Genomic DNA, 72,089 nt, shown 5'->3' with positions numbered 1-72,089 from the left:
TTCTTCATTCCCAAGATGGACTCCAAGGACCTAAGACCTTGTATCGATTACAGAGGCCTTAACCAACTTACCATCAAGGACCGGTACCCTATGCCCATCATCTCGGAGATCCTGGAGACCGTCCAAGGCTCGGTAGTTTTTTCCAAACTCGACATACGTAATGCTTACCATTTGCTCCGCATCAGGACCGGTGACGAATGGAAGACGGCTTTCCGCACTCCCTATGGGCTGTTCGAATATCAGGTTATGCCGTTCGGACTGGTCAATGCTCCCTCGATCTTTCAAAGGTTTATGGACCGCATATTTTCTGATCTCTTGGGCCAAAACACTGTTGTCTACTTAGACGATATTCTGGTTTTCTCCCGTCAGCCCGAAGAGCATACTCGACATGTGAAGGAAGTATTACACAGGCTGCAGCAACATCATTTATTGGTCAAGCCGGAAAAGTGTGCTTTCGCCAAATCCTCCGTCTCCTATCTGGGGTTAATTTTTTCCAGCGAGGGGATCACCATGGATCCCAAGAAGGTCGAAGCTATTCTAGGCTGGCCCTCCCCTTCATCGGTCAAGGAGATTCAAAGATTTTTGGGACTGGCCAACTTTTACCGGAAGTTTATTCCCGAATTTTCCAGACTCACTCTGCCTATCGCCTCCTTACTAAAGAAAGCCTCCATGCCTTTTCGCTGGTCCAGGGAAGACGAGGAGAGTTTCATCTGCCTGAAAAGAAGGTTCTGTTCTGCCCCTATTCTGAGGCAGCCTGACCAACTGATACCCTTTATTCTTGAGACCGACGCCTCCGCGGCTGCGGTTGGCGCCGTTCTCCTACAATCAAATCAGGGCCAAGAACATCCCATTGCCTATTTCTCTAAGACTCTGAACCCTAGTCAGCTGAACTACTCAGTCATAGAAAAGGAGCTCTTAGCTATGAAACTGGCTTGTCTAGAATGGAGGCATCTTCTCCAAGGAAGCTTACACCCGTTCCTGATACGTACTGATCACAAGAACCTACAGATCCTACGTCAACAAGAGTGTTATAACACCAGACAAGCCCGATGGGCGCATTTCTTTGCACAGTTCCATTTTCTCATCACATACATACCTGGTACCCAAGACCAGGTTGCTGACACCTTATCTCGTAGAGATGAGACCTCTCCGGGATACGATAAAGACTCATGTTTCCTCATATCAAGATCATTTCCGCTGTATCGTCTTTCTTGGAAGAAGTGAGGGAAAGATCTCTTTCCCCAGAAGAAATGCTCTTGCAAGTGGGGAGGACTCCGGTGGATCGGAGGGACGGTCTGTACTTCACTCGAGGGAGGCTCTTCCTTCCTTCACAGGACCTGAGAATACAAGCTCTCCAGTGGTGTCACGACTCCAAGGTGGCTGGGCATAGAGGCTTACGAGGGACTTTGGAATTACTGCAGAGATCCTTTTATTGGCCTGGAATGCGAGCCGATACTCAGGCATACATCCAGACCTGTCTGACCTGTATGCAAAATAAACATTCCACTCGAAGTCCTCTTGGCCTGCTTCAACAAGACTCGATTCCCTTAGGCCCCTGGAAGCACATATCTACAGATTTCATCGTAGATCTACCGGTTTCCAAGGGCTGTACCTGTATCATGGTAACTGTGGACTCCTTCTCGAAGCTGGCTCATTTTTCCCCCTTACCCGGGATACCCTAGGCCTCCCTTATGGCGGAAGTCTTCATGAAAGATATCTTCAGCTTGCATGGTCTCCCCAAAAAGATCGTGTCTGACCGTGGGAGCCAATACACCTCAAAATTCTGGACTGCCTTGTGCAAACTGCTGGGTATCGAAAGGGCTCTGTCTTCTTGGTTCCACCCACAGACTAACGGGCAGACGGAAAGGCTAAACGGGACCCTCGAGCAGTATTTGAGGTGTTTCATTAACCAACAACAGGATAACTGGGTTTCCCTCGTACCAACAGCTGATTTTGCTTATAACAATTCTGTACACAGCGCACTTGGGATCAGCCCTTTCGTTTGTACCTATGGGTACCATCCTAGATCCATAGTATCCACCTTCTGGACTGAGACTCTCATACCATCCTTAGAAACCTCTATCTAAATTAAAGGAAGCCCATAACACTGCCAAACAAAGTCTTCTAAAGGCCAACACCCGTAACAAACTACACGCTGATAAACACCGGAGACCTGTACCAGATTGGAACAGAGGTTCCAAGGTCATGCTATCCACCAAGTTTTTGCCCCGCTGGGTACGTCCTTCTAAGCTATCTCCCCGATTCATTGGTCCCTTCGAAGTCCTATCCAGGATCAATCCAGTAGCTTATCGCCTCAGGCTGCCTAAGAATCTTAGCCGCATTCATCCGACCTTTCATACCTCTCAATTGCGTCCCTTAGTATCAGGGAACAGAAAACAGAACACCCCTAAGCTCCACACTTTGCCTGCTCCCACCTCTGAGGAATACGAGGTCTCCCACATCCGGGATTCTCGTTACCACAGAGGTCGCCTTGAATATCTTATTCATTGGAAAAGCTATCCTTCATCTGAGGATACCTGGGAACCTCGGACCGGTGTGCATGCTTCCTGTTTGCTACGTCAGTTTCACAGATTACATCCCAGCAAGCCGGGGGGAACCCGACTTCGAGGGGGGCATACTGTCACAACCGCGGGTTCCTGGCATTTATGGAAGAGGTGGAAACATGGCGGCCGTCTGACTGTGCCGCCACGTTGTGCTCCCAAGCGCTGTTAGTGGTCTAGTCCTTTCCATCATGGCCGCCGCCGAGTGTATTTCCCTGTTTACACTCGGCGGCTTGGCGCGTTGCAACTTTTAATTCCTCTTCGTTGCCAGCGCTCCTTAGTACTCTCGCTTGGTGGAGTTCCGCTCCTGTCCTCTTTTCCCTTGCTTGCCTCTCTCATTCTGTTGTCTTCTCTTCCCTCTCTTGCCTGCGCCACATTATTCTCTTGGGCACTTGGTTTGCTCGCCTCCCTTTGCTTTCTCCTGCCTTGCCTCTATTTGAGTTTCCTCTCCCTCTCTGGCTCCTTCCCCCATTTGATTCCATCAGTTCCGTTCTCTCAACTCTCCTTGCTGAGCCCTTACCTGCCGGATTTGCCGGTATCCCATACCCAGCTGGTCTTGGATTCTCCTCTCGTTCCGCTTCATCGGATTTCTACGCTCCGAAGGTGTTTTTGTGCCGTAAGGCTTTTCCCCTTGCTCGCTTGTCTGTCGCGGGGGGGAGTCACCGCTGATTCGTTCCCAAAGGCCGACCCTATCTACACAAGAAGAGGAGGACTTTTACTCATCGATCCCGCGGAAAGAAGTTGGACTTCTCATCATCATCAGGTGAGGAGGAAGGGGAGCTTGAAGACTCTCAGGGTTCGAGTGGGGTGGACAACATAACGGATATCCCTGTCGATACGCCCACAGCGTCAGGCATTGTTGATACAAAGTCACTTTTCAGCAGTGCAAATTCACTTTGAACTGGGCAAACATTCCATGAATCCTGCACTGTGTATGTAGAAATCTGCAGTTGATTCTACTGATACCAACTGTGAACAGATGCTTATTTTGATAGTAATAATAATTAACTTTTCTAGATAGCAGTTGCTTCCATCTGCTTTTTCGGTTCATAGGGCTGACACAAATAAGTGATTTTATCACCCAGACCAATGGTCCTTTCTTTATCAGCCTTGGAACGTTAAACATGTGTTTAGGAGACATCCGGATGTGTACCTCTGGCATACGACTTACACAGAGATTGCTGCAGTAGATACATTAACTCACTGAGTTATTTAGTTGCTACATTTTCAGGTTGTGGCAGAGGAATGAACATGCCAAGCATATGTGATGCCGCTCTCATCATTCAGATGTTTCTTAAATTAGAAGCATTTAAACAAATAATGTAACATTGTTCTGAATCCAGTGCATCACAATGCATTTTAAGCTATTGTCTTTTGACTAGCAATAAGAAAAAGCAGGGTCGCTTTTTGTAAAAGTGTAAAGTTATGTTTGATATTTAAATTATAAGCTCTCAATAGGGTGACATTACTAATTGCAGGCCCCCCAATTTTTACATTTCCAACCCACAATTCTAACCTATGAACAGGCAGTTGTAAAAAAAACTCTAATTTATTTTAAGTAATTAAAGTCAAATCCAAGAAAATGTGGTCTCCAGCTATGTGACAGGCAAATCAGCACAATGTCATAGGCACATGAACAATTAGTCAGCAAAATCTAACAGTTACCTGCCTGCTTTAATCTTACTAATTCACATTCAAGCATTAATTTCCATAATACATGTTGTGCTTATATTAAGCTTTAACATTAACTAGGCATTCTGAATACATAGCTATTGCTTGTAAATAAATGGCTCTCTAAATGCTTAACTTCACAAAAGCATAGCAACATGAGGCCTACTGTCACTTTTTAAAGGAGTTAAAATATGTATTTATTTATTTATATGTATATAGCGTGCAAGCAGCCCAGGGGCATTGAGGCGCTGTTACTTGCAAGAACCTAGTTACACAGGTACAGGCATGGTAGTGGTCGTTGACACATTGTGAATACTACAAAACATCATACTGTTATTACAGATATTGCACATAGTCATTATATTACAACATATGCAATGGGTCATATGATAAGTATTCATGCTGATGTGTAGGGCCTTATATGAAGAGGATGGTTTTCAAGGCTTTGCGGAAGGTGGTGAGGGAGGCCTCACCTCGGATAGTGGGAGGTAGGGCATTCCAATGAGTGGGTGCGAGATGAGGGAAGCTGGATCCGCCCGCTCTGGCTCTTTTTACTAATGGTACAGAGAGCATGTTGGCATACAGTGATCTGATTGACCTTGTAGTGGAGACGAGGTGGATCCTTTGTGAGAGGTAGGCAGGAGCAGTGAGGTACATGCACTTGTGGGTCAGTGTCAGGGCTTTGAAGAAGATCCTTTCCTTTATTGGGAGCCAGTGGGCTAATTTTCTGGCCTCAGAGATGTGTTCTCTTTTAGCAATGCCTTGGGCTGCCCGGAGAGCATTGTTCTGTATGACTTGTAGTCTCTCTAGGTTTTTATTGGAGGTTCCTAGAAAAGAGTATATTGCAATAGTCTAGCCTAGAACCAGTGATGACTCTGGCTATGTTGGTGCAATTCTCTTTGGAGAGAAAGAGTCTGATTGCGTTGATTAGTTTGGCATGATAGGCAGCTGCCGAGGCTATTGCGTTGACTTGTCTATCCATGGATAGGCTGGAATCCAGGTAGACTCCAAGAGTTTTGACAGAATCTGAGACAGGAATTTTGATGGTGTCAATGGTGAAGTGACTGAATTGGGAGTCTAGATTTTTTAGCGTGTCGGGGGAACCTACCAGGAGGAGTTCAGTCTTGTCGGAGTTGAGGCATAGTCCATTGTCTGCCATCCAGGCTTGGATGGTGTTGTAGAGGTTGTTGAGGGTCAGGGAGTCAGTGTCATAGCTCCCAGTGAGGGTGAGGAGGATCTGAGTGTCGTCGGCGTAGTTGGCGTAGGAGATGCCCATAGCGTTGAGGATGAGGAAGAGGGTCGTGTGAAGATGTTGTAGAGGGTGGGGGAGAGGCAGGAGCGTTGGGGCAACTCACAGAGTATGATGGTTGGTGAGGCGGAGGCTTGGTCAGAGACGACTTGCATGGTTCCTTGTAAGAAGGAGGTGATCCATGATCCATGCTGTGGCCTCTGGGGAGAATTTGGCAGTAGAGGAGAGGTGGTGGCATAGGACACCATGATCTACGATGTCAAAGGCCGCGAATAGATCAAGGAGTAGGAGAAGTGCTGGTTTACCCATGTCTCTAGCATCATCCATCTTTTTTTTCAAGTCAAGTAGGGCATTTCGGTCCTGTGTCTGGGACGGAAAACAGATTGGTGGAGTCCAAGGAGTTTGTTCTCTTCAATGAAGTGCTGAACCTGCAGGTAGACTGCTTTGTCCAGTATTTTGAGGAGGAAAGGGACAGTGGTGATAGGTCTGTAGTTGTTGGGGGAGGTGGGATCGAGAGTTGTTTTATTTTAAAAGAGGGAGGACCCAGGCTTCCTTGAGGGAGGCGGGGACTTTCCCTGTGGCAAAGGATGCATTAACAAAGGCTGTCAGGAAGGGAGCTAGCGCTTCAGTGCAGTCTTTGATAATGGAGGCTGGGCGTGCATCACCTTTGCAGTTCGAGGGCTTGATGTTCCTCAATATGTTGATGATGTCTTTTTCCTGAATGGGTTTCAAGGAGAAAGGTTGGGGGGGAGGTCCGGGGCAGGTGGTGGGACAGGGATGTGCTCATTATGAAGGGCTTGTTTGTGGCTAGTATTTTGTTTTTGAGGAGGCTTAGTTTGGTTTGCATGGCCGTTTGTATTTCATCACACCAGTCTTTGTCTTTGGTGAAATTCTGGGGGGCGGGAGTGGGTGTCTCGAGCTCCCTAAATATGGCAAAGATTTCTTTTGTGCTAGATTGGGCTTCCGAGATTCTGGATTCCAAAGATTTGGCTTTTGCTTGGGTGATTGCTTTTTTGTATTTAGTGGATTGGGCCTTAAAGATCATCTTATCTTTGTCAAAGTGGGACGTTTGCCACTGTGTGAGTGCAGCCTTTTTCTCATTGCGGAGTATGAGGAGGTCAGGGGTGAACCATGAGTTAGATTGGGTAGTGAGTTTGGATTTGCGGGGTTTGAGAGGGTTTGAGAGGGGCAATGGAGTTGATAGCTGCTTTGATGGCAGTATCATAGGCTGTTGCGAGAGTTTCTGGGTCTGTGGAGAAAGGTGGTTTGAAGGCTGGGCCTTAGAGGAAGGGCAGTAGCCTTACCTTTGTGAGCTGGCGGGAGCTTCTGGCGAGGCAGGGTGGGAGCGCTTGGGGTGAGGGGGCAGCGGAGGACCTATTTGTGAGGATGTTAAAGGTGATGATGTGTTGGTCAGACCATGGCGTGGGAGTGTTTCCTGTGATGATGAGTGGGCAATTGTGCTGTGCGATCCAGTCGAGAGTTCTGCCCTGGGTGTGAGTTGGGCTGAGGATGGTGTTCTTGTAGCCTAGAGCCTTGAGAGCTGAGTCAAGGGATTTGGCTGCTAAGTCCTTACTATCCAGGAGACCTAGGTTGACATTCCCAAGGAGAATGGCTTTAGACTGTTTTTTGAGGTTGTCAGAGAGGAGGTGGATGAGAGAGGCTTGAAAGTCTCCTGGTGGGCCTGGAGGGCGGTAGACAGTGTGCACAGTAATGGTGCAGTGGGGAGAGAGGGTTATTTTGACTTGGAGGTAGTCGCTGTTGTTATGCAAGGATGTCTCTACCTTTCTGATAGAGAGGCAGTCTCTGGCAATAATTGCTCCACCTCCACCTTTAGAGAGGCGATCTTGTCTAGTGATGGAAAAGCCAGGGGGTAAGGCAAGGGAGAGCGCAGGGCCGGAGGCCTCATGTAGCCAGGTTTCTGAGATCATGAGCAAATCGAGGTTATGAGTGGTTAGGAGGTCATGGATGTCTAGAGCATGAGCATTAATGGACCTATTGTTAATCATGGTGCATTTCAGATGGGGTTCAGTAGTGGCTGGAGGGGTTCATGCGGAGAGAGGGTGAGGTGGAGGTGTCGGTCTAGAAAAATTGACACCTCTCACGATTGACGGCAAACATATTTTGGTGGCCGAAGGCCAACCGTCTCATGTACATAACGACAGAAATACAGGTTTCCGAGTTTGACCAATGAGCGGCCATTTTGATGTAACAAGGATAGCCATTTTGTTTTCTGACGATTGCTCATTGCTTTCTGTTCAAACTGCTTCGCAGCACATTATTTGCTTACTCTGCTCGACTGTTAACATTGTTGTCTGAACATGAAAGGACAAGGCCGCAAGGCCGCAAGGCTAATAAGAGTTTGTTGAAACACAACGTAGGCAGCTCCGGAGAGGAAGGCCCGGCTCCCTCCCGAATGTAGTCTTGAAGGAGAGCCGTGGGGCATTTAATCATTTCACAGCTGCCAACCAGTCTCGTTATATGGTAGAATATGTTAGAATAAAGCAGCTAAAGGCTTGAATTATGCTCTTCTTACGGCCCTCCTTTTCCGAGCCCTGTAGAGCGTGTTGACTCCCAGGCACGAATAGCACCTCATAGATAGCAAGGTCTGGAATGTGACTCTTCCCCCGTATGTAGCTCACTTACAAGAACAGAAGCACTGTGTTCTGTTCAACAATGAAAAGATGACTCTACACTTGCAAAGTTGCATATTGTTACTAGAATAGATATTTGAAGGTGTCATATTCGTTGAAATTGTCCATCATCAAACCGAGTTCAAAGAAACAGCTGTTGAAGCTGATCGGCCTGAGGCACTCGCAGCGGAGCTGCAAATAATGTCTTCATTTTCCCCAATGACAAACATCATTTCCAAAATCAGGGGACTGTTATTACAATAAATGTTGTGCAGAGGCTTCAGAACATGTGTGTGAAGTGTTCTCTAAACCTGTATACAGGTTTTCGGCTGGAAATGTAATATTCTCTATTGAAAAGGGTAAATTGTTAAAGCACCCCATCACACATAGATATGTCTGTGTATTTCAGGATAAGAGTTGTCATATTTTTTTTGTTTAATTAATGTTTTCCCTGAGTTGCTTTCTTTTGATCAAGCATCTACTCAATGACTAGGCTCCATTGGTGACAATTTTAAATGATAACTCATCAGGAAATATTATTTCATGCCAACCCCATGGCCTGCATCATTCTATGCTGGTAGAATCCATAGATTATTTTTTTAAATGGTTCACCAAATAATGCCCTTTTTGAACCAACTCTTTACAAAAAGCGTGTTGTTTTATTGAACAAGAAATCTCACTTTCTACTCGGTTTAAATAGAAGACACAGGGCATGTTCCTTATCACTGCATCGGTGTCCCTGTGCAATTAGCATCCTTCTTTCTCCTGGACCATTATATGTTGGGGATTTTAACATGAACACCACTCCGAGGACAATCTGAGGACAGTCTGAAATGGTATTGTGGCTTCTACTTACATTTTTCATGGCAGAACTAGCAAAGTAAATTACCATTTAATTCTTCATAAAGAACAACAAATCATGACAATTCTTAACAAAATGAAGTGTGCTTTAATAAAATTTTTTAAAAATTACATTGCAGAAGAGAAAAAACGTGATGGGCCAACGCATTTCGGATCGCGAAGATCTGCAAAAAAATAGCACATCACAAAGTAAACAAACAGTACCCAAGAGGAGGTAAAAACATGAGCCCAAAATAGAAACAAAAAGTCAACCTGAAACACCATAGTAATGTGAACATATAGAGTAAGGAGCAATAGAAACCCTCACCAAAACCAAGTAGTGCAGCCAAAACTATACCTATGGTCAGTGATCGAAGTTTATGAAAAGAAGTAGTGGAAATATGTTCCCTGCTGGCCTGCCCTCGCTCTCCAGAAACCCCTCTGCACATGCCACACCCTATCCCACGTGCAATCCAAACCTCCAAACTAACACAGCTGCTGGTTAAGGGAACGTTCAGTGTAGTGCACTCAAGTGCAAGTTACACATTTTCCCAACACTTTTATTTTAAAACTAATACATTCCGGAATGGTTTCTGTTTAAAATAAAAGTATAGTTACAGTAAAACCTTTTTTAAATAGGTAGAGGAACACCGCTCCCAACCGCTTACGCCCACTTGGACCACTGACTAGAGTGAGTCACACTGAGACATAAAAGACAGTGGCCCTCATTACGACCCTGGCGGAAATCGAAAAACGATGGCGGAAATGCAATACCGCCATCGAATACCGCTCGGTGCGATTATGACCTGTCACCGTAAAGTACGATGCCATTAGCGACACCGTAGTGAACGCCAACGCTAACTGCACCAAGTACGCGCACGCGCGCCATGCGAAACCGTAATTACCACCATGGCGCAACGGTACGGGAATTCTGACCCTAGCGGACATGTACCTAACGCCATCAAGCATGGCGGAAAGTACCATTCCGCCATGGTGAGAAGTACGGCATCGCAAACCAACCGTAAAAGGCCCTACTGAGTGCCTGTACACCACTCCCTGGACACATTGCACAACTCCTCGTAGGTGCAATGAAGTCACACAATGCAACCAGTGAAATGTACAAGTCACCCATGCATGCCAACGAACAAATGAATGTAGGGGCTCCAAGTGCCTTGTGAGTGGCCATCCATATTAGCCATGGCACCATTGCCGTACTGATGCAGCACAGGCATGTGAAGCTTCAAGTACAGCAACATGAACTGAAAATTGAGACAAACAAAAACAGGCCCCCCATCGCTTGACACCAGTGTAAGGCAACATACAAAGCAGTATCCTGAGTGAGACTGCACCAGCCCTGTACTCCTGCCAGTAAACAAACCAACCATCAGCATAAGCATGTACCACACAAGTTGGCAGAGTGACTGAGCAGCCAGGCACATCTCAAGAGGGGCCAATGGGAGCAGCAGGGCACAGATGGCACGAATACAGAAGCTATTCCAATGGACATGACCTCAGTCTCCCTCCAAGAAACGCACGCAAACACAGGCACCTGTGACCAGCCATATTCTGAAAATCACATCATTCCACCAATCCACCTGGCTGACCGGCATCTGTTACACAAAAGCTAATCCCCCTCCCATGAGCATGACATCATCAAAACAGACATAATTGCAGCCCCTATCCCTGACCTTACTGGCCTTCGTAGGCAAACGCGCCCAGTACAGTACCACGCAACTATACTCAGAAGCCGGAACCCAAAGCAGATCTCCTCACAATACATCGCTCCACAAATAGGAATATGCTACATTACTTGCAAAGAATAACGCTACACGGTCAATATCATAATCAAAATTTAATGCACAACAAAATCACCCGGGCCATACAGCTATTAGGTCATGAACTCCAAATCATATCTCATAATTGTGGGCTGCATCCGCAATAAATGACCAGCTTCTTCTTGTGTGATGCCCTGTTCCTCCATGGTACACAGGGGCTACATTCACGTTCAAAAAGGCAACATGGAAGCGCCTAGAACCGCAGGGCCGTCCCATTAGGTAGGCACTAGTCCAGCTGAAAGCTCGAAATGTTGCTCCTAGCCACTAGTACTGCGTAAGGGCATGTGGGCCATTGACGATCGTCCCATAAGATCGTAATGGTGCTCCACTGATTAACACGAAGCAGCAGGTGTCGGGAGTAAAAGCCATCTGCAGGAGTGGCATACAGATGGCAGCGGCAAAAGGGGAGGAGATACCTGTCACCCAAATGAAACGAAAAAGAATAGTATGGGCACCTGAACTCCATTTGAATTACTCACTTCAAAGATCACACTAAATCCACAGCCATATGCATGCTAGCCCACTCAAAAGGATTATTCGCACCCAAAAATCACTTGGGAATCATAACTATATAAATCGAGGTGAAAACACTATTACAAACGAGTGTTTGTGTGCATGCGTCTGTTAAAACAGAATCCATTAGATGGGATTAGTAACGTGCATAGACACAAGTGTTTGAAGGCGTGTCGAGACAGGGAGGGTTCAACAAAGGCAGATAGACGATGGTCCCACTATGGCAGCCCTGCATCACATAGCGCAGAGGAAGTTGATAGATTCCAAAAAGCCATGTACATGGCAGACTCTCTATTAAATCATCTGTCCATGCATCCATACATCATTCCCTCATCCCGGTATAAAAACCCCTGATTATTTACTCACATAACATTTGAAATTTCCATTGAGTCTGTGCTTAATGCAGTCTGCAAAATCCACTGTGCTCCAGGCCGGAATTCTAGTGTTGTGAAGTAACATGTATTTGGGAACGTCCTGCCTTATCCTCCACTACGCTATTGCGCATCCCATACTATTCATATCAATCATTGCATTCTCGCCATGGCCCCTGTCCCAAGGACATTAAACAATAGAACTTTCTATCTGCAGTCAGACCTGTGGGCGTCTCCTCGCCGCTAGCTGGAAACCGAAAGCGCTGTCCTTCGAATTCCTCATTTGCAACATCACGTCGAAAAGGCATCTGTGACCGCTTGAAATCACAAATCCATCCATTTAGTGCGGCAGTGTGTGGAAATGGCAACTGGCTTCACTCACAAATGGGACGCCCTGCCCGTCGGTGAACCGCGGTACAGTGCTGCATGAGGGTCCACCGTTAATCGAGTACTACATTCCACTGACCCTTCACAAGTTTGTTCCCGACTGCAAAGATAGTATGTGAAACAATGGGACCATAGCAGAATTAACATATGAAGCAATATCTCACTGCCATCGGGATGAAATACATGATTGTAATAGCAAGATGCCATGCGTCGATTTGCAGCGTTGTGTGCGGGACGTGCTCGCCCAAAGGGGATTGCAGCTTGCACAGGTGGAATGAATCACCACAGGTGGAGGCTATACAGCTTGAAAACACATAAATTGCACACCCAACCCCCTCCCACAACCACACCCACTCCAAAATGCTACCGGCAGGACTAGCGATGTTGGCCCTGGGGGACCTGATAGCACTGCAAGTACTCCAACTTCAAGAAGAAGACGAACACCAACTACTACAACAACTGGCCGCACAGAGGAGACGCAGGAGGAGGAGGAGGGAAAGGCAGGGCCAGCAAGGCCCACCAGCACAGCCACTACCACCACGCAGGCAGCCCGCAATCCCACGCCTCCGAGCACATCCGTTCAACCTCACTGATGAGCAGATCCACACCCTCTACCGTTTGGACCGGGACACCATAACCGCCATTGTGGACATGACACACGCTGACCTTGTCAGCATGATAGATAGCCCAACCGCCATCCCACCCCTACTGAAGGTGGTGTCTGTACTCCACTTCCTGGCCACAGGCACCTACCAGCACACAGTCGGACAGTTGCATGGCATTTCACAGCCACTGTTGTCACGGACACTATTGCAAGTGCTCGATGCCCTCCTGAAGCACGCAGACGACTACATCTCTCTACCACGCTCGGAGCAGGAAATTACGAACACAAAAGTGGGATTCCATGCACTTGCCGGCATACCGGGTTGCATTGGTGCCATCGACTGCACCCATGTGGAATTGGTTGTCCCACATGCCATGGAGGCCCAGTACCGCAACCGAAAACAATATCATTCTCTTAATGTACAAATGGTGTGTGACTCAAACAGGATCATTACACATTGTTGTGCCCGATTTCCTGGATCAACCCATGATTCCATGGTCTTACGGAACTCTACAATACCACACTACATGGAGCGACATGCAGGGAACAGATCCTGGCTACTCGGTGAGTCTCATTTCATGCATGATAATGTGGGGTATGTGATGCGGCAATGACCTGGCAGGAAGGGGGGGGGGGTGCTTACGTAGCAATGTCATTCCTCAAACATCCTTTATTGTCCACATACAGGTGATGCCGGGTATCCACTGAAGAGATGGCTCCTTACACCACTCCGGAACCCACAGAACCAGCATGAGGAGGACTACAACCATGCCCACTCACGTACCCGTGTAGTCATAGAACAGGCATTCGGCCTACTGAAGGGTCGTTTCCGCTGCCTCAGCAGGGCTGGCGGGGCACTCCTGTACCGCCATGAGAAGGTTGCAAAGATGGTCATGGCATGTGTCATGCTACACAACATGTGCATATGTACAAATGTGCCCATGCCCCCTGACGCAGAACTGCAAGCACCTGAATATGGTCATGATGTGGGTGGGGATGTGGCAGCACCTCAAGGAGTCCGTGAGGCACAGGAGGGCCGTGAAATTCGTCAGATTATCATAGATTCATGCTTCTAGCACTCACGCCTGGTGGCTGATACATGGACACGGGACTTGTGGCACTGTGTGTGTCTGGAACATGCACAATATGGACTGTACGCCTATAATGGCCTCGTACACAAAGATCAATGTCCACACATCTCATTGGATGATTGTGAAATGTTTATAGCATATGTGAAATTGTGTTACACACCCCATCGACCCGCCACCCAAGTAAGCCCAACACACCCCCTCCACCCTCCTACCTCCCCCCCGAACACCAGTGTCCAAGGATGCTCATTGTCAGTGGGCAGACGCTATTGCAAGCCCCCTCTCCGGGTATCAGGGGCACCCCTGCCTGTGGAGCGCAGGTTCCTCCCAGATCTACGTTGGGGGCTGCCCTGGACGGAACTTGCAACGGATGATGTCTCTGCCTGCTCACGTCCATGCATGTCCCTAAGGGTTTGTGAGAGCTCAGTGAGCACACGGCGCACAGCGGCAAGTTCAGCACATACGTCTTTGGACGTCGCATGCAGTTCCCCCCTCAGGCTCTCGGTGCTTCTCTCCATTTGTACTCTCAGGCTCTCGGTGCTTCTCTCCATTTGTACTCTCAGGCTCTCGGTGCTTCTCTCCATTTCTGCCCTTAGTGTCTCTGTACATGTTTCTATGGCTGCCTTGGTACCCCCACATTCATCAGCATGGTCCTTGAGGAGCATGGCCAGTTGCTGCTGTTGCACGATCACCTGGTCGAGGGACTGTTGCCTCTGCTGGGCCATGGCCATTTGCGGTGGTGTCACAGAGGGGCTGATCACCTCATGTTGCCTTGACACAGGGCTTGTGGGGGATGGCCAGTCGTCGTCTTGTGAGTGCCCCTGCGTGGTATCCTCATGGTGTACGGGATGAAACAAACAGGGGGATTGAGACAGGTCATGGATGGATCGTACAACGACATCACCGTTTTCGGTGTCGGAGCATGCTGCCATTAATGCAGTGTCACCTATGGTGCTGCTGCCACCAGAAGCAGTGCCTTCTGTGGCATCCATTGGGGGGGCCTGTGGTGGTGTTGTTGCCATGCTGGCTGCTGGGGTGCCTGTTGATGTCCCCTCCTGTGTGCTGCCACTTGATTTGTGCTGCTGCCGTGTCTTGATCCGTGCAGCTGAGGTGGAGGGTCTTTGGCCGTTGGTCTTGGCCCTCTTTGCAGGTGTGCTGGTAGGGGTGTCCTGGAGCTCGTCGTTTGAATCGGACCCTGTGGTGGAGTAAAGGAGGGCGAGCGTTATTTATGGGTCTGTGGAAATTGGAATGGCAATGTATCACATGCATTGGGGTGGTACCTGAGGGTGATTTGGGTCAGGGCCTTGGAGGTGGTTTCATTTTTGTGTGGATTGAGGGTGCAGTTGTATTGCAGCCTGCAGTTAGGGGGTGCCTGCTGCACGTGTAGAGGGTGTTTTTAGGAATTTTAATTATTTATTTATTTAATTTGACTTTTAATGTGCGCTATCAGGCCAATGTAAGTGGACGTTCTCCTGGACATGTGTTTCTGTTGCACTATGCGGACACATGGTACATCACATGATTGGACATTGTGGTTTTAGCATTGTTTTATTTGGGACACCTACCTGATTCTTCGGATGTCTGCACTCCTTTCTCCATCCCTCCAACTCCCTCTATGGTCTCCATTCCAATGGTGGAGGCACAGATTTCTTCCCAGGGAGTCAACTTGATGGGTGATTCCGATCCTCCCCCGGTAGCTGTGGCAATGTTACGGTTGGCTGATAGTATGCTCCGTACGCGTATCCGCAAGTCGTCCCATCGCTTTCTGCATTGCTGTGGGTTGCGGGGTGCGGTCCCCACCGCACATACCCGCTGTGCCACCAGGGCCCATATGGCCTTCTTGTTCGCAAGTGCCGTCCTGGTCATTTGCGTCGAGAAGACGACGGCAGCATTCTCCTGGAGGGTCTCTGTGAGCACCGTGAGTTCCTCACGTGAGAAGTGGACCTGCCGCTTGCGGTCGCACGCTTTTTTCGCTACTTTTCCCATTGTTTTGGTTTCACTAGGGTGGATGACGGGTTGGGATGTCTCTCAGGGTAGTATTTTTAATGGTTGTGTGGAAATTCTGATTTTATAGGTGTACGGCGTGCTGTTTCCCGGTCACCGTATTTTCCGATTGCCGCTCATTACGGTGACCGCTATGATCGGTGGCGGAATTGCACCTAGGTCGCCGTACGACGGCGGTGAGGGGCGTTTTGGGGACATTTCCACCATCGCGGACTTTGCACTTCCGCCAAGGCGTAGTGCTCGTGCCCGATGGGTCAGAATTAGCCGCACTTTACTCCGTCGTGCAATGGCGGAAACGCTATTTACGCTATGGCGGTCAGGTCAGTTGCTTTCCGCCAGGGTCGTAATGAGGGCCAGAGCCTTGCGCAATGCCGTAAAGAACCACCTCAGACAGACACCTGAAACCACCAATAGTATTCCACTGGGTAACTCGGGCAAGTAATAAAGAAGACCAAAATAGGGTTACAAGAAGATGCCAATATATATGTATACCTGTTTCAACTAGCAAGAAAACCCTATGAGGTCGGTTGGCCAACAACAGGTTCTGCAATACACACGAAAACCTACCAACAAATTCCCAAAAATAAAGATACAGAGAAATAAGGTGGGAACCAATTATTCGATAACAAAAAGAGCCCAAAAAACTAGATAACTTACAGAAAAGAAGACAAGCGCATACAGCGATCAGCTGAAAGTTAGGAGATGTGGATGGCAATTCACAGAGATCGTTCGTGTTCCTGCTGGATTTAAACAAACATTTATATAAAACGAGTCTGAGAAAAGAAAGCTCAGCCCATAGTGAAGGAGGCAACAGTCATACGAATACTCACAGTGTAGAGCAGAGTGGCGCACTGCCAGGCAGATAGAATAGTGAAGGAGCTAGCAGAGCGTCTAATAAAACAACAACTCGGCCCGGCTGTCAGGGAAACAAAGCATGCTTGCCACGTAGATCTCGAAGGAGGCACCTCAAAGACATTGGGCCTCATTATGAGCATGGCCGTAGCTGTGCCTATATGGCAGGCACGGCTACCGCCATGCTTGCTACCAGCCCCGGCACCCACGATTGGGCAATAACCGGCCCATTACGAGTTGAATGGGCCGGTAATTGCCCATTCAAGGGTGCCGGTACTGCCATGCTCCCAATCCCCATTCTGCCCCTAGGGGGGAGGGGAGATAACGGTGCCGGTGCAATCACGAGTTCTGCTCGCGGGTGCCGCACAGCCCGCCAGGTAAGACCTAGCGAGCTGTCAAGAACCCGCTAGCAGAACTCATAATGAGGCGGGACGGTATGAACGGTGCCAGTGCCTTACCGGCACAGTTCATACCGTCACCGCCAGGGTCTTGATGAGGCCCATTGTGTTATGTTATGTTAAAGGTTCTTTTACTGTGCACTGTAGCCACCTGCGTGGTCTCTTAGCACTTTCAATGATCCCATGAACATGGTGCTTAACATGCAGGAAGCCAAGCAGATTAGAGTGAACTAAAGTATGTGAAAAGTAACCGGCATAATGTCAACAAGAACAGCCGCAGAAGCAATAATGGCTCATTGAGATTGGGTTCCTGAACTCCAAGTAGTGACACATAGGGCTCGATTCATGGAATTTCTGCACAGTAAATAGGGACTTTGCATGCCAAACTGCATGAAAACCTGTTTGTTGATTCATGGAATGGACTGCGCAGGACTTTTTCGTACTTTACGGAACTTCGCGCAGGCTCAGCACATCTCTCCGTGCAGTCATTCGCCCTTCGTGAGACACCTTGCAGAGCGTTATTCTGATACATCCTCTAATCTCTCTTGTTTAACATCTACATGGCACACTTCATGAGACTTGGCAGAGAAAATGGTTTTGCATGATAAAACTCTACTAAAGATACACAATCAGTAACTTCTACTTAGATATCTTCAAACATAAGCAGAATATCACTTTTCTTTATAAATGTTTGTCATTTTAGGGCCTAATTTAGGGAACATTTAGCACGGTGCAAAGTGACTTTGTGCTAGCAACAAATATTTTTAACCAGGCCTGATTCACATAGTTATGCAAAATGTATTTTTGCAGTGCAAAATCACTTTGCACTGCAAAAGTACTCTTTGCACTGTGAATTGGGCCCATTTAGGGCAGTGCAATGAGTATTTTTCTAGTGCAAAGTGACTTTGTACTGCAAAAGTACACTTTCCTTCGCTCTGTGAATCAGGCCCGGTTCAACGTGTTTGTTGGCAGTGTAAAGTCACTTTGAACCGTCATAAACGATCCATGAATTAGGCCCTAAATCTAAGCCCTAGCAAAACAGAAATCTGGGTGTGCCCCACCAAAACAAAAAGAGATGCAACATTTCCCTGGCAAGAAGGGACAGGAACACACTTTCAGACTAAACAAAAAGTAAAGAACCTGGAAATGCACATAGACAGCCTGCTTACACAGGAGCCATCAAATAATTCACTAAACAGAACATGCGTTTTTCATCTGAGAAAAGGCTCATCATGCTTTTTCTAACTTTTCATCACAGACTGGTTGCAGTCATCCTCTTGGTTTGGTCCAGCCTAGACTATGCTAAAATAATCTAGTTGCATCCCAGAATACACCATGAATAGGATACTGATAATACAAAAAGCAGGTGACACACAACTGCTGGGGGTAGACGAAGTGGGACATAACATTCCAGCAGTGCAAGCAGCTCTTTGACTGCTTCCAATGTGCAGGTGCACTTGAAAGCTCTCTGCACCCCTGACCTCGTCCTAGATCGTAGGGGAGGGTACATTTTCCTAGAGAAAAACCATAGAGCAACACCGTCCGCCTGAAGTGGCCATACTTCAAAAAGAAGCATGTGCGAGGTTTATCATTCCTAATTGCAGTACTGCCAATTAAATTATGGAATGCAATTCCTAAAGGACTACAAACACTAGTGCAATTTCACATTCCAGAAAGCCCTAAAGGCATGGCACAAACAGTCCTGATATTCAACCATATTACCCAGAGATTATGCACAAACGTGACAGGATCAGAAATCATAACTCATTCTTAATGACTACAGCCCACAGAAATCGAGGACTGGCTATCTGCCAATAAGAGCCTCATCCTATACCATGGAACACAGATCAGGCACAAGCAACAACAATAAATTGCCGACCGGACTCTCATATACTTTTTGCGGTTCTACATTTCTTTGCCATTGCAGTTTCCTTGCATGCACTTTTGCTCAAAGTCATTTTCAGCAATTTCTTTTATTGTTTTTATTGGGAGGGTCGTTCTTCAAACCCCTCCTCTAACTCACAAACCTACACCCTCATCCCCATGCTCATGCCCTGCACCCCAACACAAACACAACGTCTGTTTAAAAATAACTTCAGCAAAAAAAGACATTGAGCAAAAGAGCACGAGGAAAGTACGGTTATATGTGATCTTATCGACCACAAAAACACAGTGGTACAGCACAGTGAAGACAAAAAATTTAATTTGGGATGGGTCCCCCAAGTCCCCTTTTTTCAATCCTTTTAAAGCCACCCCAACCCCATCCCAACCCATTTTAACCCCTTACTCCACTACCCTTAATATATTTATTTAATCGTTTTTAGTGTTTTTCAGTTTTATTGTCTGCTCTGTTATGTACCACTCCGTTTTGTTTGCAATAAAATGTCTAGATAGTGGAAAGTACACACGAGGAAACTACAGTCGAAATAAAAAAAAAAAAAAAACATGATTACGGTTTTAGCCACCCCAACCCCATCCCGACCCATTTTAACCCCTTACGCCACCACCCTTTATATATTTATTTAATCTCTTCAGTGTTTTTCCGTGTTATTGTCTGTTCTGTTATGTACCACTCTGTTTTGTTTGCTTTAAAATGTCTGAATACCGGAAAGTACACACGAGAAAACTACAGTCGAAATAAAAAATAAAAAAAATACGCTTTTAGTAACTACACGTTCTGCCTCTCACTAGCATTTAACAATAGCAACCTGTTCTCATTCCCGCTACCCATTAACCACACCACCCTTTATCTCATACCGGAACTGCAGTGCTATGAAACCATGCACAATGCAGAAACAGGACACAAAGCCACTGTGATCTATAACCTTACATCATCATTTGTACATATGAAGTTGGACCTTAATGCATCCAAGGGTGATGTATTGTTTTGATTTTGGATGTGATGCGGAGTAGCCATGCAGTGTTTACAACTTTCGACAATACTTGTGATACCCTGTGCTGCTTGCAACTTCCTTCCCTGCTGGTGGTTACTCCAATATTTTAAAAATGATATTTCTAATTAACAAGTAGATCACCACCTCTGAACCCTCCGCAAATCCCAAAATGCGACTGTATTAAAAAACATGTTCTGCCTCATGGAATTCATAGCTTGTAAAGGATCAAGTTCCATGCACACCCAACACGTTCACCTAATAAAGCTTCATAATGCACGCTGACCAACACACCAAAGCCTGCAATGTGTATGCCCCCACAGGCCATGGCAATGCCTCTGGCTGCCTATATGCATCCAGCAACCCGGCCACCAGAGACATCACTCTTCAATATACACATCACCACCCACAAGGGGGGGGGGCTTTTTTTACAACGTGTTTTTCAAAGGGGTTTTCCCATTGGAAATGTTTTTTTATAAATCATCTTCAGGGTTTCTTACCCCAACTTGGTAATTCATTTCTGATGTTCCCTATGTTACACACTTTCTTCACATGTCCTCCTTAAACATTCTGTCCACCTCCCACCCTGCATTCCCTCTCACTTCTGCCTTTTCACACTGCTTGTCTTGAACTTCCTACCCCTAAACATCAATATATTTGCTACCATTCCTGCATTCAATATTACCCTCAAACAACAATTTTCTTTTGTGGGGTCTCATGCATTAACCAGTCTTAACATCCCTCAAGCCTCTCTGACACACCTCCCCCATATCTGCATAACACAAATTACTGCTTTTTGGGTTGTTGTACTATGTCACAAATAATGAAGCTAAGTATATATTTTCAGCCCCTAGTGTACGTTCATTCTGACCCCTGAAACTAACCGGGCTTCCTTCTACTACCAATACACTCATGCAAAACACCTGACCACGGATTCTCTGACCTGCCCCCTAATCACACTTTAACAACCAAAAACACCTTGCATCTGGCATCACATGGGCATTTCCCAACAACTGATCATGCTTCCTCTGACCTTTTATCCGGTCACTCTAATGGTCATGCAGCTATCTGCATCTGTGCTACGTAGGAGCCTGTTTTTACTTCCCTTTCGAATCGAACCTTCCTCATTCCTCTGCCTACGCAGGTGAGCATGGGACCTTATGTGGCCATGTGCATGGTTTCTGTCCCTGAAGGAAACAACAAGGGTCAAGAGCAATAACTCCTAGTCTTCAATAGGGCTCCATTCCTCCAAGTGCAATGCTAAACAAACCGGCCTCAATCATCAGAGGTAATCCTTGTTTGGATGATTCGAGACTTTTCCTAGAAATGTCCTGCAAAATTGGGTGAGACCAGCTGACACCCGGAGTTTCCATCAGAGAAATCCTGAATGGCTACACGGGTAGGGTAAGGGCTTTGTCAGATGTGCCAATCTAGCCTGGTAATTTGGTTGCATACAGAACACTGACCCACCACCCTCTGTCAAAGCTCTTAGACAACAGGTGCATCAGGAAAGATCTCCAGATAAGGCAGTCGAAATCTATTGACTCTCTCCCTAATGTGTAAGATTGAGGATATGGAAATCGAATGTTTAGACTTTCTATGATATGCAATGCCATGTTGCTATGCTGAGCCATGCAATGTTTTTGAATTTTTGGATGTGACATTATGTGATGTCTGCAAAAACCTGCCACATGTATGAATGTTGTAATTATTTGTTGCAACATCGGAGGCTTAATAATTTGACAATGAACAAACTCTTGTACTCTAACTGCCAGCCAAGGGCCCGGTTTATAGAAAAAGCACATAGACCCTGCAAAGTCCCCTGCGCATAACACCACTTTGCACAGACCTGCACGACAAACGCATGTTATGTGCAATCTGCGTATTCATGGAATTTGAACCGTAAAGTAACCTTAGGTGCAAGCAGCAGCCGGAACGCCCACAACTTGCACCAATGCAAAGCAGATCTAGACACATATATGAACCTATATGCCATTCTTCTCCGCAAAGTCATGCACCCTGGCAATACTGCGTGGAATCCCTGCAACTAAGGCAGCACCCTGGCGACACTGCGTAGGGTCCCCCGTAACCCATAACTGCACCCAACCATATGCATTGCATGACTCGTAACTCAAGACGTCCCCTGGCAAATCTGCATGCGAACCCCCATAAAATATGGCTGCACCCAACTAATCTCCATACATGCACCTCTAACTGCAGTCAGCACCCCGATTTCATCCCCACACACATATATACCCAATAGGACCTTACCTTTGCACATTGATTATTATGCGATTGGGACTTTGTACATGCCTTCATGTTGCAGAGAGTTTGTGAGCTTTGCATGCTGATTTCCCCGATGTGACATTGCGCGGTCAGATCCATAAATACGCTTGGTTTTGTGCAGTGCTGGGTGTGTGATTTTCTGGCATAGGCCGTTCCTCGACACGGCAATGGAATGCCTTGTTCTTCCTCATTCTGCGTGGGGAATGGGGAATATGCATGTTCCTCGCCCTCTTTACTGCATTGCGTATGCCGCTCCTACATTCACTTCGCAAGGGGTCTCACACAAGTCGCTCATCTGCACGCAGAGACAGGACGGACCTGCAAGGACCCGCAAGGACCTTGAAATGCGCACAAAGTGAGTTCCATGAATCAGTAAACAGACTTGTGCGTGCTGAATAGTGCAGAAATATCCTTTTCACCTCACAGGAAATTTCATAAATCAGGCCCTAAATGTCTCTACAATAGGAAGCACCTCACGACAATGCAACCTGCCATAGAGCCTTTTACCTTACACTCTCCACATAAGCCTCTACCAAAGCCTTTGCCCAAGAAGGCGAATATGTTGTCTCCAGAAACCTACCAGTATCAAAGAACCCAACTACCTGGAGACATCGAACAAACACATAGCATCTTTTGTTTGCTAACACTTAGGGCCTGATTCATTGAATATTTTGTACGGTGCAAATTGACTTTGCACTCATCAAAGTGACTTTGCACTGCCAACAAGCTCCCTGAGTCAGAGAGGGATGTAAAGTTTATTTTTGCAGTGCAAGGTCAGTGCAAAGTCGCTCTGCATTGCAAAATACCATTTGCACCGCTCTGTGAATCAGAGTGTTTGCTGGCAGTGCAAAGTGACTTTTCACAGTGTTAAACATTCCATGAATCAGATCCTTAATCACTTAATCACAGCACAGCAGTCGCGTAAATCTGACTCTCATTTTGATGTCAACTTTATACATCAGCACATTTTCTCTCAGCTCGTAGACACTTCCCCACAGCAGATAATGGTTTATTTTAATACAAAGCAAATCTACATTCATGATTACATGGGGGCAATACACATTTCCCTCCGAAAAAATCCTTTATTAAGTATTATGTACAGATAAGCGTTTGAAATCAAATAAGCAAAGCAGAACAACCTCAACATTATAAATAAAAAATGTCTCCATAAAATTGAAAGAGATGTTTAAAGAAGATACTAACTTGATAGTCCTTACTTGCAAAACGTTCGTGGTTGCTCCTTTAAAATAATGGTGCATCCATTTGCAGGACTATATCATTAAACAAAAATGATACTATTCAAATCAAGAAGAGCATCGTATCAACACCCTTGTTTTGCCACCTAACATCAATCTCCATACTTTTCCCTTGACTCCCGCAGCATCAGCTATAACCATACGTCATCTATCCTTTATGCCCAAACCTTGTCAGTCACTATTCGCTGAACAAAATACTTTGGAGATGCAAGCTGGGCAGCTACAACTCCATGTTATTCCAAGCGATCAGGCCCTCTAGTGTGTTCTGTAATATAAGCTTACTCCAAAACATCTTATGGTGGTCCCGTAAACTGTGTTTGATAAAACGTCGGCTAAATATTTCTTCCCAAAGTCCCTATGAAAAATCGGTCAATCACTGCCCACTTTTTCTTAGTTTTAATCCAATGACATCAGCTATGAGAAGGGTGGTAAAATCATATATTAATTAATACATCTATTTGTATTTGTTAATGGTTTGTGCTGCTGCAGGTGTCGTTCGCCTTATTGACTGAAGCATTGCCTTTCTGGAGCCAGATTACAGAAACTTTTCACTGGTGCAAGTGCAACGTTTGCACTGTATTAGCACTAGGGCAAAGTTTGCCCTATTTTTAAAAACACTTGGACATATTAGAACACTATTTCACCATGACAAGTGAAGTTTGGCATGGTATAAGCACCAGGAATAAAATTGCCATAGTTAAAAAAAGATGCATTTCCAATGCGTTTTTTCACTAGGGCAAACTTTGCCCTAGTGCTAATGACATTCCGTATTAGCACTAGGGCAAACTTTGTCCTGGTGCAACAATGGAGTGAAAATGTATCTATTTTGCCCAAGGGAAATTTTTGCCCGGGTGCTTATAACATGACAGACTGCATTTGTCATGGTGCAATAGTTTTCTTATATGTCGAAGTGTTTTTAAAAAACGGGCAAACTTTGCCCTAGTGCTAATACCGTCCATACTTTTCACTAGCACCAGTGCACTGTTTCTGTAATCTGGCCAGTCTTTCTGGCCTTCCTTACTTTCAAATCACCACATTGTTTGACAACTATGCAAATCAGTTATAAATGGCTCACCCTTTTCTATAAAAGTTGAATGCTTACTCATGACCTGATACAGACAAGTGTTCCAAGTCTCCGTGATACCCCTCCTTTCTTCTCCATTAGCTGGAGACCTCAAGGTTCTACCACTGTGCCAACGTCTTAAACATTACATGTGATTGCTCTGGCTCATTCTCAGATGATTCGGGATCTTCATTCAAATTCATACTGTTGATGATCAGCTCTGCATTGAAAACCATGGAAACGCCATACACGTGCACAAAAGCTCCCTAACGAAATACAATTGTCAAAGAATTACCACATGCTTTTGCTAAATATGAACAGTTCTATATTCTTGAACATGAGGTCTTGCAAAGCTCTGCCCCTCCTGCTGTCCCATTGCCAGTTATAACTGACCACTACATTGTTTCGTCCAAAAAAGTTACATCGCTAAGGGTTATCCTGAACACTGCACCCACTTTCAGGATCACATCAGCATCACAATATGTTCAGCTATTTAGCACTGAAATATCTTAGAAGATAAAACACTTTATTAAGGGCCCGATTCATGGAATTCATTGCGCTGTAAATAGGGACTCATGGAATGGAGTGCACAGGGAAAATCAGTAGTCTGGGGGCTTTCGCGCTGGTCCAATGCCTCACTGCGTGCAGTAGATAGCATTGCGCGAGACACTTTGCAGACCATGGGCGTGGCCTGCGCATAGACCAGAATAGGGGGCAGAACATGCAGAATGAGGAAGAACAAGGAGAATTGTGGGCGTTCTGATGGATGGCCCATGCCAGGCGATAGCACGCCCAAAACTGTGCAGGTAAAATTAAATATTCATGGATCTGACCGCACAACCTCACTTCGGGGAAATGACCAGACAAACCCTGTGATCTATCTGCCACATGATAGCAGGTGCAAACTTCAACACGCATAGAAATCCAAGCGTGTAGAGCATGCAATGCACACAAAGCTAACGTCTACAGCCATGATGAACTTAGCAATAGGAAGAGCAATCGTGCACAGTGACCACAGGAGGAGGAGGATGTCCAGGACCCTCATCAGAGAGTGTGAAGATGGCTTAGCATCACCCATCATCTGATCCCTGGCCCTTAGCCCCTAGAAAAAGTGCTGACTGCACTCCTCTTCATAGCAACTGAGTCCTTCCAGTGAACCACTGCAATAGTTGGTGGGATACTGCAGGCCACCCAATCCCACTGTCTGCACCAGGTATTGTATTGCATAAGAGCAAATGCACGTGTGCGCAGGCAAGTATATATTCCCCAAACATTGGCGGAAAGCAAGCCACTGATCCAGGAATAATAAGCAGTAGAACACTTCCCCCGTGTAGTAGGTACAATTGACTACACACATGTTGCGCTATGCCCCCTCCAATTGACAGAGAAAATCTACTGGAATCAAAAGCACTGGCACTCCATTAATGTTCATGTATTGTGTGATGCCAATTACATCATCATGGAAGTGTATACCAATTTTCCGGGCAGCCTACATGATAACTACATCTTCCGCCAGTCCCAACTGCACCGTCCCTGGCATCTGGAAAACATGGCATTGCATGACTCATTGGTGAGTATGAACGGTAAGCCATGCATGCACGTGACACACAGAACTATAAACCCTGCCAATAAATGACAATGACAAATATGTACACCTCAACACAGGACAGTGACTACTCACTTTCAAAATTCATGATGAAACCAATCCAGAATCCCACAACACCAGCTGAGTTGAGAAGTAATACAGCACATGTAGCCACTAGGGGAATAGTGGAGCACACATTCGGAGTGTTGAAGTCACAGTTCCGCTCCCTTGACCACTCTGGTGGGGTGTTGCTATATGCACCACAAGTAGTATGTGAAATAATAGTGGTTGCATGTGTACTGCACAATTTTGCCACAGAGCATGGTGTACCAGTGGAAATAAAGGTGAGACACCACCCGCACCCACAGGAACCACCCTTGCCCTTGGCTGACCAAAGGACATATGAAGAGGCTGCATGGACCTAGCTGTTACAATCATTCTTCACATACAAATCTGCCCCTGTGGAGCACACACAGTGAGGCCACATCCCAGGTGCCATTCAATGATGAATGGGGCCTGTCCTCCATGCCCATAGCAACACCCTGAGAATGTGTCTCTGGGACAGCAAAATTGTGTGCATCCATTAGACATAAAACAACATGCACAAACAGATCCCCAGATACGACTAGTAAAGTTGGGAGTAAAATGATTCAGTAGGCATAAAAAATGCAAGTACAAATCAGAAATGTGAGTATTACATAAGCAAGTTAAAATATGTTGTAACCGAAAAACCCATAAACGTGTTCCAATCAGCCATTCAAAATATAATCGTACACCTGTGGAATTACGTGCACTACAGGCCCAAACCTATCCATGTTGCTGTGAGTGTTGAAGCAGGGTTGCAAGGGTCGCAGGATTCCACATCTCTCATACATACTGTGAATAGGGAGCATTCAAACTCCATATTTAAATTTCCACTGAGTATGAGCCAATTTGTAAGTGAGCAAAAGTGGTTGATACATTCCTTATCTGTATGGCTGTGCACAAATCACTAAGACAGTCTTAGCAACAGCGTCTATGTAGTACACCCAAAAGCACACAGCACAAGCAACAAAGTCCCCGACCATCGCCACATGGATAACAAGAACCATTCTGCAAGTAGACACCGAAAAACACACATGAGACCACAAGTAGCAAGGCATAGTATAAAATGGAAGTGATCAACAAAGACATGTAAGGACTGCCCTTGACCCACAAAGAGTGTTCCGCAACAATAAATAAGTTGAGTGGCCATCCCATTCCCTGACAACAACTATTCTCACAATGCACAGTCATATCAAATCAGTCATTCAGATTCTGAAAAATTCAAGTACAATACAAGAAATATGCACATCTCACCGCACACCTTATCCCTTGTGAGCTTGCACCAGCTGGAGCCTTTTAGGCCTGGACACCACCAAACCCTGATTCTGTGTCCTACACACGCATACAGCCGCAACTTCAACTTCAATCACAGCAACCATCCTCCCCTGCAGAATGCTTCTGTAGAGAAACACAACACAATGTGAGGGCAAGCAACACAACCATGCACCCAATTTTACAGCAACATGTGCTCCCCTGAGTGACATGCAACAAATGCAAACAAGAACTCTTCAGCCACCCATCACCATGTGTTCCTGCGCCCATGCAGCCAGATCCTCTCCCCTCACGCCAATGCAATATGAACACCACAAACAGTGACACCTTACCCATCCACAACACTTACACTGTCTGCCCCCCTGGGTGCCGTGCAGTGAAGGTGTAATCATGGTGTTGGGACATTGTGAACATGCAGATACGGCCACAGTCAGTATGACACTAGGAGGACACCCCAAAAGAGACCACTGAGAGGTTGGAAACCGAGGATGACCTTGGAGGTACTCCCAATGACACAATATGGCATTCCCTGATTAACATGTCAGTTGGACATTGCAGTAAACACTGGCGGGGGAGCTGATGACATTAAGTCCAAGACAATGTGATCGAAACATATCACCAATTGCACAGACGACAGGATTGGCAGAAGGCAGTTCTTCACAAAGGCAGCTGCCATACTGGAAGGCTGGGCACCAAGACAACTGGCATGAAAGCGACAAGCAGACATGAGAAATAAAGGGCCAGGACACTGCCACACAAAAGGGAGCAGGCAACAGGAAATAGGAAGGGAAGGCAGACTTCAACTGGACTGGATTGAATTGGGTCCAATGTGGGTCCAATGTGCTTTGAACGGAAGGGAGCATTGAGATGCAGAAAGCAGCTGTGAACAGACATATACACTCTGCTGGTGTATCTTGCAGGGTCCATGCTCACCATGACAAACAACAACCCCTGGCCAATGAATGTGGTGGGTGTTGTATGGTGGGTGTCAGTGGTGAACATGGCGGTTTATGGTCATAATACCGAATTTACAAATCTCGAAAAAAAAAATCTCGAAAAAAAAGGCCCAAAAAAAAAATATCGAATTTTTTTTTATGACGTTTTTTTTCGAAATGGGGGGTTCCCCCCCAACCTCCCTTTTTTTCTATTTTTTTTTTATTTTAACCCTTTTTTTTACTTACCTGACCCAAAAAATACATATATATAAAAATATAATAAATTCAATATTTTTTTTCGGCCTTTTTTTGGGAGATTTTTGTTATTCGGGATTTTTTTTTCTGCCTTTTGACCGACCACCGAACATGGCATTCCACAAATGGCCAGCAATGCTGTTCTGTGTGTGGAATTGTTTTGGGACAGCGCCCTCAGAAGGGAAAGACGGACCAAGATTGGACTGCCTGTGTGGGTAGGCATGACTATCAAAAAATCATTGAATGTGATGCCACGTGCCAAGCAAGACATATGTGAAAAGTGCAAGGAAATACTCCCATACACAAAAACACCAGGCCTGCCACCCTCATGGTAACTCAACAAAAAAGTCCCTACAGTGACATTCTCCCACAACTATGACCCCACAACCAGTGCAACCCTGATTGTCTTGAGAAAACAGCATGCATAGACACACCAGCCTACCATCACCATGTGTCACATGCACCTATGAAGCTGAACGCCCTCACCTCAAAAGAAAAACAACCCCGTACAGTGACAGACACCCTGCCTGCCACCAACCACAACCCAAGTGCCACTCTTAGTGCCCTTGCCTTACCTGCACACGGTACCCACCTGGCTTGCATTCACTGAATCCCACCTGAAAACACATTTTGACTTTGCAAAGACATGCATTGCATCAACATAAAGATACTGGACATCCATGACAACTCCTGTATGAACAAGAAAATAGGCATGCACCACTCAGTGTCAAAGGATGTGTAAGAGGATTCAATTCAACACTACAGCTAAGTCAACGCCTAGTCTATAATACTGAATGAAAACCCTTATTGATATATCTTTAGGTCTAGTTCATGCGTTCTGGATGACTACCCCTATATAACACCCCTCTCTTGGAATCCCCCTGACCCCACTGAGCCAAGAAGTAGTTCTGTTTTGCAAGTTTAAAAGGTTTATTTGATAATTTAAACAATAGATATATATATGACACTTTATAATAAATTAATAATTGAATAGCACACTTAATCTGATATGATAAAGATCAACAACAGAGAATCTGGCACTAGCCCACTTCTTTATAATTACCAAGGAGTTGAGATGAAATGGATAAGGTAGCACACTGGTAAATAGGTACAGAAGTATAATGTGGTAGAGGATGCTTTATGTAAGCTCAGGTGGATGCAATATTCAATGAATGCAGTACAGAAAATACTCAATATGATTTCAACCAAACAATGTAATCACTTTTCTCTGGCTATTCACTCCCCCCCTCTTTATGCAATGCAAGGAAATGGGAGGAAAGCACACAGTTCTCAGAAATGCAATCAATGTAATCAGTTCAATCCAGCAAGCTTACAGAAAACAGATAGGAGTTTTGAAATCACAGGCCCAAATTGCTTTGATATGTGCTGGCAATGAATGAGAAATATGCTGGAAACGCTTTTAATTCCCTTTTAGAGGTTCAGGGTGAGTGGTATCTAGTTAATATTAGTCCAGGCTCACACTAGCAATGATGCAGGGATAGTTAACAGGTTAAACGAATTTCTGGCAAATGGAAAGCAGGCATCAGCAGTTTTTTTACATGTGAAGAAATTGCAAATCGCGGCAAAATTCGCGGATGCGCCGAGCGCTATTACAGAGGAACCGCAAGGACTAGGATCTCAGGTTCCAAATGAAAGTTATTGCAAGTCTCTAGCCCAAACGGTTGCGGAGATATGAGCAATTTAGTAAAGGTCGTTTTTGGTTTTGCCAATTTTAAACGCACACTTTGACAAGTGACAAATTTTACTAGAATTGACAGGTGACAGCTAGGAGGCAGTTCTACTTAGGTTAAATAGATTGAATTAGATGAATTTAAACTAAGAGATTGGTTTGGTACAGTTTGGCGGTACTCACAAGAGATTTTAAACAGGAAAGCGACTTGGTCACGGACTTCAGTCTGGTCAGGTCTCTCTGGGTACAGCACTGCTTTCTCTCTGGTCTGGTCTCTGCTAAGCACAGCACTGCTTTCTCTCTGGTCTGGTCTCTGCTAGGCACAGCACTGCTTTCTCTCTGGTCTGGTCTCTGCTCTGGATAGATTGAAGTCTCTAGTTTGGCTTTCTGGAGTTTGATGGAGGTAAGTATGGATTTTTCCGGCAGGGCTTCCAGCGGCAGATGAAATTGAATGTCTCTATGTGTCCTGACTCTCTGCTTTTATCTGTTTCTTGAGAATGGGTGTGTGTGTTGCATCACTAGACTTGCCCCTCTCATTCGTCATTGGTCAGGCTTCCATTCCTCCGCTTGATTGGCAAACTGAACTGTGAGTCAGATTGATGTCATTTTACAGCCTGCAGAAAGTCCACTCCTCCTGTCAACTTACACACAAATCTAGATTTGAAACAAATACATATTTGCAGAGGTACATATTGTTTTAAAATCATATGCACCCATCATGCATTACAGGAGGTATCCCCTGTTCAAACTCTGCTCTTCCTGGGAGCTTGCATTCAAAGAGTGTACATAATTGACTTTTTAACTGCTTTTTCAATTTCCGACATGGACCCAACTTTACATACATGTGTGCAGGGGGTAGGGACATTAACTGATGAAGTTTCAGATTTTTAACATGCACACATTTAGAGTAATATCCACTTTTCCGCTAAAACCCCCCTGAACATACCACCGGTTCCTACCACGTCTTAAACTGTGGGCAGAAAAATCACAAGAATTATGGTATCATTTATAAAATTTTCACATGTCCGCACTATGAATTATCCCCCTTTTTATAAAACCATATCCTTGCTGCAGGGGTGTGTCTTTTCAGGTCACATGGTACAGAAACCAGTCTTTCCAGTTTCTGCCAAGCCAACTTGCTCTCACAGGCAGTGCTCCTCCCAGCTCCTGCCAAGAGGAAGCTACAATTTACGACTGCGGTAATAAAAACCTTTGCCTGAGTGAAGAGGGCTTTGTTCACTCTCTTGCAGAGCACAGATAATTCAATTATCAGATAGATGGCATATCCTTAGCTTGGGCAGCAAAAGGAAGGTTGGCCTGGGAACAAAGTGGTGACTCAAGTTTCACTGCTGATGGGGGTAGTTGCCAGGCAAAATCAAGTTCCTTAAGCCAGACCTTCAGCTAACTTTTTGTTGCTTTTAAAATAACTTGTAATTTTACACATGCAGCTAGAATGCTGATTCTAAGTGCAAAACTATGACATTTCAACAGTTACAAAGGCATGTGACACCAAACATAGGTCACTCATTTAATTTAACATTTTCGATTTTGGTGGTTTTAAATCCAGTTGCAGTTAGGCTTAAGCTGCTGACTCCATAGCATTTTTGTTATAAGCATTGTTTTTGGGCTCTTCATTTCCCAGATTTTGTAGGCACACAAAACTCCATTCTGCCAAATGTCTGCTGGTGTTCAGTGAATATTTTGCACATGTTGCAAGGTTTGAAATAGGCATTTTGCTTGCCTTCAGAAAAACACACAGTGGGTTTTAAAACGCCGGCTTTTGGATAGTGGTGAGTACTGGTACTGCACCCATTTTTGGGATTTTCTTGGATTAATGCATTCTAAACAGGAATGGTTCTTACATGGTAGTAAATCCTTGCTTAACATTGTTTTGATGGGGCTCCTTACAGTAAGATGGTTATGTGGAACCCCACAAAAAGGGTTGAATCTTTAAAGTGGTCCAATGAGTCACGATTTCAGCAACTTTTTGACATCAGTAAAAGTGGATTTTGTTAACAAAGACCTTTCTTTACCCTGGTGGGTGGCAAGTTAGGTAACCATTTTGGTGTGCGCACAACTGCGCAGCTCTCCTGGATTCTGGGATGAAATGATGGGCGGCGACAGCTTAATCCCCATATTTACCCCGTCTAATGATTCCACATGGGTCAAAACCCTCCACAGATGACAGAGTGAAAGAGGGAGACAGGACACAGAGTGACGATTGCCTAGCAGTGGAGTGGAGAGAGACAGAGAGAGAGAGAGAGAGAGAGAGAGAGAGAGAGAGAGAGAGAGAGAGAGAGAGAGAGAGAGAGAGAGAGAGAGAGAGAAAGAGAGAGAGAGAGAGAGAGAGAGAGATACCTGAAAAGTGTTCCAAGAAGGAGACTGGTCACAGAGCCTGGATGACACATAGATGAAAAAGTATCACATATAGAGGGTCATGAAGGACAAACATCGGTGATGGAGAAGGGCAGGGTGGCAAAGAATGGGCGCCTGTGAAAGGTCAATCAGCTGTTCTACATCAAACTTCAAGCAACACCCACCATGGCACGTAAAGCTGAAAAAGACCCATGTACACAACATCCCCGCAAAGAAGTACCTTCAACCACATACCCATACCATACACTAGCCAACAATCGCCCCCACCCATTGGAAACCACTGTAAATGGACCTCAGGACCAAATGCAACTGTTCTCTCACCCTACAAAAGACCACACACCCTGTGTGAGACCGTCCCAGTGTCCCAGTAAGTGTGCATGGATCCCAGGGTACACTGGTAACTCACACAGGGAGAAAAGATGTAGACAAACTGTGTGAAGTGGACAATGTGCACATGCATGGGCCTAAAATGTGCAGACACACTGTGCAGTCACTCACAGCGCCAGGTGAGATGAACAAGTAATGCAAATGAAAAATCATTCAACACATCCTGGAGTAGAGAACATACAGAAACAATGACCTGATTGGTTAACACATGAGCAGTCTGTTAGGGGTACACATGCACATATCTGTACAACCCTACATGCAGCAAGTGTGATAAACCTGTCATGTGGAGTCAATTTACAGAAATTCCCAGGACTGTGCCACCACAGGCTATGTCATGAAGCAGTGTAGCTGAGGATGAGTAGACCTAACAATGGACATGTGTGGTACATTTGGAATAGTGGCAGGGCAGGTCATGTAAGTGGATAAGGGAGTGCAGTGGGTAGTGGCACACGTCAAAGAGTTATGTGGATAGGGAGTACTCCTGTAGGGCCCCATAGGAAACCTGGGGCCAGGGGGGAGTAGAAGGGTGGCTGTAAGGAGGCATCATCACGGTCAGTGTGGCAAGTGTTGGTGAACCAAAATATACAGAGTGCAGATGCACAGAAAATGAATGTCAATAATTAGTAGGAACATCCAGAATGTTGGAAATACTGCCAACTGCTAATGTGTGACAAGTGCTGCACAATCACTTCCATTATGTCTTTCAATTGTTAAAGAGCATCCACCGAAACAATGTACCTGTCTAGAAGTGTAACTGTACATACACACACATGCATGTGAACAGACACGTATCTGCACAGACCTTTATCATGACTCAAGTATCACACCTCCAGCTATAAAAAATGTGGCATACATGCAAAGACTATGGTGGCCAATAACACAGACACAACAAGAGAGACAGTTCACATGCTGACAGAGCTGGCATGATGTGATTCCCTCATCACCTCCACTGGACACTGTACCTCCAAAGTTGTGAAAAGAGGGCCAGTGGCTGGCAGAGGGCATGGGGAATAGGGACGGGAAAGGTTACAGTGTGGACCTCCCAAAGAGTGCAGTCACGGAATGAATCGCAATCACTGCAACAACATGGGACATTGCGCTTCACCAGCTATAGTTGACAATGATGCATACAGCACATATGTGTCAAGATTCCCTCAACCCATTGTTACCTGCACATGCCATCCTGTCGACCTCAATGCAACCATGGCAGTTGATACCACTGTGCATGGCTGAATGTCCAAAACTGCACTCATCATACCTTTGAGAGAGCAACAGCACATCTCAGGGGAAAAATGAAAACAAAGAAAGAATCCACCTTAGAATGGGCCATAAAAAACACATGTCAACATCCTGGCTAGGGGTTTTGAAAAACAAGAAAAAAGCGGACATGCAGAAACAATGGTGAAAAATAATTTGACCACACGGTCATGTTTCAAAAAATTCAAATCATTTCCATCTTGGACTGTATGGTGGGAGGAAGTCCACCCTGGAGGAGGCAGGGGGAGGGTGCATGTCATAAAATCCCCTCCATGGGCTCATGGACCTCACGGAAATGGTGGTCCAGGAGGCTGGTCTGTGATGCGCCCGCATCCTGCGGTTGATAAGCAGGTGGTTGTGGACCCATACCAAGCAGTGCCAAGGTCTGGTCTCATTGGCCAGGGTCAGCCTTGGCACAGTTTAATGCACCAGCACAGTAAGGGCAGTGAGGTACCATGCACTTCCACATGAATTGCCGCAGAGTATGTATGCACACTCACTCATGATGCATTGAATTGCTCGGACAGTGTCTGCCTGAAGGCATCCATCTCCTCATGGATCACTGTCTTTGTTGCTGAGAGTTCTTCATGGATTGTCCTCCTCAAGGCCTGTATCTCGTGACTCAGGGACTCTCTGTGTTCACGAGCATCTGCATGCAGGGAATCCTGCAGACACCTCAAATCAGCCTGTCGGTCCTTGTTATTGGCCTCCATGTGCAGTCTGTGGGAGCGGCATAAGGACTGCATGACCAGCAGCTGTTGCTCTACCTGAACACATTGCCATGTCGGATGGCGGCACGCAACATATGCTGCTCCCAAACTGTCTCCCCATTCTGTACACGTCCACCATGTATGCGGGGCCCACAGTGACCTGATGCAAGGGAACATGCCTGTTGCTGTGGTATGCCTGCCATTGGATGCCTGTCTGCATGACTCCCTTGGACATTATCCCCAGAACCTGATGCCAATTCATGGGAGGGTGACCTTGCAGTCCTAAACACCACAGACGGGGGACCGCCACTGACTGGCCTTGTGAAGCCAGCTGTATTGCTGCAGACTCATGGTCCCCATCTGATCTGCCCATTGAGGCACTCACCTTTGCCCTCTTTGTGGCATACACATTTGGTTCATCATTAAAGTCAGCTGAGTTTGTAGTGTCTGAAGAGGATGCAGCATGACTGAGAATGGTCTGGAGAACCAGTGGGTTCTCATGGCGTACAACAACACGTCCTCCACTGGTGGTTTGACACAACACACACTCTTCTTCGTCCTCCTCCTCCTCCTCCTCCTCTACATCTGGTGCATCTTGAGTCATGTGCCTCAATACAAAAATACACATGTGCACCCAATTGCACTCAAACACTAAATTGCAGGACACTCAAACATCAGACATTGTGCTTCGCCACACCATGCCACGGTTGTATGGCATTTGCTGACATGTGCCCTCCACCACCATTCATGTCCATGCTGCCAGTGGACACATTTATGTACCAAAGTGGTGTATACATTCACTGATGGGCCATGAAATGTCAGCACACATACCAAGGACAGTACAGCACATTGTAATGCAGAAGTACATTGCATGGCATCAGTCAGCCACCCATCTCCACAGACACTACCAAGGTCAACACATAACATGACACACAATTCAGGATTGGGACAGAAAACTGGAGACATTGAAGTCCTGGTGGAAGATGAGGAAGGTGGAAATGCCTATGAGGACGTGCAGCTGAAAGTGGGCCTTCTAGGCAAGGTTTGTGATGTGAAGAGAGAAGGAGATAGGATTCTAAGTTGACAACAAGGTCCATTTACCCAGGAGTGGACCCATTGAGTGCGGCCAGAGTGTGGGAGGGAAAAAGGGAGCAGGGATCTCAATAAGTAGGCGTTCTGTGTCACTAGCTTTGAGGCATAGATTGGGAGCAGTACACATGCCTGTATAGAAGACAGGCAGTCATTTGAATGAGAGTGGATGAGGGGGAGGCAGAGGAGGGAGGCTTGGTTGAGAGCTGTGTGTCATCCACATTACAGTGGCATGCCCCTGCATTGTTGCTCCTTAGAACATATACTGAGACACAGTTGTTGGACATAGTCATGAAGGTCAAGCAAGGTCCAGGAGTGGCATGTATGTGTAACTGTTAATCCCTAAAGCAATGCCTCCAGTATAGGTGTTCTCATTTGCAAAGCAGACCCTGACCATAAACATCATCCCTTGATGATGTGTCAAAAGTTCTCGACCATTGATGCTCAGACTGTGAACCAGCACCGCTCTAATACCTATCACATTACACATGTACCAACAGAGCCATCATGCCACATCTGAGTGGGCGATGTAGCTGGCATATCTGACCTCATAAGACAAATGACATGAGTATCGGGAACTGTGAATCTATTCAGTTCACCTACAGGCCAATTTCTGTGCAACTGTACAACACAATGATGGTAGTGACAAGGCATGTGCCTGTGAAGTATCAAGTGACGGACACAAACAGGCCTTTGATGTCAGATGTGTGCTTCCAATTTTAAGTTGTTTAATATGTTAGTACAACTACCATGCACATACATAGAATGGAATGCGGCCAGGCACACTCATTGACATTCATGATGCCCATAACCTTCTGCAAGGGCTGTCTTTGCCCATGTCATTTTCAGATTACAAGAATGGCAACCTTTTCATGACAACACACCATCAGCTATTTTCACTATGTAATGAATGACGTACCCGTTGCTACATACAAGTGTTATAGCATCAACATCATGCCTGCAACTAGGGGCTGTGGTATGTGGGCACTTATCCAGCTTCACTCTGGGCACATCACAAGGCGTGGAGACAGACAGATCAGATATGCATCATGACAAGGCATCACATAGGAGCAGGTGACAATTTGAACTTGGAAACCAGCATTAAATGATGTGATTGTTAAACATATATCTCATGTACCTGTCGGACAGTGCAGAGTGAAACACCACAAGAAAGTAGCAGGCTGCAGTACACGTCTCGTTTCCTGCCCATGCAAACAGGGAGTACCCTGGGGTCGATTTTTACTGTCACATGGACATGTGCCACACATGTCCACCACAGGGGTACTCTCAGAATGATGGCCATGTGGCATGAGTCCAAAAATCAGCAAACATGCATTACCCAGGGATATCATGCAACTGGAGCATATATGTAACACAACACAAATATGGTGGGTCATACATGATTGGCAAAACATATGGTACACAATGACGGTCACTCACAAGATGAGTCCTCATAGTTCTCCAGGCCTCCCATGTCGTGCACCCGCTCAAGGAGTATGAATTTGCTTGAGGCCTCATGTGGTGTCAGATGCTCCCTGCTTTTGGCACCTCTCCAGTTGCCAGTGCAGAGGCCAGGTTGACACTGAGCTTGTGCTTGGTCCGACGTGTGAGATCATTCCAGCCCTTCTGAACCTGATCAACATTGAGCATCTCCACATCTAAGACGTTGATCTCGTCCATGACCTACAGCCAATGCACCACCCATTGCGTGGGTGTTTGGGTGCTCCCCGCATACTGGCACATCTCATCATAGTGATCGTTCAGGTAGTCAATGAATATCTTTTCCTCTGTGGGCCAGTGTCCTGTGCTGTGTCAAGGTCTGGAGCTCTTTCTACTGTGCAGGGGGTACCTTCTTGGCCACAGGGTCACTAGGAAGGGTGCTGCTTCTGTCTGGCTGTTGCAATGTTGGCATCCAGGTGCCAGGCCACCTGTGGACTGTGGCCTGCCACGTCCTTGTGGGGCTGGGGCTGATGTCTCCACACCATGTCCCTAATCCCCTGGGACTGGGGCAGATGTCTCCACACCACATCCCTGACAACTGGGGTTGGGGCAGATGTGTCTTCACCATGACCCCCACCCCAAACCTGTTTGTTCAATTTTCCTCTTAGGGCCTTTCCACTCATGTCACAGGTGTAAGCAATGGACGGAAGACACATCAAGATATTGTCCTGGCCAACATGAGAAAGTGAGCAGTCTACATGATGTGTGGCATAGATGTGTGGTCAAGCAAGGCTCCAATGTACCGCAGAATAAAAGTGGTACGTGGTATGCAGTGGCACTCCTAAAACCATAAATTGTGTATGAGATATCCGGAAAGCATCAGAAAAATGAAAAAAAGCAGTACACGGTATGCAGTGGGAACACTAAACAGAAAAAGTACATAGACGACACACCACAGGCCTCATAATGGAAAGAAAAATCATGCAGGTATGTGCAGCGGCAACCCCCAAAAGCAACAATATCACACGCAGTACCTAAATGGAATGGATAGCTTGGCACCCCCAAATACATGTAAACAATACTTGTCCTTCTTTGTTCCTTCGCACGCACAACCAGTGTTGCGCATCCACATTCTCATGTATTTCCGTCAATGCCGTGAGCTGTGTAGGCATGCTGTGTCCATCGTGTTTCACGTAACTTATGCGCTAAAGGCCTCTACTCTGTTTTCAGTTGCCTTTGTAGTGAGACATGGAATACCCACTCTCCTGTCTCTGTGCCACTTTATCTATCTCCTCCTGCCCTGTGCTGTTTCCCACCTTGACAACTGCTGTTGCCTGTCCAGTGTGAGTTCCTGCTGTCCACCTGCACTGTGTTAGGAGTGCCTGCTGACCAGCCATTGCCTTTGTTATGGTCTCTGGGCCTGTGACCATCTCAGCTGCTGTATCAGACTCCCAACTTTCCATTGCACCACTATTGCGCCACATCCCATCTCCAGGACCACTTTGCCCACCCACGTCTGCCTTGGGGGTTGCCATGTCCGCACCATCTTTATCTGAACAGAGCAGCAACCCCACAGCAGCTAAACAGAGGGCTGTCAACTTCAGCTCCAAAGATGTTGGCATCCTGGTGGACAAGGTTCTGGAGAACTATGATGCCCTCTTTGACCCAGCAAAGCAACAAGGCAAGGAACGAAGCAAGCAGATCTCTGTGGACATAACAACAGTCATCAACACGGAGGGGGTGGCAGACCGCTGCACCAACAGCATCCATAAGCGCTGGGAGGACCTCGAATCCGGGACCCGCACCAAGGCCTTGAGTACCCTGAACTCTGGTGCAACGGTGGAGGTGCAACGTGTGGGCAGGTGCGGGTTTTCATCGAAAAACATTCAGGTTGTGGCGAGGTCCTGTGCTGAGCGTTATAGGCAGGTCATTTGAATGGAGACAACCTCTGGAGTCTGCTGGTGAGTAGGCATGTTGTGCACTGCTCTACGGTGTATGTGTGTTGAGCATGTGCCTGCATGGGTGTAGTTACACCCTCAAGTATGCAGCATGTGTGTTTCAGCGATCCACAGCAGCACACAGTCCCCATACAGTGCTCCCCATGTGTGAAGTGTGACATCAGTTGATTGGACATGTGCTGGTATTTGCAGTCTGTGTTGTTGTACAGTTGTGCAAACCATGCACAGGCAATGTCACTTGATGCTTAGACATGCTTGGATGGCAAGGGTGCCAGATGTGGATGTGGTGCCCATGTATGGTGCATGCATGCATGATGGATATGATGTTGTACCAACAATTGCAATGTGCTTAGATAGGCTGTGTCCATCTAAAGGAGACATGTGCATTTTGATGTTGTTGCTTAGTCAAGTTGTATCATTGCAATTTCGGGGACTTTGATGTGATCTGTCATGGTGCTACTTGTGCTCTCTGAGTTGATGCGTGTGCATGCCATCTGTCTTGCTTGGGACTATGGCACCTGTGCCTCTGCAATTGATGCATGTATGTGTTTCATGCTCACAGGTCGGGCTGTGAGGGAGGCATGTTGTTTGATTTGATTGTGAGGACAGATCTATAAGGAGGTGTTGGCATTGCCATGCTGTGAGTGATGCAATCATGTGTGTCTACTGGTGGCCAGGATACCACTGCATGTCTTTCCAACAATGTGTCCACGGCGGTAGTCCAGCACATCTTTACGTTCATGCTTTACATGCATGGCCATCCTACCTGTTTACTCCCTGCCCACCCTTGTGGCATGTCCCCCATGGCAACGCAGAAGGTTGCAGTTTTGTCAAGTTGCCTTTGCCATTGTGCCATCTCATTTCACTTGTTATGTGTCTGCGCACTGCCCTCTTTGTGCTGTGTTTACATGTGAATGTGTTTTGACTGCGGTTGTGATTGAGTATGGGTTGTCATGTCTGTTTGAATGTGAATGCATGTCCATGTGTGTGAGTGTAGAGGTTGCTGTTTGTACCATGGACACTTCATGTTACTGTGAATCTTGTGTACGCGATACAGGCTATTACTCTGTACACTGATGTTGCTATTCTGTGTCTCTTTTACCACAGTTGCTGCAGCTGAAGAAGAAGGCAGAAGCGGTGCTGTGGAGCATAGAAACAGGGACCATTCCCCCAGACAAAGGCGCAGGCCACAGCCACTACCCTGTGACAGCTTTTCTCTGGGGAGCGATGTGGCTGAGGTAGCACCTGGAACATCGGGTGTAGCAGCTGTGGGTAAGTGTCTGGAGGTGGAAGTGGAGGTGGCAAGGGACTGCTCAGCAGCAGTGATACCAGGTGATGCCAAAAAGGGGTTATCCATGGTGGGAGACAACCTGGGAGTCATCCAGGTTGACAGAGGTGGAGGCAGTGGAGGTGGATGTTGCAGGCCAACCCATGGGGTTAGGTAGGAGTGTCAACGTTGGTGACCATGCTGCAACCATGTTCCAGGGGCATGACACTATGCTAGCCACCGTGGAGGTGCGTGTTCAAAATCCTGTCCCTGGGTCGTTGGATACAGCAGTTTGCACCTTTCGAGATGCCTCCACCCAGACCAGCATCCCCTTACCAGCTGATGTGTCCATCAGTGATTAGGTGCTGCCCCTGCTGGCTGGCCTCATGAGATGGACCACAGCAATTTGTGATGATGGTCAGGATACTCGTGGTATGCATGCCCATCATCACAATGAACTGTGCCGCCTCATGGTCTTGCTGGCAGCAGGCCTGTTCTGGGGTGGGCTTCATGGGCTGTTCACTGCTTCCTCGTCTTTCTCCTCTGTTCACCAGTCACCCTCTGGGATGCCTTCCGGCTGACATACCATCACTCCCGCTTTGCACCAGTCCCTCCCCAATGCCCCATCTGGTGGAGCTAAGGTCGCTGCCCAAGGTGAAAGTCCAAAGTACATCAGCTGAGGTGGTCACTGTGCCTACCCACGCACTAAGAGGGGCATAGGCAATGGAGTGAAGTGGGAGAATGGAAGAACAGGCTCCCGCCCTTCCCCTCTCGCGCCTGGCCTAGAGGATCACGGCCTAGACACCCGCCACGAGAGGAGTTTGCCTATCTACCGACGACCAAATACCCTGGTACAGGAACATACGGATGTGCCCATCTACCTGCCCAGCAGCCCGCCCTGTCCATGCCGACACCTGCGGCACGGATCAACTCGACTAAACCTACACGTCGTTAGAGATGCCATGACGACCTAGCCAACGGTCAGCACACCTGTGCAAACATGCACACCGGACACTCCCACACCAATCCACACGAAGAATATACTCAGTGCTATGACGTAGGCGACAGACATACTCACGGACGTGCATCTTTATTATTTTCCACATGGGCTCTCAAAATGCAGAAACGCAAGACGCATCATGAACTTATCTTAAAAGGCTTGCTCACGCTTCTTCTAAGAACCATGTACCATAATGAAGAATATAACGGAGACACGATACTGAGGATAGAGCAATATGATACCGTAACCTAAAGCGCTCTGCATCAAGCGGTTCCACCTATGCACCAGGCCCAAGTAGGCCGCAAGCAAAAGCTTCCATGAACATTGAATGAGCAAGAACTGGGTTGCTGACCCTGCAGAATGAGCCGGGCGAGAGCACACCGCCAAGGGCACGATGTTGCAATCTCGCACGCTGCAAGCCAACGCCAAGGTCGCACCTGCAAGATAAACCAGGCACACAGTAGGAAAAACAATATTAATTGTGTTGAATTTTGCCTCAAACACGGTCCCACCTCACGTGACAAAGCCAAACCTGACAAGATGCCAAGCCCAGGAGGAAGGAGACGCCTGAATCCCACGTTTCAAGACACAGGCAGATACAATTAAAAGACTCATTGGACATCTGCAGCAGTGGGAGTAGTCCACCTCCCAACATATGAATAAATCCTCACATTGTTTACACCTACCCATATTAAAACATTGTTGCAAATTACAGGTGCACAGCGAGCTGGGAACAGCGATAGTCCCAGACTGGGAGGCTCGCGAGCGGACCAATCAGATCATGGGGCTCCTATCACTGACGCCATTAACATTGGCCAATCCTCAGAGGTCTTCATGTAACAATTTTCATGTATCAAATTGAAGGGACAGCCCAAGTATACCACCTGACTAACCCTCAACCACTAATACCGTTCTCTATATGTATGCTATACTAACCCTACCACTCGAGTAACCAATCCAGAGTGGAGATAGGTTTTTTGCTAAACTTTCCAAGTGACGCAAGTAGCGCGTCATACTAAGGTAAAAAGGGCCTGCGAGCCCCATGATTGTGTGTGTGTCAGGACGGACGCGTACGCTCCTTGACCCATCCCTGCCGTTTTGTCTAATAAACAGCAGAGTCACCTTGCTTCTTGCGTGTGTCTCATACTCTATCTCTTTTGGGATATACAGGAGGAGTTGGGGCCCCCCTGCCCGGAGGTCTGCGGACGGCCCGGCCGACCCCGGCAGAATTTCCCCCCGACAGGAGGGATAGCAGGCACCTCAGAACAGTGCAGTTGCCAGACGCCTCCGACAATTGTTATCATGTCTGAGGGCCACCGACAGAGCATACACTGGGTACAGCGGCAGCAGGTGGTAAGTATGAGGAAGCAGACTATTGCAAGACAAACCACCCCAAGGAGTCAGGTGGCAACTATGAGGCAGGAGGTGGACCATGAGATTGCTTTGAGTGCCATATCTCCCGTGTTCCTGTGGTATGAGAGGCAACTTCTGGCAGAGTGTCGGCAGGCATGGGAGCCACTTGTGATGTGGTCATGGCAGGTGCTGCTGTGTCGGGCAAGGAGGCAGGCTGCCATCCTGGAGGTGACTTGCAGGTCAGCGTGGGATACAGAACAGCAGTTGCTGTCCACCCTGCAAGCCCTCCAGGAAACAACAGAGGCCTATCTGAGGGAGGAGGAAGTGCCGTCTGAGTCAGCCCTGGTCGACAAGTTGGAAGAGATTGATGATGAGGAGTAGCCCGTGGCCTGTTGTGTATTTTTTGGTTGACTCTAATTGGGGATGAATGCCACCTGTTCATGTGTGTTTGCACGCTTTCACATTGTTTTCAATTCAGATCCACTGTTGTTAATGTGCCCCATTTTCACATGATTGGGATTGTGTATGTGCAAACACTCTATTCACTGCAGTGTGTATTTAGCATTGTGGGTTCTGCAGTGAGAGGTGAACTCGCTGTGGGTGGCCTGGACACATACTGGAGCATTTGTTATTTCATTGCTATGTAACTCCCATGTCATGCTCACACAGCCACCAGCATGTGCAGTCACACACTGCTTGCTCTCATGTCTTGCTCCACCTCTGCCACTGGAATGCAGTTGTTTTCCATGTTTCCTGTTTCTGTGAGGCAGCACACATTTCTTGTCTCAGTGGGTCATGCAGCCTCTGACTGACCTCTTATCGCCCATGCACAGGACGGTCATGTTCTAGCCCCTGGCAGGGACTTTGTCACCCCTACCACCTGGGTTACTTATGCTCAGGCCGGAACGTGGCTGGTTATTATTTGTAGATGTAGCCAATGTTTTGTAGAGGAGGAGCCAAGTATCTTTACCAGAAGTTCTGCCCCTATTCTGTCTATATGTTGGCAACCGGAAATTGAGAAATGTGCAATAGTGAGGATGTCTATACCATGAAAAAAGTCCTTGAAACAATGTATCCATTAAGAAAACCCTATATGTATCCGCAGAGAAATGACGATCTTCTGAAGGAAATTCTGGAAGAAGTGTGAAAATGAATGAAAGAGAAGACTGGTGACGTCACGTAAAGCAGAGGTGATGCACTAAGAAGAGATGAAAATGAAGTAAGAATATAAACCTTATAGAAGCTGATGACGAAGTAGTGAAATAAGAAACATTTTGGGAGTGAAATGAAGATTGCACGTACGAAGAAGCACCGAAAGAAAGTGCTAAGCCATTTTACAATTGTACAGATGCAGTAACGCAAACAGGCAAAGTAATCATAAGGCTGGCTACGTAGTGAATAGATTGCGGAGATGCACCTGGATGTTCCACAATGCAGTTTAGCAAACTTGGACCCTGTGAATGAAAGGGCTGGAAATATGGTGCAGCAGAATAAGCATAGCTGACGGTGAAGGAAGATTCAAAAAAGGCTTGCCTGGCCCAGTGTCAAGAGATGGAGTCGCTGAGAGCCTTACTATGTACTCAAGAAGATACAATAACATGAGAAGCAAGCTGAGGTCCTGTCAGGTGGAATGAGAGTCGCTGAGGGTGCCAAGATTTCTTAATGTATGTATATTAAATACAACAAAGAGCTGAAAAACATGGTCTCTAGTCACATGGTCAGATGAAAATAGACCTTGGGCATGCTCCAAGACCAGAAGATAAGGCCTTGCCACAGTCCTCTTTAATCTCAGGCATAGTGAGCCTCTGCATGGCTGAGTTAAAAAGAAGCTAATTGAATGGCAGACTGCAGGAGTGATGATGGATGTTGGGTTAATTTGGTGGGGAGGCATGAGCAGTCCGACCCTCACAGCACCTGGGGCACCAGCTTGCGTGCTGCTAAGCGAGTGGAATATTCCAGAAGGGTACAAGTGTGCCAACCAATTATAGAGAGCCACGTATTAAGGAGCCCTATAGTTTGAGAAGCCAATAGTATGTTGTGTATTAGACTGACACAGAAGATGACTTGCACTTGGGATGGGTTTAATCATTCACCTGATCTTAGAGACCCAATCACATCCCTCTATCCCATAGAAAGTATATGTAGATGTTCTACATTGACCAACCACACCCCATAATAGGTTTTCTTAGGTTGCCACGTAGTTACTATAAAAGCACTAATTACGAATAGTTACTATAAAAGCACTGTTTTCTATGAAATATGTTGAGCTAATTCTGTACGTTGTCTGTTGATGTACGTTGTACTTTAATGACTTGTTATTAAAACAGCTTTGACTTTTGCCAAGCATCCTAAGTGGGTCTGATTATTGATGTATGAGCAAGATCTGCATCCCCATCCATCTCACATACTGTTACCTCATCTTAAAGGACCTGTTCCGCGGGGTAGGTTTGATACTGTTTACGTCTGTCCTCTGTGAGGGAGGCATGGTATCACAAGTATGACACTGACATAAGAGGTACACATTTCAAAACCTTTATTACATTTTTGGGGTTTGTAAAAACTTCTACTTTGCCCTATAGCTATTATGGGAGTAGCCTCTACCATCAAATAATAAACAAAACACAGTCCTAGTCAGTCTATGTCATATCAAAATGGCCTATACTAAAAACAAAACAGATACCTGCCCTATCTCTTATACAAAAGGTGTGTGAAGGGAAATGTGTATGCAAAGGAAAGTCAGTTTTATAACATAAAGAATCAAGATGGCTGAATCAGCTCTCCCCCCACGTTGGACGGCACTGAGTAAGGTGGCCTCTGTAGACAGGTTGATACACTCTCGCTCAGGTTATTAAAAAAAGGCAGGTGAAAACATGGGTAGAGCCTGCTTGGCCTTCCACGATAAAGTCACTTAAGGTCAGAAAAACATTATTTCACGATTCAACAAAATTCACGTAGGTCTCCCTCTGTCAGGCTCGGACCTCTCAAGGCATCAATAGTTCATGTAGGTCTCCCTCTGTCAAACTCGGAGGATAGCTCAGAGGCAACGTGCTCGCCTTGGAAGCAAGAGGACAAGGAGCAACACAGGTTCGATCCCCGGGTCGCGCTTAGAAACCTCTGGGTATTAAGCGCGTTATAAATAACCTATCATATCATATCATATCTCAAAAAAGTACCTGATTCAACATAGGTCTCCCTCTGTTAGGCTCGGACCTCTCAAGGCATCAATAGTTCACGTAGGTCTCCCTCAGTCAGACTCGGGCCTCTCAAAAAAAGTACCTGATTCAACGTAGGACTCCCTCCGTCGGGTTTGGACCTCTCAAGGAATCAATAGTTCATGTAGGTCTCCCTCTGTCAGACTCGGGCCTCTCAAAAAAAGTACCTGATTCAACATACATCTCCCTCTGTCGGGCTCAGACCTTGCAATCACAGCACTTTCAGGGGTTACCTTCCCCAAGCTTTATTCACATTTTACAAAACCGCATGATTCAACGTAGATCTCCCTCTGTCGGGCTCCGACCTCGCAATCAGAGCACTTGCAGGGATTCCCTTCCCCAAACTTTATTCATGTTCAACAAAAGCACCTTCTAGGTCTCCCTCAGAACTTTCACTGATGTTGAAGTCTTTCAAATGCGCAAGGCTTTTCCACAAACCTCTGCAGGACCACTTCGACTTCCACTTCACTTCTTCCATATGATATTTTCGCCAGTGTCTCTTGGTCTAGGCAGTTTAAAATGTTTAAGAAGTCTTTGGGCCTCATTATGACCCTGGTGGTAGGGGGTTAACGGGGCCGGTAGAGCTGCCGGTCCCATTAACACCCTACCGCCGCATTACGAGGTTTCCTCGTGGGACCCGCTAAGGACGCCTGGTAAAACCAGGCGTCCTTAGCATATTCCGCAAGCAAACCAGGATGCAAACATTGGGCCCATCATTAACAGGCCTGTTGTTTACATACTCCCCATTCTCATTGAGCCCTATGCGGGCTCAAATAGGAATGGGTATGTACCTGGTCCGGGTTCCCTGTATGGGGAAATACCAGGCCTTCCAAGGTCAGAATGGCCCGGTATTCCCCGTTCAGGGAACCCGGACCCGGTACCCGGTATGGGGGTAGCCATGCCGCAAATAGCGGCATGGCTACCTCCATTGCCGTAATGAGGCCTTTTGTTTTAAAGCAATCACCTTTTAACTTTCCCTTTCATCGAGGTTAATCTTGACTATCGCATATTTCAAAGTTCATTCACCATGTTGCATTATAACAAACATCAAACATTTTGGGGTGGGGAGACTTTTGAGTGGGCTGTTTCCTTTCGCTGGACCATTCTGTTATTCTGTATCACTGGCTTCACAATTACTGCTGACTTTAAAGTTCACTACAGGTTTGCTTTCTTTCGTGTCTCAGCAGCACATGCACAATCTTCAATTGTGAGATAGTCTATTGCGGCTTCAATATTTCCTTGACAAAAACCGGCCTAACTTACCAGTGGTATACATTATTTTCTGCTCTCTGTGTCTTTGATTCACAAGTCAAAGTTAATACCACAGGCTTTGCCTCGTCTCTCCAACACTGCCGTTTACCGAGGAGGGTCACTGGCTTCCTTTGAACACAATGATGGCTTCTTCTTGTCTGAGTTCTGGCCTTCTCTGTGTAACTCTCATGATTGCCCGGAGGCAACAACATCCTGCAAGGACGTTCAGGCTTTCCCAGCCCATCACTCTGGTCCCTAGAGTGCCTGACTTTGCCTGACATTATTAACGGGACATGTACAATGGGATATGGAAAGGTTAGCCTCTTTTCTCTCATTCCTCCTCTTCCTCGGCCCAGTGTTTGTGTAGAAAAGGGGGCGTGGGGTTGGGATGACAGAGAATCCTATAAAAAAGGATGGGGTATGGGAAGGGGAGAAGAGGGGATACTGCATCTCACCATTGGTTGTCTCACCCCCACTCCCCGAAGATCCCTCACCCAGGTAATCCTCCCACCATGTTCCACCCCCAGGGTCCTGATCCAAAGATGATGGCCATGACCTGACCACCTGAGAGAGGGATCCCCGGGGACTGGCAAGTAAGACATCCTTTGGTTTCTCACACCTCATAACACATTCAGTTTCTGTGCTTTGATGCCTTTGCAATGATCCATGGCCAATATACACATGCGTTGGATTCACTTCTCAAATGTGGATGGGGTGGCCAAAGTGTTGTTGGTGCAATATAGTGCTGTCTGGTTGAGGTGCTCTAGAATCAGGTCTGCCAGGAATTGACAGCAGAGACTCTGGTCCTGGATTGATCTACAGTGCTTCCTGTTGATCGTGCTGGCAGTGGACATGTTTGAGGTCTGCTTCATGGTGGAGGAAGTCCACCGAGGTTCAGGTGAGTTGCAGCCATGCATTTAACTGGTAGGGTGGGTGAAAGTCAGGGGGCTGCCTGGGGTAGTGTCATCGGTGATGGAGCTGGTGGGTGTTATGAGGACTTGAGGGGGCCGCCTGGGGGTCATGTCGGAGGAGAAGGGGGCTGGTGGGTGGTGTGATAACTTGAAGGGACTGCCTGGGGGTAGTGTCAGAGGTGAGGGTGGTGTGGGGAGGGAGGTGTCCACTCAGAGGGTTTCCTGGGGGTAGTGTTGGAGGTGAAGGGAGCTGGTGGCTGGTGTGAGGACTTGAGGGGCTGCCTGTGGGTAGTGTCAGAGGTGAGAGCAGTATCTGGAAGGGGTGTTGTGTTGCTCGCCAAGAGTGCACAGACAATTATTTATCACCAGTACATATGCAGAGCAAAGAAAATACTTTGAACGCATGTAGACGGAGCAATAACTCACAACCAGATACGTAGTTAGCAAAATAATGAGCACTTATATGGCTATTTATTCATAGCTAAGAAGCAACAAGTGATAAAACAGAAATAAATCACAGAGAAGATAGAGAATTCAAAAGAAAATACATCACCATGGGTGTAACTGAATCCCTCATCTCGCCAGAAGCGGCTGGAAGACCCCGGTAACAGCCAGGCATAGAGCACAACAGCTCACAGGAAGGTCGGAACAAGGCATGCCCCTCCGACTGCGGTATTTGTGTTTTTTCCACCTGACCTTTCCAGAGCTTCCCATATGTACATGCCCTCCTCAAAAAGGGGTGGCAATTTTTCAAACCTTCCGGCATTAGCACTTGCGCATTGCTCAGTGACCATCGGTTGCCGGCCAGATCAACCGACAGTAACCCCCAAGGAGCAAAGCTTCCCTCTTCTAAAACACCACGGAAAACAATTCCATAACTCATAGCAAGACATAACAAAACCAGCTTTCTCAGCACAATATCCTTGACTGAGGTCTGCATACCAGGCTCAGCAACAAATAACATTGAAAGCATGACTTTTAGCAAAGCAAGTGCAGTTTTCACTGAGGCATGGAATCAAAATAACATTGAAAGCATGACTTTTAGCAAAGCAAGTGCAGTTTTCACTGAGGCGTGGAATAAATATCCATTATAGCTCTGAGTGCCCCCAGAATGCACTGTGCATCAGTGTCAGGTTTTAGCTCAAGCATAACAGGTGTACTGTCAGGAGATGTCTGGGGGTAGTGTCGGAGGTGAGGTGGGTTGGTGGGTGGTGAGAGGAATTAGGGGCAGCCTTCGGGTAGTGTTGGAGGTGAGGGGAGTCGGTGGGCGGTGTGAGTACATGAGGGGGCTGGCAGTTTGTGTGCCCTTGTAATAGGTGGGAGGGTTTGCAGTTTTGCACCGGTGCAGCCGTTATTTATGTGGGGGCTCACACAGTTTTGCAAGGGTACCACCTTGACTTAGGAGGGAGCTTGCACATTTCTGCAGGGGTGCAGCCTTGACTTATGAGGGTACTTGCACAGTTTTGCAGTGGTGACGCCTTGACTTACGAGGCAGCATGGGCATTTTCACTGGGGTGCAGCCTTGATTTACGAGGGAATTTATGCAGTTTTGCAGGGGTGTAGCCTTGAATTACGAGGAAACGTGCATGTTTTTACAGGGGTGCAGCCATGATTTCAGAGGGAGCTTGCATTTTTTTGCAGGGCTGCAGCGTCGATTTACGATGGAAAGTATGCGTTTTTGCAGGGGTGCTGCTTGGTTTATGAGGGAGTTTGTGCATTTTCGCTGGGGTGCAGCATTGAAATATGAGGGAAATTGCACATTTTCGCAGGGGTGCAGCCTTGATTTATGAGGGTACTTGCTTTGCTGGGGTGCCACCATGACTTACAAGGAGGTTTGCACATTTTCGCAGGGGTGCAGCTTTGACTTACGAGGGAACGTGTGTGTTTTTGCAGCGGTGCAACCTGGACTTACGATGGAGCTTGCACAGTTTTGCAAGAGTGCTGGATGGTGTGTCAGGTGTGGACGCTGAGGTTTGCGCTAAGGTTGGTCTATTGCTTGGTGTTTGGTTTGAGTGCAGGTGCATTGTGGGTGTTCCGCACGCAGCTCAATTTTCTTTGCTGGTTGGTTTTAGTGCACGTTTGAATCCATGAATACACAAAGCGTGCATTGGATACTTTGCATCTAGGGCCTCACCGATGAATTCTTGGCATGCAGGCTTTGCAGGAGCAATGTGCACTCTTCGAAGAATCAGGCCCTTAGTCTTCAAACCATGAATCAAGCTTTCCTCCAATAAGGTGATATTTGAAGTATCTGTCACCTCCTTGAAGACCTTGACCTTGATGTCCTTGCTCTCACTGAGACATGGTTCAAGGCCAGCTCTGTCACTGCTTTTGACACTCTTCTCCCTGAGGGCTACAAGATTCTGTCCAATCCCTGGCACTCCCAGCCTGGTGGTAGAGTGACTCTGATCTTTCCTCAGTGGGTTCCTGCATACATCATTCCCACTCAAACCTACTCATGCTTTGAATGCCTAATCTGCAGGTTATATGTTTTGCCTACTTTCTCTCTTACTTTCACTATTATCTACATGCTCCCTGAACTGACCTGCCTCTTCCTCTCAGAATGGGCAGACCTGACCTCCTCTCTTATTGCCTCCTCCCCCAATCGTATCTTCCTTTAGGACTTTAACATCCACCTTGACTATCCAGATGCGGCTACTGTACTATTTTGCAAACTCTGTGACTCTCTTTCCCTCGCTGTCCTTCCCCCTGGCCCAACCCACACTGCCGGACACACATTGAATGCTCTCCTCTCAAAAGAAATGCCACTCTCCAACAATCTTACAACCCCTCTCTCCTGGTCTGACCACTCTCTCCTCTCTTTCCACTTTGACTTTGATGCCTCCACCCGCACTGCCAGTCCCCTTCTTTGTCATTCGATCAATGAGCATGTGTCAGTTGCTGCATTTGCCTCTTACTTCATCCCTCCTCCACCTCCATCACTCGAATATCTTTCTGACTCTGTTCTAGATAACCTCTCTAACACCCTGTACATCCTTGCCCCCGTAGTGAGGATCTGAATGAAGCCTGCCTCCAAATGCAACTCTTGGTATAACTCTGACTTGGCATCTTTGAAACACAAGTGCAAAGCTGCAGTGTAGAAGTGGCAGGCATCTAGCTCATCCTCTGACAAATTGGCCTGCCGCCTACTTCAAAGTCAATATTGTTTCACCATCTTCTCCAAAAAGAGGGTTCATTTCCATGCTCGTATCTCTGGAGCCACCAATAACACGACTGAACTTTTTTAAATCTGCAAGGAACTTGCCAATTCTACTGCTGTCTCCTCCTCTCCTCCACCCTCCCAGTCCCTCTGCACTGCACTGGCCACTTACCTCTCCTAAACTCTGGACATCGGTCCTCTCTGTCATCTGCTCTACCTCCATCTCCCTTCTGTTTCCACCCTTGGCTCCCCGCCCCCATACTCTCCTCCTTCTCTCCCATTGTACCAGACAAGGTCTCTAGAGTTGTCTGCCCTATGGATGTCTCCTCTAAACAGGTGTTCCCCTGCTCCTCCAGAACCATCAAGGACAATATTGCCTCTCTCACCCCAGTGTTGACTGACCTATGCAACCAAACGTTTGCCACTTTCTCTTTCCCACAACCCCTTACGCACTCTCCTGTGTACCATTTCCTAAAAAAGCCATCTGCTGACCATTTTGTACAGCTAATTATCGCCCTATCTATATCACCCCTTTTTTGGGAAAACTCATGGAGAAGCTGGTCATCCCCTTCCTGACCCTCTACACCGATATGGCTGGCTGCATCCATGACCACTGGTACACTTTCAGGGTATCCAGAGGCATGGAAACTGCTCTCCTTAACACCCGAGAATCTGGGCTCAAACACTCCCTGTGTTCTGATCTTCCTCAATCTTTCTTCTGCCTTTGACACAGTCCACCACTCCATTCTCATAAACCGTCTCCATGATACCCTTGGCATCACGGACAGAGCACTAGCGTGGCTGACCTCCTTCCTTTCAAACACACCCTTCGAAGTGCAAATGGGTCCTTTTCTCTTCTCCACCTCACTCTTTACCTGTGGCGTTGCTCAGGGTTCTATGCTATTACCATGATTCTTCAACATCTATCTGGCCCCTCTTGCCCATTTGTTCTCCACCTTTTCTCCCCTCACTTACAGTGTTATGCAGGCAACACAAAGCTCTCCTTCAAGCTGCCAGCCTCTACCCCCTCTCCCTCCTCCCTCATATCTGTCTGCCTGACTGCTATTCAGGCATGGTGCTCTTCCAATGATCTCTGCCTTAATGCCAATAAGATGGAGATTCTGCTCTTTGAGGCACCTGCTCCTTGCTTCCTCCCCATTCTCTGGCCAGCCTGCTTGGGCACCCTCCCCTCGTCCACCTGTGAAACAAACATCCTTGGCATCATCTTTGACTCCTCTTTCTCCTTCTCTCCACACATCAGGGACCTTGCCAAGAACTCAAACTTTCAGCTCCACTTCCTCAGGGGTATTCTCCTAAACTTCCCCACAAAGCTCAATGTCTCCAGAGCCCTGGTTCTCTCTATGCTGGACAACTGCAACAGCCTCGTCCTCAATCTGGCTCTTTCCTTCCTTCTCCCCCTTCAACTAATCCAGAATAGGACTGCAAGACTTATCCTTGGCCTCAAGCCTAGGGACCGCATCTCTCCAGCCCTAAAATCTCTCCACTGGCTCCCAGTGACTTCAGATATCAAGTTCAAGATGCTTTGCATCATCCACAATGTTGTCTGGGGTCTGGGATCTCTATACTTCCAGTTTTCCCTCCCTAAATACCTTCCTGACATAGTCCTTCAGTTGTCTGGCTCCAACTCTCTGCAGGTCAAACATTTCTCCAAGCAGAGAGTAGGAGGTAAATCTCTCTCCTTGGCTGGTTCCTCCATCTGGAACAGCCTTCCTGCCCCCTCAGACTTGAGCCAGATCATTTTAAGTTCCAGAAACTTTTCAAGACCTTACTATTCTCCACTTCCTTCCCTCTTCCACTCCTGTGCTCATGTTTGCCTCTGCCGCTGCGACTTAGGCCTGGTCCCTTCAGAGTCATACAGGGGTCAGACCACAATCTACATGTCCCCCCAGCATCGCCTACCAGCACTTGCCCTCAGACTCCCTTTCCCAGAATAGTCCAAACTGGTCCTCCTGTCCACCGCGCTCATCCTCCCTTCCCCCTCTCTGTCCCCTGGCACTTACCAACACGGCCCCACAACACTTGCCCAGCCCCTCCCTGTGGGTTCCCCACTCTTGCAATTCTCCCTCTACCCCAACTCCTGCACTTACCAACTCCTCATGCACTTGCACGGAAGGATTGTCACAAGGTCAATATAACCGTTTTGGTTCTACTTTCGTTCTACTTTCTTTCCCATGCTCCCCCACCCCCACCCCCATCTTGTGTTGTGGCACCTGGAAACACTTATGTATAGGCACTATAGAAATGTCCAATAAATAAAATAAATATAAAATAAACGTCATACTGATAACCAATATGAAAATGTTGTGCTGTCTGAATTACCTCTTATAAAATGTGATGATGCCAAACCATCCCATTTTTGCAGACCCTACTTTCGTATGGAGACCAATGTACAAGGCCCCTGCTGCGGTCCAGCAAGCTCTTGTGGAAATGTCAAAACATTGCCCATAACACCTAATGCACCAGGGGAAAACTGAGATATGCTGTATCTGGTTCCTACATGGCCAATGGAGTGACATTAACTTCTTTATTAACACTAGCATCATTATGTGTCATGGCTGGTGTGTTGGCAGTTTTTGGTCCCGACATTGCATGGTGTGTTTTTTTGTGTCCCTAGATTTTCTTGGGAATCTAAAATGTTTGTGTACTTTTATCTGGGTTTCAAGTTATGCATGCCTAATAGACTTTTTGCTGTCATGATATGTAATTGGGCTTGGGTTGCTCCCAGCTTAAGTTTCAAAGCAACGCCCATGATTTTAGAGATATCTATGCAATTGTGTCAATTTGTTATATTTTTATTTTTAGTATCATGCATTCAGGGAAAGTTCTATGCTACCTTCAACATGATCACCTTTAGATCCTTGTTTGGTCGAACATTTAGAAAGGGGAGGATAGCTCAGCTGCAACATGCTCACCTTGGAAGCAAGACAACACAAAGCAACACAGGTTCAATCCCTGGGTCTGGGTTTAGAAACCTCTGGGTATTTAAGTGCGTTATAAATACACAACTAAGACAAAAAAAAAACTGTTACGCAACTAAAGAACAAACAATTCCTGTAACAGTGCCTGGATGCCGCGGCTGTGTGAGCGCTTTAAAAATGCAAAATAGATAACAATAAATAAAAAAGGCAACAGCTGTTAGTGGGAAGCGATGCCGGTTGGTAGTCCTTTGCTTGCAATTTTTCATGTGCATGTTGTAGGGCAGTGTTTCTTGTGATGAGATGGAGATATGTACCGTGTCTGACGAGGAGTTGCTACATTTGATCATAGTTTCTAATATATTTGGTTAGGTTTGTGAACAGCCCACAGCAAAGACTCCCTAGATGTTTTGGGGTGGACAACGGTACACACACGCTCATCCTACTCGGTAGACCTCCCATGTGCTGCTGGCCCATCTCTAGTCAGGCTCTATGTGGGGCGTCATTGTCTTGGCCAACTGCTTCAAAGGCGACCATTGTTTGTTCATCCTACTAAAATAATGGCAGTAATTCCTTAGCCTTGATTTGTGCTTTTAGTTCTGCCACATCGTCTCTCTGGCCCAATCCAGGCTCGGACTGGCCTATGGGGAAACAGGGCAATGCCCGAACCGAAAACACTGAATTCTAGTGTGGGCACGTTATTTTTTTTTTCCCTCGGGCAAAATTGACCCCTTTTTTGGCCCATGTGGGACAGTTTGATGTTACTTTGCCATGCAGCTAGTAGTTTTGAGAAATGTTTCTGAATAAATATTCTTTAAAATGCACAATTTGCATCACATTGTATCACAAATCTCCCACTTGGTCTCGGCAGGATAGCTAAGGAGCAACGCACTTGCCCTGAAGCAAGAGGATGCCAGAGCAACACAGGCTCGATCCCTGGGTCTGCAATTAGAAAGCTCTGGGTATTAAGTATGTCATGAATAACCAATCTGTGTACTACTCAGTTTGTCACAAAAGTAATGAATTGCCATTTGCACTGTTGGACATGTTTTCATTGCTGCCCTCGACAGGTGTCTGCGCCAGTCCAACCCTGGCCCCATCTCTGAGGTTCGGGCCATAAGACCTGCCAGAAGCATACTCATGTGCCACAACACTCCGAGAGAAACAAGCTTGGCATCGGTCACTGTGAGGTATTTCTTCCCCTTCATCACTTTAAGCGATGACGGTTGGCAGCTGTCTTCTGCCATCACTTCTGCAAAATATGGCTGCCGTGGCAGAGCTCCAAGCCTGTGCATCATAGGCTGAGTAGTGTGGGCTCGCTTTGCTCTTATTACCAGATTCCTACCTAAATAATAAATCACAGACCAATTATGTTTATGGAAAAGTTGTGGGCCGTAGGCATTTTTATTTTCTTACAGAAAATACATAACAAAAATCAATACACTGCGATATGCTTTTGGGCACCTTGTGTCCAGTTCCGAAGTTGCACAAGGCTCCTCCCGAGTCCTTTTTACCCCTGGGCCTTCGTTCCTGGGCACATGCCGGCTACGACTTGCTTTGGACTGTGTACCGTTTCCCCCCACCCCACGCCTAAACTCCCAGGCCCTCCATCGGCCCACATTTCATGCGGCCCGGGGCCTGGGGCATTGTCTTTAGTGGTGATGGTTCATTGGGGTGTACAAGGGTACACGCAACCTTAACCTACGCTGGTGCTTTGTCTGATGTATGTGTGCATTATGCATTTGCTGTACACATGCCAACGCAGAACGTCTGATTGCACAGACATCCATAGCAAACATTCATGAAACATGTGTTGCATATTCAATGAAATAGAATATCACACGTACATTTTATGTGAATGTTCAGGTCCTATGTATATGATCGTTCATAGGAAATAAGCATTCATGTGTTAAGAATTATACACTCTGCACATATCACACATGCTCACACCCAAGCGTGCAGCGCCCCGTCTGTGTGTGTGTGTGTGTGTTGATTATGCACATACAATTTACTCTGAGAATTAGCCACATGGGAGTGCTGTGAAACAAAGACTCCGCTGTCTAGCTGCAGTGCGGCGAGTTCCAATGCAATCACATGCCTGTCCCCAGGAACGCGCGCTCTACACAAATCTCCTTATAGTCCAGCCTTATTGAAAACGACTCGGCACAAAAGGTATCACTGGGAGCAATAACCTATATGGATGGTTTGCCAGCCAGTGGGGTGGAATTAAAAAACATTAAAATCTGTACAAAGGGAAAAAAATAGCAGGCAGTCTGAGATTGGCTTTGACACAATTAAACGAACCATCATCCCTTTTTGCTCGGGTGATGACAAGATCTAAAAACTGTAGGAAACATTTCATTTGGAAAATGATGGAGGTTTACGATTCTCTTATTAGCGTGATTTATAGTTCAGGATTTGCGCGAGCCGCTGACTCGTTTCCAATGACAGGAAGAAGGGCTGAATGGGTGAATTAATATTTACAGTCAATAGACGATCCGCTCTGTGCAGCACTGCGTACACACTACATAATCAGAGTTTACAGTGTGGCTGGAAAGACAACGCGGAGAGCTTACTCAGCACCCCCACCTTGACCCAAGAACAAGTCACTGTTCAATTTTGGAATCCAAAACATGTTAGCAAGGATAGATGAGCACTGGGGTCAAGCCAATCCTATTGATTTATCCTTGTTGGTAAGTGTTTTAATGTGTTTCTTCCCGTATGTAGGGTTGTGCAGAATACTGCAAAAGCAATAATGCGACCCAAAACAGAAGGAGGTCAGTAAAATCCATATTAAAAGTGGATGGCGAAAATTCATAAACGACAAGCACGGACTGTGTGTTTGAATGCAAAGAACGAAGGAGAGGGACACAGAGAAGGATTTGTGGGTAGAGGGAAAGCCTATTAATTAGGATTATTTTCAGGGGAGAGTAGCCTCCCTGTATAATGGGAGATGGCATCGAATGGGCTGGATACTCTGAGATGTGTCCTACTAATGAGTGATAAATAATACATGTGTTAACAGAACATGCTTTCTGCACTAGTGCACTCTTTATCAGTGTGCACATTGTAATTCACAATTGCAGGGTTTCTGTAAGACTGCCCTATTGTGTGTACTTAACACCATTTTAATTGTAGCACTGTTCATAGTTTATATTTCCTATGTCCGGTGATTAAATATTGCATTTTTCCACAATTTGATGATAGTTTCTTTATACCTGTGTAAGGGCATTTCTCTTCTACAATTGGCAAGGGTTACTCCCTAAGGGCTGTTTTGTAGAATGAAGCCTCATTGAATGGCATTTGGAGACTGGTAGAGATATGACTGTGACTATATGTAACGGATGTTATGACACGGCACACTCCAGCCAGGGACTTCTTCCACTGACACTGAAGTTGGTGCACAATAAAAAACAACTTTTTAATTTTTATTTATATCCTGGGTTCTTTCTTCAGAAGGCACCCAACCCGTCTCACACCCACCTTAATAAATACCCTGTATCGCAATGGACCACGAACCAGGCCGGTGTGTAAAAATGAAATATTTATTTATTTTTAGAATTCAAATGAAAAATCAGAGCAAAACAAAATTTAGGGCAGCAGCCACAACAGTGTGGCAATACAAATGCAAACCCTTATAACACAGTTAATTTCATTTCTAACACAATATACATACCCCTTTAAGAGAAAGGGAAACAAAATCACTCTTTTTTTCACAATCACAGATTACACGTAGGTTAAGCACTCCCCCTGCAACACTTCCCCCAAACACCTGCTGACTAAATTCTGTGTGGGTGGAAAGCAGTGGCAAGGAGTCAGAAAGAAGAGGGAAAAAAACAGATTGAAAATCCAGCCCATCACCCCAGAATGGGAGGCCAGAAATGAAAGGAAAACCCTCAAAATTAGCAAAATGGCAACTCAGATATTACTGGTTACTTATAAATCAGTTTAAACCTGCGGTGGGATAGCTAGGACAGAAATCTGTGTGGCTGTACTAAAGAGACAGAGAATCTTACAGGCTACTGAGCAGGGCACTAATGCAACGTGAAGACAGGTGATAATATTGATTTTGGGAGGAAAACAATGAAGCAGAAATCACACGCAGCAGAATTGCAATTTCTTACTTCACACAGGCTTTAAACTAGCAAACAGCTAAGGAAGTGGGCTTAGCAATCAAAATTGGAAATCGGTTTTGTGATGAGGAACAAAGGCATAGAAGAGATAGGATACTGAGGCGAATGGATGACTCTTTATAGGATGATAGTGTAGGTTTTTTCTATGGGAAATGCAAATTGGATTTTAAAGAAAAGCAAAATACAAGGACACATTTGGTTTTTGTTGCACAATGAGTGGTTCTACTGAGGCTATATTTTAATGACTACATTTATTAAAGAAAGACACTTGTCATGAGGCGGTTGGGTTTGAATTGCAACCAGCTCACTATGAATCTCTTTATAGGGGAATTAATTAATTATTTCAAATGACACCAGGAACTTACACAGATAACTGAAAGAATAAGAAAAGAAATATGATAACAGATATAGATTAACACAGATACTTCTAAGGAAAAGGTGAACAGAGGATACTGGCAATTTGGGATTGTCTATGGGATATCAATAGGATTTGAATAGGAGATACAGGATTCAAAAGAGAGGGGTAGGCAGTGATGTGATACTTACAGAGCAAGCTTGAGTTTGGTCATTTGGACAGCCAGCAAGGTCTCTGGACAGCGGGGCCAAGGATCTGGTCACTGGGCAGCGAGGTCAAGAGATCTGGTCACTGGGACAACTGGGCTCTCCGGAATGGGAACAGTTGGACAAGGTCTGGTCACTGTGGACAGCAGGATGGGTCAGCTGGGCAAAGGGTCTGGTCACTGTGGTAGTGGGATGGGTCAGCTGCCTATCCTTTATTTCTCCCTGGATTATTGAGTATGGCTGGTTCTGGGGGTTGGTTCTGCCTGGATCTCAATCAGCTGCCTCTGGATCTGATTTTCAGTTTCTTGTCTCTAGTGTTTCCCTGTCTCCTGCTTATATATGCAAAGTGACATCAGAGAATTTTACAATCTGGGTGGAAGTACTAGGGACTTGCCCCTCTACTGGGATAGGCCAGGCTACTGGTGACCCCACCTCCCTCTGGGCTGCTTGGTTCAGAGGAACTGACATCATTTTGTGTGTGTGATTTTATGACTTCCTTTTTCTCCCAAAAGTTATGTTTTACAAAAATAATTTATGGAGCAAAACTTCAAATCCATCCTAGTCACCGTCATAAGAAACAGATATGCTCATCCCATATTTCATAGGAAATCGGCCCGTCTGATTGCCAACTCTGTGTGATGTTGCATTGTTTTTTGGCACAATTATGCCATTTTTAGGAGACACATAACCCGCAAAGGGACCTCGGAGCTAATTACTGCACCGCAAAATTGCGGTGCCGTAATTAGCGCCTTCCCCATTCCCATAGAGCCCTATGGGGCAGAAATGGGAATGGGGAAGGGCAATGGTGGAAGGGGGATTTACCGCCCCTCCAACCTTGGAATGGGGCGGTAAATCCCCTTTCCACCAAGGCGGTGCCGGTATTTTACCGGCATGAGCCATGGCGCTAATAGCGCCATGGCTCACCGCCTACCGTGTAATGAGGCCCATAGTCTCTTTCTGTGTGTCTAAAAATCACATGACAACTGTCATATCACATTACTGCTTATTCAGGATATTGAGAGAAATGCCTTAATGTAAAATGTTTGTTAAAGTCCATGGAGGGCATTTGTCACTGTGTGGGTGGTCCTCCCAACCCCCACAGCCAAATTGTCTGCTCTTGGCTTCAGCTTACACAAAGGATTTCCTGGGGGAGGGTGCTTGAAGGAAATCACACCTTTATGTCAAACACAAGGTTTCACTCCCCTGCTTTGTATTTGATGGCAGTCCTGCCGGACAGTCTCGTAAAGCCAGGAAGTATCACAACCTCAGCCCACTAGCATCAGTTCACTGGTAGGTGCGAAAATGTGGGAGGCAAGCTTTCCTACCAAACTTGGTTTGACTGTAATGTCTGGGCCTCAGCCAGGCTGATTGAAGTCTTTGTGTGGGGAAAAAGCATAATGTACATGCTTTGCAGCACCCCACCCCCAACTACAATAGTGTTTATTGTGCGAGCAACAGTGAAGTATTTGACATTTAACTTTGAATGACATTTTCCCTGATTTTCCAAGAGCAAATTCACACGTGTGTTTATTTCAGTTCATTTTGATATTTCCAAATGTGTTTTCTGCAGCACAGAGTTTGTTTTTAATTAACTTTCTGGAGTGCTTTTACAGATGTGGTCAGTTTCTGGACACAAAGGGCCTCATTACGACCCGGGCGGTAAGGGATTACCGGTACCGGTAAGGGCACCGGTACCGGTAATCCCTTACGCCCTATTACGAGTTCCCTTTGGGGATCCTCCCTTAACGCCTGGTTTTACCAGGCGTTAAGGACGGGACCCGCAAAGGGACTTTGGTGCTAATAACGGTACCACAATTTGCGGTACCGTTATTAGCGCCTTCCCCATTCCCATTGAGCCCTATGGGGGCTCAAATGGGAATTGGGAACGGCCCTGGTGAATGGGGAATTACCGCCCCAGTCAACCTTGGGATGGGGGCGGTAATAGCTCCATTCACCAGAGCGGAGTCGGTAAGGATTTGGAGGCAGCCATGGCGCTAATAGTGCCATGGTTACCTCCAAACTCCTAATGAGGCCCAAAGAGATATACTCGAAGGATTGCTTTGAAATTGACATGAGAAAAATAAATGCTGTGTTATTTCTTTCATTTACTGCAGTTTGTGTGAGATGGCTTATAGAAAAAGAAAACACAGCCGTGTTTAAGTAGAAAACCATTTCTGTGCCTTTTACGTTAAAAGGTTAACCCTTAACGCCTGATTCCAATTTTAACCCTTAACGCCTGAGTTGTAATGAGGCCCCTTTTCTCCTATTTGGTATACTTTTTTTAGTTGTTTTTAAGTCGTAGTGGGTTTTCATCCTCTCTGTCGATTTCTCCAGATTTCGCTGAGCGTATGCAAAAGCATTCTCAAGGTGTTTTCTTAGATTCTCAACATATTCATGTGTTGTGGAGGCTTTTATCAGTGTCTGCTCTTGTGTTCTATAGAGATGCTGAGGTAGCACGTTTTTTCGTCCAGTCATTAGCTCAAATGGAGACATTTTGGTCACAAAAGATGGTGTAGATCTGCTTGCCATCAGGAAAAGCAGTAATCGGATGTCCCAACTAGGCCCAGAGTGTGCCACAAACTTCTTTATTATGCTCACAATGGTTTAATTGTACCTCTCAAAACTCCCGCAAGCTGCAGTATGAAGTTTCCTTTTTACGGTATCTCCCACATCTTTGTCATCACTTTGCTGGTCAAGTGACTTCCTCGGTCTGACTTAATCCTTTGGGGAAAGGCCGAAATGCGAGAATATGTGATTTATCATCAGGGCAGCTGCTCTTTCTGCCTTGCAATTTGGGGCAGGGAGACATTCCACCCATTTGGTGGACAAGCATGTTACTGTTAACATGAACGTGTTCTCCCTAGAGTAGCAAATTATGGGCCCAATGAAGTCTACTTGTAAATCTGACCAAGACAGTGTCATCCTCCTCTTCTGGAGGGGAACTCGGTGTATGAGTGAACTTGGCTGAAACTGCGCACACACAAGACACCCCTTCAAATATTGGTTGAGGTCCTGCCTCATGTGTGGCCAGTAGGCAACCTCCCGCGAGATTTCTAAAGTGGTGTGAAACCCCCGATGACTGGCTGTGGCCACGTCATGGGCGTGAGTTAGCATCAGACTTTGGAATGAGGTAGGTACCACCCACTGTTCACATCCAGAGATGGATCTCCTTACCAACAAACCGTCTTGGATTCAGAACATTTTGGGAAACATCATCAACACCCTGATATCCTCTTTCCCAATGTCATTGGATTCCGTCACAGGTAAGTTGACAGGGTCCTCATTGTGTTGGTGACATTTCCCAATAATTGGATCCCCTTTTTGTGCCATGATTAAATCAGCCTCTGGGGTCTCCTTACTCCACTGGGCAGTTTAGACCTCATTGTGAGCAGGTGTTTGGGACCTGGTGACAGCAGTGACCTGGATTTCACCCAACAGGGATTCGATCTCAAGGAGATCCCCCTGGATAGCCCTGGTTTTGGCCAAATGATCACCCATGTTGTTTCCAGTTTTGTCTGGTCCTGCTATTCTATACATTTCAATAGATGGCCATCCCATTTGAGATGACCAGATAATCAATACTTTGTGAGTTTACCATGGTTGAGTGGTTTATTATTTGCACACAGCATGTCTCTGGTTTTCCAAATGATCAGGTGCTCCACAAACCCATTCTGGACATAAGCTGAATCAGAGATTATGAGCAGTTTGTGGTGTTGGTGTTGCATGGCAGTGAGGATGGCCTGGTGAACTGCCATCAACTCCCCCACCTGACTACTGTGTGGACCAATCTTGTACCCAGAGGAGGGCTCCGGGGCATCATCCACCTAGGCATTCCCAACGCTGGCCACCAGTTCCTTTTCCTCCTTGTTGTCAACATGAGCGGAGCACCAGTCCACATAGACTGTGAGCAATCCCCTTGCCTGTGTCTTCTTCATCGACCTTGTTCAGGGAATTCAGGTACACCTCCATGCTGTCTTAGGTTTTGAGACCTTTGTCCTTGAGACAGTTTTCTTGGGCACAATTATGCAAGTCAGCCAAAACTTGCACGAGGGGACTCACTTTGTGTTGGCCCTATATGACCTCCACAGGAAAGCCTTGCATGGACAGAATTCAGGAATTAATTCTGGAATTACTTACATTTCCTGCCCGCATTCTGTCTCTTGGGAGGTGTTGGAAAGGCTGGTTCAGAGTCTCCACAATGATGTGTTCCCCCAGGATGAATGCACAGTAATTTTTCAATGCCCACACCGTTGCAGGAGGGCCTTCTCACAATCATTGAATTTTTCCTCCACAGAGGATAAAGTCTTACTTGCATAGGAGAGGACTTTATTGACCTTGTCATTCTTTTGATATAATAGTACTGTTAAGAATGTACTTGAGAACCCCCTTCTCCAAGAGGTTTTTGATGGGGTAAGCTAGACAAGGCACTTGGGAGAGACTTCCTTTGAGTTTTTTCAATGCCTTGGCTTGTTCTGGACCTCCCACTTGACCCCCATTTAATAGATGGACCGGGCGTCTCGTGACCTCTGCGTAATCCTCAATGAACTTCCTACTGTAATTAGTCTGTGTAAGAAGGCTCCTTAGTTCACGCAGAGGTGCGGGGTCTTTCAGCATTAGTAGTGTTTCCACTTTCTTCACCTGGGAACAGAGACTCGCAGGGGTGATTTCATGTCCCAAGAAGTTTACACGGGTCCTACACCACAATGCCTTCTGGAAAGACATTTTTGCTACGGCAACCCTCAATTGGGTCAGAACATAGTAGATTTTCATTATGTGTTCCTCCACAGTGGAGCTTTTAATCAGGACATCACCCACATAAGCCAAGTTACCCCTTTCACCAAAATCGGGCATGGCCTTGTGTAGAAAGATGTTGAATTCAATGCTGGAGTTTATGCATCCAAAGGGAGTCTGGGTCCATGTATACTGCGCCCATGAAGGTGAAAGCCAGCTTGTACTGGTCCTCCCTACTGACGGGTACTGTCCAGTATCCATTGGTCTGGTCAATGGCGGTGTACACCTTTGACCCCTGGATCTGGGCCAGTCCCTGGTCAATGTAGGGAAGAGGCCATCAGGACATGTGGACCCATTTGTTCAGCTCCATAAGGTCTGTGCAAAGTCTCCATTGGCCATTTTGTTTTAAAATCCCCAGTAGCAGATTATTTAAGGTACTGTGGACTGGATGAATTATCCCAATGGGACTCTAGGTTTTTGATGATGTCTATAAGGGACTCCACAGATGCGAGTGGCAAGCGATATTGCCTCACAAATACAGGAGTCATTCCAGGGTCTGTGGGAATCTTGTAAATCTAAAACCACCTGTTTAAACATTTGCTTTTGTTCCTCAGTCTCACAGGCATCAGCGAGAATGACCTGTTCTTCAATCATCTGTCTGAATCCTGGAAACACCTCTGGTTTTGTGATCTCAGTGGCCTCCACCAGCTGTGTGGAGAGACCTCTGGTGAGGGTGTTGACCTGGACAGAGGGTTTCAGGTAGGAGAGGCAGTCATTGTGGACCTGGAATATCACCTCATCCTTCCTGATATCACAGGTCACCTCTTCCCCCCCTGTAATTGCGGAAGAGTACACCAGGAAAACCTCCCATTCCTGGTGAAGATCCTTTCTGGCGGTATGTCATTGCCACAGTCATAGCAGTCATTGGGGATTGGTCCTTTGATTTAATTTCCTAAATCCATTGAAAAATGCTGGTAATCAACCGCCATTCCAATAAAGGTATCTGCACCCAGAGTGATACTCCTTGGGTCGCTGTTATCCACCAATATTGGAATGGGGTTGTGTTCTAAGTCAACTAATGGTGTTGGGTTTAACCCCAACCCCTGCTGTTGGAGAGAGTGTTTTAGGTGTACATAAGCGTCTGGGTTTTGGAGTTTCTGCCCTCTTTTCAGTTTTAAGGAAAGTTGGAATTGTCGGGTCTGTCCTGGATTGGTGACCTCCTCTCCAATTTGAATTTAAACTGCATACGTAGCAATTGAGCTGACCAAAATGCTTTTTCAGAATCATTAAAGCCCATAGGGTTGCCCGCAGTCGGGACCAGGACTTGTAATTTATGAGGTCCAAATTAATTGCAAACCGATTGAGAATGTCACCGCTTAAATAGAATGCAGAAGGGTTATCTCGCATTACCCAACAGTTATGCTATATGCTTTTATCACCTATGGACATTTTTAGCATACACCTGGTAGTCAGGAGATGTTTGGAATTTGGAGTTTCCAGGCCCATTTCCCACTTATCAATCAATGTAAATGTGGGAATGGTTGGATCTTGTGGGAGTATCCTGAACAAAGCTTCGCTGATGAAGCTTTTTCCATTATTCAGGTACACTCTGGTGAAAATAGACCCCCTTCCCTCATTTAACTGAAGAGGGAGAAACAGCTGTTCACCCATATTTTGAATATCAGCCAGACTTTGAGCTGGTTTTTCATCACTTTAGACTACAGGACTTGGATTTTCAGATTGGGGATCGGTATGACATTTCAAGGTATTTCCTTCCAGTGTGGAATGTCACTAGAAACCGGAAGGAAGGTTGATTTTCAGGAATGGAGAGGAGTCCCCATCACCAGTTGGTTGTCCTACAGAAATTACAGTAATGTCAGGTATTTGATTATAATGAAAATGGAACTCAATTTTGTAAGATTTTTGTTCAACAATGTGGCATGCGCCATTTAAACTGACATAGTTGATGCTTTGTTTTAATTTTATTGGCCGGGTAGTCTGTGTCCGGAGGACCTTATTCACACAGTCTATCAGGGGAGACAACCTCCGAAGGAGGTCATTTCCTAATAGACAGGGGGTTCCCTCTGGAGTCATGGCTATTACCTGGTGCTTCACCTTGTGTTGCCCAATTTTAATTTCCAGATCCGCAGTCCCCTCTGCGGGAATTTCATTCCTGTCAAAGTTCTGGAGTTGGCCAGGAAGAGGGGTGAGAGGGATCTGGTGTCTCTCCCCGCTTCCTGAATTTAGCTGCTCAAAGGCCCTTTTGGACAGAAGAGTGGCTTGGGATACTGTGTCCACCAGTGCTAAAAATGCACATTGCCCTTGCACTCGGATGGGGGCATAGAACCTATCTTCTTTTTCAACCAAGGGGCAAAGGAAATGGGCATTTTGGGCAAGTTGGGCAGTTTGTTTCTTTATTTTGGACTCCGACACTGTGGGGTTTTGGACAGTATTCTGTGTCGGAGTTCGGGAATCTGTAAAGAAAATTTGGCATCCATAAATATATGGGATTTTTCAATCCCCCTTTTCCCTTAGCTCTGTACTGTCCCCCTTTCCCTGGAGACACGTTTGTGGGGAGGATCCCTCAGTGATCGTTATGTTCTCTGGAGGACAATTCTGGGGTTCAGGGATGAGTGATTCTGAATCTGTTCCCACACCTGCACAGTCTGGGTTATGGTCTCTTGGGACCCATTTTTGTTTGGGCACAATTTCCCCGTACTGAAGGAAAAAACTTTTTCCCCAGAATCCTCCAAGGATTCTTCCTCTTCAAACTGGAGGACACTGAATTCCTCCACAAAGTGGGCCTTTTTGGTCTCTTTGTTTCTCCTACCAACCTTCTGTTCGCTGGGTTGCAGATTTTTGGGGGCAGGAGATTTAAGATCTGGTTCTGGGGTGTCTAGTGGCTTTGCACAGGTGAGGAAGGAAGCTTCCTCTAGGGCTTTACATCACCCTTGCTCCTGTCCCTCCTCCTCTGGAATCAAATGGTTGTCAGGGTTCTCTCCTCATCATTGTTCCAGGTTGCCTAACCCTTGGTTTGAGTTATTTTCAGCCACCATGTTCATCTGAGGGTTCTGCTGAGCCCTCAACATGCGACTAAGATCTTGAGTTCTGGACCTGGGACTCCAGTTGGGACACCCGTTCCGGCAGGTAAGGGGGTCTGAAGTCAACTCTGGTTTGCTCTCGGGAAGGGTAACTATCCCTTCTCCAGGAGTGACCTGTGTACTGGGGGTTTCCCTGTTAACCCTCCACCCTTGCCCTCCCCTTTCCCACATTTTGTGGTCTGGACTCCTGAAAGCAGAAAGAGTAAGGAGGGTCGCCCCGGATGTTGGGATTTTGAGGGTACCCAGGGAAAAAACTTTAGACAGAATTTGGGAAATTACTACCCTCCTGGGTAAAGGTTGAAGGGACGTTTCCTGGGGCCGTACTCACCTGATTGGATCCCCCCCTGGGCCGGGTGAGTCTACACGTATCCCAAGATGGGTCTGTTGCCATTGCACCTAGGGCTGATGTAATTTGCAGAGTTAGGGGGCACGTTTGTGGGGTACCCTACTTGACTACCACCTGCTTGTGATTGATCAGAGGGTCTTCTTTGCCTCTGATTTGGTTGGTTTTGGGAAGGTGGATTTTTAGCCCTCCCCATTTCTAGGTCCAAAATGGGGGCAAGCTTCACCTCCACCACCACCTCCACCACCTTGGCAGCAGAAGGGGTGTTGGTTGGTTTGGGGTTTTTGGTTGGATTTTTGTTTTCTACAGGCTTTTCGACCTCATAGATCTGGGTAGCTTGCTCTATTACCCACTCCAGGGTCCTGTCATCATGGAAATCACTTACCAGCTGTGTCATGATGTATTTTGGGAGTGCATGAAAATAGGTATTAATGAATTCGCTACTATTCGTCCTGAACAAATTCTCTTCTGGCCTAATCCTCTCCACATTGCAGGGGGTTTCTGTGTGTGGAGTACGCTGGAGAGAACGTCCATTTTGCAAATTCTATGGAATTCTGGTTATTTTTAATGTCAAAATAGGTCACCATCTGTTCATATAGCTCCAGATGCTCCCAGACCAAATATTTGCCATTCTTGTCGTACAAAGTCATGAAACTTTCAACAGCTTTAATCTGTTTAATGGGGTCTTTCACCATTTCTCCCAGAATGACCGGGCCTAGTCTCATCTCCCCTGTTGTGTCTTGGGCTCTCTGGGTCACTAGCCCTGAACTCCCTTTTTCACACAGGAAAGTAGTCTTCTGACTCCTTCCTGCTTCCAAGGTGGGTGGAGAACCCCCCCGCCACTTCCCTGATTGGGTAAACGTTTTCAGAATACTGTTTTGGGCCTCAATTCCGACTCCTTTTTCTCTGCAAAGCAAATTAAGTGGTTCTTTTGTAGGTGATGTTTCTGCAGGTCTAGCTCCCTGATTTCCTGTTCAGATCCATCAGCCATGACATTTTCCAATCTGAACAGGGACGCCCGCCCATTAGTCTGTGATGGACGCTGATGACCTGCCAGCTGTGGGATGTTTTTACCCATGCAACCAAGCCCTACAATAAAACTGTGCAGTACTGGCATGGAAAACATCATGATGGCCAGAACTCCCCAGAGAGTGCACAGGGAAAACATGAAGAATAGGCTGCCACCCATTTTTGCCTATGTTGTGAGCACAGGAGGGCACTGCCTAACACCACCAGTGGGCTACACACACACAGTAGCCTGAAACCATTGGGAATGGCAATGCTGATTGCCAAAAAAGCAACTCAGAACTGTGGGGAATTCATTTTCTTAATCCCAAAAATGGTTGCATTACCAGTACTCACCACTATCAGAAAGCCGGCGTTTTAAAACCACCAGACTTTTGTGTAAAACTGAACAAATGAAACAAAACCAGACCAAGGAAAGACTTGCTAAGAGGTGGATACAATGTAAAACTATATTCTGAAATGACTTGAAGGAAGTAATTATTTAATGTATATGTAAAAATTGTCAGTTTGATTTGAATGTAGAAAACTGGGAACAAAAAGTGACATTTAGCTGAAACCTGGCTTAATGAAACTGGATTCTGCCTGACAACTAACCCCGACAGGAGTTGAAACCTGCTCAGCCACTCCCCTTGCCAAAAGGAGTTGTCACCTCTCTGATTAGATTAGGGGTGGAGTAGCTGGGGACTACAGGGAGTTGAACAAAGGCATGTCCTGGACTCAGGCAAATGTTATATTGGGGGGACGTAAAGTGGCTTCCTCTTAGGGGAAACTGGGAGGGGCAGTGCCTCTGCTAGCAGCTGAGCTTGGGGGAAGTGGATAAACCAGTTATTCCACCCTGTGATGTGGGAAGCCACACCCCTTTTTGACCAGGGCATAATTTTAAAAAGATAGATAACTCATAGTGCGGACTTGTCAGAATTATATAAGTAATATCATTATTTTTGGGATTTTTCTGTGAACATTTTGAGAGGCGTTAGGACCCTGTGGTGTATTCTGGGGGGTTGCTAGCGGAAAATAGGGTCTCACTCCAAATGTCTGCATGTTAAAAATCGGACACTTCATCAATTAATGTCCATACTCCTTGCGCACATGTGTGTAATTTTGGGTAAATGTCCGATATTGCAAAACCAGTTAAAAAGCGCAAAATGTTGTCATTTTTGAATGCAAGCCCCCAGGAAGATCAGAGGCGGACAAGCATGGACCATAAGGAATATATAATGTGCACATGTAATTTCAACAAATTGTATATCTGGGAAGGATGTATTTGAATCAAATATAGATTTGTGGGCAAACTGACCAGGGGAGGATCCTCTGACCCATAAACAGACTTCATCATGCTGACAATCAATTTCCTTCCCCCAATCATGGGAGAGGGGAGAATTGGGCCAATGACAAGTAGAGAGGGGCAGGCTTAGCTAGGCCCAGGCACACACCCATTTTCAAAACACATAAAAAGAGACTGCTGGGACAGGTAGAGACATTCAATTCCATTTGCTGCGGAGCATGCTGACCGACGACTTTACATCCAGAGATCCAGACTTCAAATCCATCAATTTCCAAAGACCAGAACTTTACTTCAGAACTTAAAGCAAGGGCCTAAACCCACAAACTGAGAACTCTTCTCAGCAGGCCTCAGCAACCTTAAAATCATTTGCGAACTATTCCACAGCCGGGTGAATTCTTTTGCCAAGAACAATTGCCAGAGACCAGACCAGAGATCCAGAGTGACCCAGACCGCTGTGAGCAGAACCAGAGAGCTGACCCAGATCACTGTGAAGTGCCGAGACCAGAACCGGAGTCCAGTCCAAAACCTGACCAGATCCGTGGCGAGGCCTATTTCAAATTTATATTGTGAGTACCTAGCAGAACTGTGCAGAACCAATCTCTTAGTTAAAATAATCTAATCCAAACTATTTTAACCTAAGTAGAACTGCCTCCTAGAAATCGTATCATCTGTCATTTTTAAGGCTGCCCAACTGTCACCTGTCATTTTGAGTTTTACTTTAAATCTGAAAAACTACCTTTATTTAATCGTCCGTATCTCTGGAACCGTTTGGGCTAGGGACGAAGCTTAGAATCTCAGCTTTCCAACGAACCTAGAATTGACTTGCTACTCCTTATACTTTTGCCGTAATCACGATTCACGCACTCGCAAAATTTTGCAGCGATTTGCGATTTGGCCTGATTTCTTTACCTGTAAAAAGATAGCAGCTTGTTGCTTTCCTCTGCTAAAAATTTGTTTGCCTCTTAATAACCATCCCTGAATCATTGCTAAAGTGAGCCTGAGCTCATCCCAAGTATCTCTCACTCACCCTGAACCTCCTAAAGGGAATTAAAAGCATTTTCAGCATATTTCTCACTTCATTGCCACCACATTCAAAGCACTTGGGCCTGTGTTTTAAAACTCATACCGGTTTTCTCTAAGCTTGCTGGGGTGGGAATTGAATTTCGTATTGTATTTGATTGCATTCCTGAGAACTGTGTGTGTTACTTCCATCTCCTTCCATTTCTTACATTGCATAGGGGAGGGGGGGTGAATTGCCAGAGAAAAAGTGATTATTCTATCTTTTGCTAAAATCATATCAAGTATTTCTGTACTGCATTTTATTCCTCATTGCTTTTCCCTTGAAATCATAAAAGTATTTTTGCTACTTTATCCATCCTATACTAACTCCTCATTGATTATAAAGAAGTGTGCTAGTGTTAGATTACCCATTGTTGATTAACATTATATTTATAAGGGCGATATCGATTATTAATTTATTATAAAAGCGTGGTATCTATATTTTGTTTTATTCCTCAAATAAACCTTTTAAACTTGCAAAACAGAACTACTTCTTGGCTCAGTGGGGTCAGGGGGATTCTAAGAGAGGGGTGTTATATAGGGGTAGTCATCCAGAACTCATGAACTGGACATAAAGATATATCACAAGGGTTTCCATTCAGTATCCCAGACTAGGCATTGACTTAGCTGTAGTGTTGAATTGAATCCTCTTACACAGCTCAATCATGCCAGGCCTATTTAAGTCTAGCTGCCTCATGGTTTCCGGTTCATGTGAACCTGTGGACATGAAGTCAGCAGTGCCTTGTGTATATAAGGCGGTAAATGGGTTTGAGGCCCTGGGTACACAGTGCATCACACTGTGATCAGGGGTTGCCCTGCCACTCTCTACTTATTTGGGGTCCCTGAAGTTTTGATTCAACCTAGCACACTCTTATTCTACCTTCCCAAGTTATTCCATCTCAGCCCCTACCTCTTGATTGTAGGCAAAGGCCTGAGCCTTTTGCTCTGCTGTCAGGGATTGACTGGCCTCTATCACCTTCCCTTGGGCTGCTACTTGGCTCTAGAGTCCCCTCTTCTCATCACAGAGGGCCTCATTGCTTTTCTGGGCCTCTTGGATTGCTTGGGAACACTCAGACCATTTTTGTTGCAGGAGATGAATCTCCTGTCTCTACACATTTTTGGCCTGGGTGGTCTCTTCTAGATCACCTTCTACTTGTCCCACATGCCCCATTAATTTTGCATACTCAGTTACTAGGTCAGTCAGTTCCTGAAGGTCTGACTTT

This window comes from Ambystoma mexicanum, chromosome 11, assembly GCF_040938575.1.
Source record: "Ambystoma mexicanum isolate Mex_15411 chromosome 11, UKY_AmexF1_1, whole genome shotgun sequence".
In the NCBI taxonomy this organism is placed as follows: Eukaryota; Metazoa; Chordata; class Amphibia; order Caudata; family Ambystomatidae; genus Ambystoma; species Ambystoma mexicanum.
The sequence above is the reverse complement of the archived record's forward strand: the minus strand, read 5'-3'. Positions refer to the sequence as shown.